The sequence below is a fragment of the Rhinopithecus roxellana genome, chromosome 8, assembly GCF_007565055.1.
Source record: "Rhinopithecus roxellana isolate Shanxi Qingling chromosome 8, ASM756505v1, whole genome shotgun sequence".
In the NCBI taxonomy this organism is placed as follows: domain Eukaryota; kingdom Metazoa; phylum Chordata; class Mammalia; order Primates; family Cercopithecidae; genus Rhinopithecus; species Rhinopithecus roxellana.
Genome location: NC_044556.1, coordinates 12,672,401 through 12,742,324, shown reverse-complemented (window position 1 = coordinate 12,742,324; position 69,924 = coordinate 12,672,401). Strand labels below are relative to the sequence as shown.

The 69,924-nt window shown below is 56.0% G+C and overlaps 2 protein-coding genes and 1 long non-coding RNA gene across 3 annotated transcripts in view; 1 reads left to right on the top strand and 2 right to left on the bottom strand.

Annotated features, from left to right (window-relative positions):
- The window catches only part of GNA15 (G protein subunit alpha 15), a 29,557-nt gene extending 15,248 nt beyond the window's left edge, over window positions 1-14,309 (bottom strand). Inside the window, exon 1 of the mRNA XM_010367303.2 lies at window positions 13,737-14,309. Within this exon, the coding sequence (XP_010365605.1) occupies window positions 13,737-13,881 (145 nt within the window). The 5' untranslated portion in view covers window positions 13,882-14,309. The remainder of the gene's footprint in view (window positions 1-13,736) is intronic.
- Window positions 13,354-22,385, top strand: LOC115899044. Its single transcript, XR_004058648.1, has 3 exons — window positions 13,354-13,611; window positions 13,724-13,864; window positions 22,304-22,385. It is a non-coding gene; the product is annotated as an uncharacterized LOC115899044 (long non-coding RNA).
- Window positions 22,386-28,000: 5,615 nt separating this feature from the next.
- GNA11 (G protein subunit alpha 11) lies at window positions 28,001-57,493 on the bottom strand. Its single transcript, XM_010367304.2, has 7 exons — window positions 57,068-57,493; window positions 41,323-41,507; window positions 38,464-38,618; window positions 36,865-36,993; window positions 32,576-32,705; window positions 32,270-32,423; window positions 28,001-30,938 (listed from the first exon to the last, which is right to left on the bottom strand). The coding sequence occupies exons 1-7, from the start codon at window positions 57,201-57,203 to the stop codon at window positions 30,748-30,750; spliced, it is 1,080 nt and encodes a 359-aa protein (XP_010365606.1). The 5' UTR covers window positions 57,204-57,493; the 3' UTR covers window positions 28,001-30,747.
- Window positions 57,494-69,924: the final 12,431 nt, after the last annotated feature.

Below are 69,924 nucleotides of genomic sequence, written 5' to 3'. Positions count from 1 at the left end.
TCCCACCCCCGACACCCCAACCCCACTTCAGACACCCCCAACTCCACGCCAGGCCTCCTAGGTTCAAATCCCGGTGCAGCCAGGGCATCACTCGGTGACCCTAGGCTAGCTACTTTGCCGCTCTGTGCCTCAATTTCCCCATCTGTAAAACATGAACTTCAGGCTGGGCACAGTGGCTCACGCCTGTAATCCCAGCATTTGGGAAGCTGAAGCAGGCGGATCACCTGAGGTCAGGAGTTCGAGACCAACCTGGTCAACATGGCGAAACCCCGTCTCTATTAAAAATACAAAATTAACCGGGTGTGGTGGTGCATGTCTGTAATCCCAGCTACTCGGGAGGCTGAGGCAGGAGAGTCGCTTGAACCTGGGAGGCAGAGGTTACAGTGAGCTAAGATCGCACCATTGCACTCCAGCTTGGGTGACAGAGCGAGATTCTGTCTCAAAAAAACAAAACAAGACAAAAAAAAAAAAAACACAAACTAAAAAACATGGACCTCAACAGACCATACCTGCTGCATCAAAATGAGGGCCAAATGAATTGATTATAAAATATTCACAGCAGGCCGGGCGCGGTGGCTCAAGCCTGTAATCCCAGCACTTTGGGAGGCCGAGACGGGCGGATCACGAGGTCAGGAGATCGAGACTGTCCTGGCTAACACGGTGAAACCCCATCTCTACTAAAAATACAAAAACTAGCCGGGCGAGGTGGTGGGCGCCTGTAGTCCCAGCTACTAGGGAGGCTGAGGCAGGAGAATGGCATAAACCCAGGAGGCAGAGCTTGCAGTGAGCTGAGATCCGGCCACTGCACTCCAGTCCGGGGGACAGAGCCAGACTCCACCTCAAAAAAAAAAAAAAAAAAAAAATTCACAGTAAGGGTCACAAACTCCGGTTCCCCCAAGGGCCAGATCCAGCTATTTTTGTGTGGCCAGCAAGTTTTTGTGTTTTTAATACTTTTTATAGTTATGGTTTTTTTTTTTTTTTTAGACGGAGTCTTGCTCTGTCGCCCAGGCTGGAGTGCAGTGGCATGATCTCAGCTCACTGCAAGCTCCGCCTCCCAGGTTCAGGCCATTCTCCTGCCTCAGCCTCCCGAGTAGCTGGGACTACAGGCACCCACCACCTCGCCCAGCTAGTTTTTTTGTATTTTTTAGTAGAGACGGGGTTTCACTGTGTTAGCCAGGATGGTCTCGATCTCCTGACCTCGTGATCCGCCTGTCTCGGCCTCCCAAAGTGCTGGGACTACAGGCTTGAGCCACCGCGCCCGGCCTATAGTTATGGTTCTTATGGGTTTTTTCCTTTTTCTTCTTTTCCTTTCTTTCTTTCTTTCTTTTTTTTTTTAGACAGAGTCTTGCTCTGTTGCCAGGCTGGAGTGCAGTGGTGTGATCTCGGCTCACTGCAACCTCTGCCTCCCAGGTTCAAGCAATTCTCCTGCCTCAGCCTCCCGAGTAGCTGGGACTACAGGCGCGCACCATCATGCCCCGCTAATCTTCGTATTTTTAGTAGAGACGGGGTTTCACCATGTTGACCAGGATAGTCTCAAACTCTTGACCTTGTGATCCGCCTGCCTCAGCCTCCCAAAGTGCAGGGATTACAGGTGTGAGCCACCACGCCCGGCCTATTTTTATTCTTTATCATAGCAATACTAATATGTATTATTATTTGCTACAATAATTTCAGGCAGAGAAACTTTTATGAAAGAAATAACATAGGATAAATAGGGCAAGGAGTAATTAGGTGACCATGATAGCCACGCAGTCAAGGAAGGTCGCTCAGTGGAAGTGACTTGTGAAGGCTGGAAGGTCACTCTCAAAATCTTAGAGGGCACACCAAGCGAAGGGAACAGCTCGTGCAAAGGCCCTGGGGCAGGACCAAACCTGGCATATTGGAGGAACATTGAGGAGGCCCGTGTAGCTGGAGCAGAGTGAGGAGAGGGAGAGAGGGAGGAGGGAAGGGTGGGTTGTGCAAGGCCTTATAGATTGCAGGGGGGTCTTGGGCTTTGACCCCCCGAGGGAAGTGGGAGCCACGGAGGGCTGTGGGCAGAGGAGGGACAGGCCCTGACTCAGGTGCTCACAGGCGCCCTCTAGTGGCTGCTGCAGGGAGGACAGACTGTGGGGGTGGGGGCCGGGACCAGGGCGGAGAGGACTGCGCTGGTTCAGGTGAGCAGCCTGGGGCTGGACCAAGGTGGCTGTCATGGAGCTGGAGACAAGAGGACACATTTGAGAGACACTGAGGAGACAGAATCAACCTGACCTTGCTGACAGATGGTACAAAATCTGGCAGGGTCCTTGCAGGGCCAGCTACAGAATTTCTGGGGTTGGGTGCAAGCTGAAACTTCAGGCTCTTCTGAACCCGGAATCCTCTGTGACAGCCCAGTTGACGTACCTGCCAAGCCGGCCCTGGGTCCGGGATGCTGATGCTGGAATCTTCAAGAGCCTGGGACTAGAGGTTCAAAGACCCCAGCTCAGCTCCCCGCTAAACTCTGACATCCCAAGGCTGCCCTTCCCCCTCTCTGTGTCTTAATTTTCTTATCCGTAAAATGGGTGTGATCCAGCAGGTGGGAGGTGGGGGCTGGAGGCTTGACCAGCATCTCATCTGGCTCCTGGGAGCACCAGCATGGGCCCCTCCCAGCGACGGGAGAGGCGATGGGACTGCTTCTGCCTCCAGGGCAGAGGGCGGGGGTGGGGGTCGGTGCAGGCAGAACTTGATCGAGCAAGCGGCAGCAAAAAGGGAAGGGGTGGCTTGGTTGGGGTCCAGAAAGAGGAAACAGGAGCAGAGAAGAAGGCCAGACAGGGAGAGGGGCGGGGGTGTCACCTCCCATCTCCCCAAAGGGCTGTCTCCAACGTCTCCAACTCTACCCAGCAGATGCCACCTGCACACTGGAGAGCCGTGTGGGCAGGTCGGGGGTAGCCGCCTCGCCTCTCCAGTCCTCAGTTTCTCCAGGGGTCATGTCTATTTGGCTCAAAGTCAAGAAACAGGCTTTTCTTGTCTGGGCACAGTGGCTCATGCCTATAATCTCAGCACTTTGGCAGGCTGAGGTGGGCGGATCACTTGAGGTCAGGAGTTCGAGACCAGCCTGGCCAAAATGGTGAAACCCTGTCTCTACTAAATATACAAAAATTAGCCTGGTGTACTGGTGGGCACCTGTAATCCCAGCTATTTGGGAGGCCGAGGCAGGAGAATTGCTTGAACCCAAGGCAGAGGTTGCAGTGAGCTGAGATCGTGCCACTACGTTCCAGCCTGGGTGACAGAGTGAGGCTCTGTCTCAAAAAAAAAAAAAAAAGGAATAAAGAAAGAAAAAGGCTTTTCTCTTGCTGTAAAGGACATTCACACGGAAATTATATATATTTAGTCAGACGTAGTGGTGCACACCGGTAGTTCCAGCTATTCATGAGGCTGAGGCAGGAGGATCATTTGAGCCCAGGAGGTTGAGGCTGCAGTGAGCTATGATCACTCCATTGCACTCCAGCCTAGGTGACACAGCAAGACCTTGTCTCAAAGGAAAAAAAAATGTTTCCAAGAAAAATTAAAAACTAGGGTGGGGCACAGTGGCTCATGCCTGTAATCCCAGCACTTTGGGAGGCTGAGGCAGGCAGATCATGAAGTCAGGAGTTCGAGACCAGCCTGACCAACATGGTGAAACCCTGTCTCTACTGAAAATACAAAAATTAGCTGAGCATGGTGGCTCACACCACATCCCAGCTACTCAGGAGGCCGAGGCAGGAGAATGGCTTGAACCTGGGAGTCGGAGGCTGCAGTGAGCTGAGATCACACCACTGCACTCCAGCCTGGACGACAGAGCCAGACTCTGTCTCAAAAAATAAAAACTAAAAAATTACTCAAACAACAACGTCCCCCAGGTCCACAATCTGACATTCTCTGATGCAGAGCTGTGAGAGCTCCAGATTCCTGAATGTATTGCATGTTAGGACGGGGACATGTCAACTCATTAATATTCCTGCAGTAGAACATAGGAATGGAGGCAGTGCAATCAGCAAACATCCTCCCGCCCGTTTCTTTGAGTCTCTCACGGACACACTATGGGGACCATCTAGTTTTTGGAACTTTGGCCCTTTGGGGCAGCAGAGGGGATTGTGAGCTTGCAGGGCCTTGACTAGGTGTCCCTGGCGAGCTAAGAGCTGGAGTCCCACCATCTCTCCTGAGCCTCACCACGAGAAGGGGACAACTCTTTTTTTTTTTTTTTTTTTTTTTTTGAGGGGGAGTCTCTCTCTGTCGCCCAGGCTGGAGTGCAGTGGCGCAATCTCGGCTCACTGCAAGCTCCGCCTCCCGGGTTCACGCCATTCTCCTGCCTCAGCCTCCTGAGTAGCTGGGACTACAGGCGCCTGCCACCATGCTGGGCTAAATTTTGTTTTTTTTTTTTTTTTTTTTTTTTTGAGACGGAGTCTTGCTCTGTCGCCCAGGCTGGAGTGCAGTGGCCGGATCTCAGCTCACTGCAACCTCCGCCTCCCGGGTTCACGCCATTCTCCCGCCTCAGCCTCCTGAGTAGCTGGGACCACAGGCGCTCGCCACCTCGCCCAGCTCATTTTTTTTGTATTTTTAGTAGAGACGGGGTTTCACCGTGTTAGCCAGGATGGTCTCGATCTCCTGACCTTGTGATCCACCCGTCTCGGCCTCCCAAAGTGCTGGGATTACAGGCTTGAGCCACCGCGCCCGGCCATGCTGGGCTAAATTTTTTTTGTATTTTTAGTAGAGATGGGGCTTCACCATGTTAGCCAGGTCGGTCTCGATCTCCTGACCTCGTGATCCACCTGCCTCAGCCTCCCAAAGTGCTGGGATTACAGGCGTGAGCCACCGTGCCCGGCCAAGAGGGAGACAACTCTTAGCCCCGTTTTTGTATGGGGAAACTGAGTCTCGGGTCCGTTGAAGGAATTGCTGTGGGTCACGCAATTCCTTCGATGGTGCTGGTGAGTGGCAGAGCTGGGATTCAAACTCAGTTCTGTTTGAGTCCAGAGCCTATGGACTTTTATTTATTATTTATTTATTTATTTATTTATTATTTATTTATTTATTTTGAGACGGAGTCTCTCTCTGTCGCCCAGGCTGGAGTGCAGTGGCGCGATCTCAGCTCACTGCAAGCTCCGCCTCCCGGGTTTACGCCATTCTCCTGCCTCAACCTCCTGAGTAGCTGGGACTACAGGCACCCGCCACCATGCCCGGCTAATTTTTTGTATTTTTAGTAGAGACGGGGTTTCACCGTGTTAACCAGGATGGTCTCGATCTCCTGACCTTGTGATCCGCCCGCCTTGGCCTCCCAAAGTGCTGGGGTTACAGGCGTGAGCCACCGCGCCCGGCCTATTATTATTATTGTTTTTGAGACAGGATCTCAGTCTGTTGCCCAGGCTAGAGTGCAGTGGCTTGATATCGGCTCACTGCAACCTCCGCCTCACGGGTTTCAAGTGATTCTCCTGCCTCAGCCTCCAGAGTAGCTGGCATTACAGGTGTGCACCACCACGTCTGGCTAATTTTTGTATTTTTAGTAGAGACAGGGTTTTGTCGTTTTGGCCAGGCTGGTCTCGAACTCCTGGCCTCAAGGGAGCCACTTGCCTTGGCCTCCCCAAGTGCTGGGATTACAGGCATGAGCCACCTCGAGCCTATGGGCTTCTAAATTATTATACCTGGAGGTTCCTTTACCCTGCCTGAATAGTTATAACAATCATAATAAAAATGACAGTGAGCATGATTTCAATCTTACCGTCTTCCCAACCCTGAGCCCAGAGACTCTATGGATCCCCAGTTAATCCCCATAGAATCTATGATTTTCCCATTTGCAGATGGGACACCGAGGACCAGAGAGGTTTAGTGACTTGCCTTGGGTCACACAGCAAGTGAAACCCCAGGGGAGTAAACTTGGGGTAGTGTAAGTTCTTCACCAACAAAATGGGGCACGGCCAGTTGAGCTGGGGTAGGCGTCATTAACATGTCAGTTAAAGTGATGTTTTTACGGACTCTGGGAAGCTAGACAGCTCCTTGGGGTGCAGCGTTGAGCCCAACTGCTCATGACTGGACTTTTGAGCTCCTGTCCCCCAGTTGCCTTCCAACCCTCAGATCTTCTTCTCCTTCTTCTTCTTCTTCTTTTTTTTTTTTTTTTTTTTTTTTTTTTGATATGGAGTCGCTCTGTCGCCCAGGCTGGAGTGCAGTGGTATGATCTCAGCACACCACAACCTCCACCTCCCGGGTTCAAGCGATTCTCCTGCCTCAGCTTCCCGAGTAGCGGGGATGACAGGCCTGCACCACCACGCCCGGCTAACTTTTGTATTTTTAGTAGAGACGAGGTTTCACCATGTTGGCCAGGCTGGTCTTGAACTCCTGACCTCAGGTGATCCACCCACCTCAGCCTCCCAAAGTGCTGGGATGACAGGCCCGAGCCACCGCGCCCGGCCAGGACTGGACCTTTTGAGCTCCTGTCCCCTAGCTGTCTTCCAACTCTCAGATCTTAGTTCGCCCCAAAAGTGCAGAGAACGAACAGAAGTCTTAGCAAGCAACAGTTGACTTTATTTTGTTGCGATGCACTGGTTTTTTTTTTTTTTTTCCTCTTCTGCTTTGTTATAGGAAATAAATGATAATCCTGTTGCCACCTGCAACACGGCTTTCGTGACTCAGGGACGGGTCATCACCCGAAGCCTGAAGAGTCGCATCAGAATCCTCTCTTTGCAGTCCATCTTTGTCCTGAAGCCGCAAAGGATTCTGGGACCCCTCCAGTGGCCCCCAACCCTCAACGGCCCCCAGCTCCTGGACAGAAATGGGGGGAGTGATCAGTTTTAGGACACCCCCTAAAGTCCATGCGGCCCAGACGGGAAGCTCCTGCTTCCTCCTGGGCAGGGAGGGGGAGAAGAGGAAGTGGAACTGGCAGATGCCAAGAAGGAACTGAGTTAACCGTGCCAAGCCCCGGCCATCACAGGGCAGCTGGAGCCAGCCATGTGCACAGAGTCCAGCACCACGCCCTCACAGGGAACGCAGCTCCTGGGGAAGAGGGGAGCCGGGCCGGGCAGCTGGAGGGGCGGGAGGCTCGGCCTCTCAGTCCTGCTCTGGCTCAGTCTAGCTGCTGACCCCCGATAAATCCTGCTGCCTCCTTGGGCCTCATTTTCCCCATCTGGTACTGGAGTTCTGTGGTGTTTGTCCCCGAAGGCAGGTGAACAGGGCAGTCAGGAGCATGGACTCTGGAACCAGAATTCTAGATGCGAGTCCCAGCTGTGTGACCTTGGGCAAGTCGCTCTGCCTCTCTGAGCCTCAGTTTACCCTTTGGGGGAAACTAGCAGTGTCTGCCTCAAAGTGCTAAGAACAGGCCGGGCACAATGGCTTACATCTGTCATCTCATCACTTTGGGGAGGCCGAGGCAGGTGGATCACCTGAGGTCAGGAGTTCGAGACCAGCCTGGCTAACATGATGAAACCCTGTCTCTACTAAAAATACAAAAATTAGCCAGGTGTGATGGTCCATGCTTGTAGTCCCAGCTACTCAGGAAGCTGAGGCAAGAGATCGCTTGAACCCGGAAGGCAGAGGTTGCAGTGAGCCGAGATCACACCACTGCACTCCAGCCTGGGCAATAGAGTGAGACTCTGTCTCAAAAAAATAAAAATAAAAATACGTTTTTTAAAAGTGCTAAGGACAGAACTGGTCCCTTTCACAGTTTTATTTTCTTCTTGTTGTTCTCTTTCTTTTCTTTTCTTTTGCTTTTGTTTTCAGTGTTTGTTTAGAGACTGGGTCTTGCTATGTTGTCCAGGCTGGTCTTGAACTCCTGGGCTCAGGCGATCCTCCTGCCTTAGCCTCCCGAGTAAATAGGACTACAGGCATGTGCCACCATACCCGGCTCATGACTTCATTCTGACTCTCCCCCTTCCCCAATATGAGGAATGTTTCACGTCAGGGACAGACCCACCCCCACCCTGGTCCTTTTCACCATCTTCCTCAAAAGCGTCAGCCACTTTCAGGTAAAAAAAAAACAGCTTTCGGATTCAATTCCTGTTTCCAAGAAGGGACAGAGGTCTGGAGGTAGCCCGCAGACCTGTCTCCAGGGATGAGGTGGTTTAAATCACAGTCCACAGTGCTACCATCAGGGCCTGGGTACATGGATGACGTCCCCTGCCCTCCGTCAGTAGAAGGGGCTTCCTGCTTTAGGGCTGGCTGAATAGTGCCCAGAGTGGTGTGTGGAAGGGACTTTCCCAGCTCCAGGAAGGAATGATACCGTGTCTGGGGGAAGTTCCCCCGAAAAAGGATTCATTCATTCATTCATTCATTCATTCAGCATTTCTTGAGCATCTACTATAGGGCAGGCTCATTGTACACCTGTGATAGGTGCTGGAGACACAGGGATGAAGAAGACAGATGTGGGCCGGGCACAGTGACGGCTCATGCCTGTAATCCCAGCACTTCGGGAGGTCACAGCGGGCAGATCACAAGGTCAGGAGATCAAGACCATCCTGGCCAACACGGTGAAACCCTGTCTCTACTAAAAAAAAAAAATACAAAAAAATTAGCCAGGCGTGGTGGCGGGCGCCTGTAGTCCCAGCTACTTGGGAGGCTGAGGCAGGAGAATGGCGTGAACCGGGGAGGCGGAGCTTGCAGTGAGCTGAGATCACGCCACTGCACTCCAGCCTGGGCCACAGAGCGAGACTCTATCTCAAAAAGAAAAAAAGAGTAAGAAGATGACAGATGTGGTCGCTACCCTTTTGTTGCTTGTTGTATAGCTGGAGAGATAAACAATAAACAAGTAAACAAATCGTGAGGGCCAGGAAGAAAAACCAAACCGAGGAAGGGAAAGGAAAACATAGGGCTGTCTTTATAGCTAGGGTAGTCAGGGAAGACTTCTCTGAGGAGGCGACACTTGGGTTGAGATCTACGTGGAATGAAAGGGCCAGCCAGACAAAGGTCAGGGATAAAAGACTTTGAGGTTTTCGAGGAAAGAGCACTAAAAGCGATAAACCCCCTGGCTTGATAGATCAAGAAAAAAAATGAGCAAAGGCAGAAATGATCGATAGCAAGAGCAAAAGAGGGGACATCACTGCAGATCCTACAGACAGTAGTAGGAGAACAAGGGAATGTCATAAATGTTACGCCAATAAATCTGATAACACAGCCAAAAGGGACAAATTCTTTGAAAGACAGAAATGATCAAAACTCACACAAGAAGTAGATAGCCTAAGTAGTCCTATTTCTTTAAAATAATAAGACATATCAATATGATATAATATGACATAATATGACACATTAATATGTCAAAGAAAGAAAGAAAGATAGATAGATAGATAGATAGATAGATAGATAGATAGATAGATAGATAGAGTTTTAATTTTTTTTGAGACAGATTCTAACTCTGTTGCCCAGGCTAGGGTGCAGTGACTGGATCTCGGCTCACTGCAAGCTCCGCCTCCCGGGTTCACGCCATTCTCCTGCCTCAGCCTCCCAAGTAGCTGGGACTACAGGCGCCCGCCACCATGCCTGGCTAGTTTTTTGTGTTTTTAGCAGAGACGGGGTTTCACCGTGTTAGCCAGGGTGGTTTCGATCTCCTGACCTCGTGATCCGCCCGCCTCAGCCTCCCAAAGTGCTGGGATTACAGGCGTGAGCCACCACGTCCGCCTGATTTTTTTTTTTTTTTTTGAGATGGAGTTTCGCTCTTATTGCCTAGGCTGAAGTGCAATGGCACGATCTTGACTCACTGCAACCTCTGCCTCTGAGTTCAAGCAATTCTCCTGCCTCAGCCTCCCACGTAGCTGGGACTACAGACGCCTGCCACCATGCCCGGCTAATTTTTGTATTTTTAGTAGAAACGGGGTTTCACCATGTTGGTCAGGCTGGCCTCGAACTCCTGACCTCAAATGATCAACCCGCCTCGGCCTCCCAAAGTGCTGGGATTACAGGCTTGAGCCACTGCGCCAGGCCACTACCAATTATTTAAGGGAAAAAAAGAGATAGTCAATGAAGACCAAAGAAGCTGAGTGTCCAGAGCCAAAGGATTGATTATGAGCAAAAGCAGCAGAGGCTGCTTTCAAGAGGACCAGTGTTTGGATTTGATGCCATAGCAAATTTTGCTGGAGAAATAAGTGGGTGAAAAAAAAATTTTGTTTTGAGACAGAGTCAGCTTTGCTCTGTTGCCCAGGTTAGAGTGCAGTGACATGATCATAGCTCACTACAGCCTCGATCCTCCTAGGCTCAGGTGATCCTCTCACCTCAGCCTCCCAAGTAGCTGGGACTACAGGGACACACCACCATGCCTGGCTAATTATTTTATTTTTTATTTTTTGGGTTTTTTTTTTTTTTTTTGAGACGGAGTCTCGCTCTGTTGCCTGAGCTGGAGTGCAGTGGTGCGATCTCGGCTCACTGCAAGCTCCGCCTCCCGGGTTCACACCATTCTCCTGCCTCAGCCTCCCGAGTAGCTGGGACTACAGGCACCCTATTTTATTTTTTTGTAGAGACAGGATCTGGCTATGTTTCCCAGGCTGGTCTCAAACTCCTAAGACCAAGCGATCCTCCCACCTAGGCCTCCCAAACTGTTAAGATTATAGGAATGAGTCACTATGCCCAGCTGAAATATTCTTTTCTCTGGTTCAGCAAGAGGGATCAAGGCTAGAGTTGAAAGGGCCCTTGACTGGGTGCAGTGGCTCACACCTGTGAGTCTCGCACTTTGGCTCACACTTTGGGAGGCCGAGGTGGGAGGATCACCTGAGGCCAGGAGTTCAAGACCAGCCTGGCCAACATGGTGAAACCCTGTCTCTACTCAAAATACAAAAATTAGCCAGGCGTGGTGGCAGGCGCCTGTAACCCCAGCTACTCGGGATGCTGAGGCCAAAGAATCGCTTGAACCCAGGAGACGGAGATTGCAGTGAGCCAAGATCGTACCACTGCACTCCAACCTGGGTGACAAAGTGAAACTCTGTCTCAAAAAAAATAAAAATAAAAATAAGGTTGGGCACAGTGGTTCATGCCTGTAATCCCAGCACTTTGGGAGGCCGAGGCGGGCAGATCACGAGGTCAAGACTTCGAGACCAGCCTGGCCAACATAGTGAAACTCCATCTTTACTAAAAATATAAAAATTAGCTGGGTGTGGTGGTGCGCACCAGTAGTCCCAGGCACTCTGGAGGCTGAGGCAGGAGAATCACTTGAACCCAGGAGGCAGAGGTTCCAGTGAGCTGAGAACTCACCACTGCACTCCAACCTGGGGGAGGCAAGACTCCATCTAAAAAAAAAAAAAATAAGGCCGGGTACAGTGGCTCACGCCTGTAATCCCAACACTTTGGGAGGCCAAGGTGGGCGGGGGGGCGGGGCATGGCTGATCACCAGGTCGGGAGTTCAAGACCAGCCTGGCCAACATGGTGAAACCCCATCTCTACTAAAAATACAAAAAAATTGGCCAGGCACGGTGGCTCAAGCCTGTAATCCCAGCACTTTGGGAGGCCGAGGTGGATGGATTATGAGGTCAGGAGATCAAGACCATCCTGGCTAACACGGTGAAACCCCGTCTCCACTAAAAATACAAAAAACTAGCCGGGCGAGGTGGCGGGCGCCTGTAGTCCCAGCTACTCGAGGCTGAGGCGGGAGAATGGCGTGAACCCGGGAGGCGGAGCTTGCAGTGAGCTGAGATCGCACTATTGCACTCCAGCCTGGGCGACAGAGCGAGACTCTGTCTCAAAAAAAAAAAAAAAAAAAAAAAGAAGAAAGAAAAGAAAAAAGAAAGGGTCCCCAGTAAAGGTGCGGTTCCTGAGGGTCCCCTCCTTCCCACTATTGAGTGGGATGCCTCTTCCCACCGAACGAGAAAAGGATGATGGCGACCATCACAGGATGACCAAGCTCATTGCCTAGGGCAGACACACGTGAGTGCAGAAGACTCGAGGCCTTCTCCAGCCCCCAGCCCAGAGCTTGGGGATCCCAGAAGACCCTCCCAGACTAGCATCCCCGGCTTAGGCCAACGGGGCCATAATCAGGGAAAGGTAGTTGGGGAAACAAGATATGGGAATGAGAAGAGCCTGAGGTTTCCGAGAGCAGAATTTTTTTTTTTTTTTTTTTTTTGAGACGGAGTTTTGTTCTGGTTGCCCAGGCTGGGGTGCGATGGTGCAATCCTGACTCACTGCAGCCTCCACCTCCCAGTTTCAAGCGATTCTCCTGCCTCAGCCTCCCCAGTAGCTGGGATTACAGGCACAGGCCACCACACCGGGCTAATTTTTTTGTATTTTGAGTACAGATGGGGTTTCACCATGTTGGCCAAGCTGATCTCGAACTCCTGGCCTCAGGCAATCTGCCCACCTCGGCCTCCCCAAGTGCTGGGATTACAGGCGTGATTTATTTGTTTATGTATTTTTATTTTATTTTATTTTATTTATTTATTTTTTGACACTGGAGTCTTGCTCTGTCGTCCAGGCTGGAGTGCAGTGGCGCGATCTCAGCTCACTGCAATCTCTGCCTTCCGGGTTCAAGCGATTCTCCTGCCTCAGCCTCCCAAGTAGCTGGGATTATAGGTGTGTGCCACCACGCCCAGCTAATTCTTGTTTTTTATTTGTTTGTTTGAGATGGCATCTCACTCTGCCACCCAGGCTGGAGTGCAGTGGTGCGATCTTGGCTCATTGCAAGTTCCACCTCCTGGGTTCAAGCGATTCCCCTGCCTCAGCCTCCCGAGTAGCAGGGACTACAGGCGCCTGCCACCACATCCGGCTAATTTTTGGTATTTTAGTAGAGACGGGGTTTCACCATGTTGGCCAGGATGGTCTCTATCTCCTGACCTCGTGATCCACCCACCTCGGCCTCCCAAAGTGCTGGCATTACAGGCGTGAGCCACCACGCCTGGCTAATTTTTGATATTTTAGTAGAGACAGGGCTTCACCATGTCGGCCTGGCTGTGTCTTGAACTCCTGATCCCAAGTGATCCTGCCCTCCTGGGCCTCCCAAAGTGCTGTAATCATAGGCTTGAGCCACCTCGCCCGGCCAGAGTTCAGAATCTTGAACTGTAACTGATGTCGACTCCCCCATCTGAAACCTCTGCATGGAAGCCATCACCCTGTTTTGTATTCTCCTAGAAAATTCTTGTTGCCAGAATTATTTTATCTGCTTATGAGTTTACAGACTCAATGTCTTGGCTCCTTCACAGGAAATGAGATCCAGGAAGACAGAAATATCTTCCTCTGTTTGGCAGCTGTGTCCCTGGGAGCTACTCAAGAAATCTTGAATGAATGAATAATGAATGAATGAACCAATGAACCAATCAATCTATCCTTTCTAGCCCCAAAACGAGCCCTAGACAAGCCCTCTCCAGCCATGGCAGGGACGTAAAGGCGAGAGGGAGTATCCTGAGCCTTCTGGAGAGGAAGGAGAGGCTGGAGCCGGCCCCTCCCTTGCGGATGGGCTGGCCAGAACGGGTTGCACACCTGAGCTCATCATTCCCTCGCCATGACACAGACAGGTAGGGCGTGCTGAGCCTGCCTGGCAGCGGCCCGGCCGAGCCCTGTCTGCTGTTGTGTATGCCCCGCGCAGTGGACAGGCCTGGGCACCCAGCCGCTGGTCGCACGTTGAACAAGGAACTTGGCTTCTCTGAACCTCAGTCTTTCTCATCTGGAAAATGGATTCCAGGCTCCCCATTCCCTGGGAGGACGCGAAGGCTCCACAATGCCAAGGTCCGACCTAGCTTGATCCGCCTCCTTGCCCTGACACCCCTGCCAGCTGCCCACCGCTCACTGCCCACCACCCACTGCCCACCGCTCACTGCCCACCACCCACTGCCCACAGACCCTGGACTCACCCAAAAGCAGCAGCTTCAGCTCTGCGCGGTCCTGCTTCTTCTGCTCCAAGAGGATCCTGTTGATCTCCTGGTCCACCCGGGCGGCGGCCTTCTCATCCTCCGTCAGGCACCAGGGGCAGCAGCGCCAGGTCAGTGAGCGGGCCATGGTGCGGTGGCCTCAGTCGGCACCGGGTGGCATCGCCCCCGGGCCCCGCTGGCCAGGGCAACCCCCAACCCAGCCGGCCCTGGAGAGGGCTCTGGGCAGCCGGGTGCACAGGGGGGCTGCCTTTTTCTTGGGGGTCACCCTCCAGGGACCCAGACTTCCTTGCCTGGAACACTCAGGAAGCCCGGCTCGACGGTGGCAAGGCTTGAGTGCTGGGAACAGGGTGGGGACGGGAGGAGGTGGGGAGGCCAGGGCTCCCCGCCCACCTCCAGACCTGCTCAGACAGGGCCTGACAGGTTGATGGTGAAGGGTGCTGGGAGAGGGTGAGGTGGGGGCCCCGGAGAGGGCGGGGCGGTGGCGGGAAAACCCCCACCGCAGACTGGGTCCTGTGTGACCAGCGGGGCCCTTCTTCCTCCTTCTGGAGAAGGGGCGGACGCTCCTTGTCAGGCTACACCCGGAGCTGTCCCCCTCCTCTGAGCCAATCAGGAACCGTCACACCCATGCTACTGCTGACATATATATACACACACACATATATACACACATACATATATATACACACATATATATGTATTTATTTATTTTATTTTATTTTTTTGAGACGGAGTTTCACTCTTATTGCCCAGGCTGGGAGTGCAGTGGCACCATCTCGACTCTGCAACCTCCACCTCCCGGGTTCAAGTGATTCTCCTGCCTCAGCCTCCCAAGTAGCTGGGATTACAGGCATCCACCACTACGCTGGGCTAACTTTGTATATTTTAGTAGAGATAGGGTTTCACCATGTTGGCCACGCTGGTCTCAAACTCCTGACCTCAGGTGATCCACTCACCTGGGCCTCCCAAAAGTGTGGGATTACAGGCATGAGCCACCACACTCAGCCCTACTGATATATTTTTAAGAAACAGCTCAGGCCAGGCATCACGGACTGTTTCCAGTGACTCTGCCCTGACCTCAGCTGATCCGCCCTGCAGAGGTGGGTGGCTCACCTGAGGTCAGGAGTTCAAAACCAGCCTGGCCAACATGGTGAAACCCTATCTCTACTAAAAATACAAAAAATTAGCTGGGTTTTAGCTCACATTAGCTGGTTTTATACTCACATCACCCTGTAGTTACTGTTATCGTCCCTGTTTGACAGATGAGGAGGTTGAGGCACAGAGCAGGGGAGTGACTGGCGGAGCTGGGACAAGACAGAGCCAGGAGCCCATCCGTCACCTGCGGGGCCCCGGAGTCTAGACGCCTACCAGGCAAATTCCAGGCAGGGCCGTCCCTTCATTGTGCAAGCATTCACGGAGTGCCAACTGTGTGCCAGGCACAGCAGCCAAGAGACACAGATTCCAGACCTCCTTAGCTAAGGTTCTAGTTAAAGAACAGATAATAAATTTTAGGCCGGGCCCTGTGGCTCACGCCTGTAATCCCTACGCTTTGGGAGGCCCAGGTGGGTGGATCACGAAGTCATGAAATCAAGACCATCCTGGCCAACATGGTGAAACTCCATCTCTACTAAAAACACAAAAATTAGCTGGGCATGGTGGCGCACGCCTGTAGTCCCATCTACTCGGGAGGCTGAGGCAGGAGAATCACTTGAACCCGGGAGGCAGAGGTTGCAGTGAGCCGAGATCATGTCACTGCACTCCAGCCTGGTGACAGAGTGAGACTCCGTCTCAAAAAAACAAAAAAAAAGAATAAAAAATATGGCCAAGTGAGTACGGGAGCTCACGTCTGTAATCAAAGTAATCAAAGTAGTTTGGGAGGCCAAGGCAGGAGGATCACTTGAGGTCAGGAGTTCGAGACCAGCCTGGCCAACATGGCAAAACCCTGTCTCTACTAAAAACACAAAAATTAGTTGGGCATGGATGGCACTCTCCTGTAGTCCCAGCTACTTGGGAGGCTGAGGCAAGAGAATCACTTGAACCCAGAAGGTGGAGGCTGCAGTGAGCTGAGATCATAACACAGCACTCCAGCCTCGGCAATAGAATGAAACCCTGTCTCCAAAACAAAACAAAACTCTCTCTATATATACACACACACACACACATATATGCACACATATACATATATGTATATATGTATACACATATACACATACATATATACACACGTATGTATATACACGTACATATATACACACATAAAATATATATTAATATACATATATACATATATGTATATTTTATGTATAATATATTATATAATTTATATATTATTATTTATATAATAGAATTTATTTAAAATTATAATATATAAATAATATAATATATTATACATAAAATATACATATATGTATATATACACATAAATATAATATATATATATATATTTTATACACCTGAGCCTGTTGGATGGCGAAAAATTCTGCAAGAAAAATTAAGCAGGGATGTTATTGGGGGAGGTTCAAGGTTGTTGCTCTAAATGGATCAACAAAGGTCGCACAGACAAGTGATATTCGGGATCAGAAGAAGTCAGGCAAATTGGGTGTAAAAGGGACTTTGGGAGTGGACCTCACTGGTCAAGGAGACCTTCCTAAGGAGGGCCGTGAGGCCACCCTGTCCTGATCCCTCTGGGACTTCAGGGCCCTAGGGGTGGGCTGGCGGCTGGCCGCTTGGTAAAAATGTTGCTGCTTCCTAGATACTCAGAGCCAGAGCGTTTGGGTGAAGATTCCCCACCCCCATTGAGAGTCTGTAGAAAATTCTAGAAAGTTCTGGATCAAAACTCTCCTCCCCAAGAGATACATGTAATTCGGGGGCCTCTGGTCCCTTTACAGATAGGGCAAGGCTCGGAGAGGGCAAGTGATGTGCCCAGGGTCACACAGCCATTGGCAGCCACTGTCCCCACCTCCTCCCCGACACCTGGGCTCGGTGACAGCCGTTGACGCAGCTTCACCCGCCCAGCACGAACGTGCGGTTTTCTCCACGGTTGATTCATAACGAATGACAGATGGGAAGGACGATAGGGGCCCCCGTCTGGTCACTGAGGCTGGCAGGTGCCGTCTACCCATGCAGTCACCCACCTTCCCGCCCCCAACCGGATGGCGGCAACAAGGGGCACTCCCACCCGGGTCAGGGGAAGAAATGCAGAAATAGGTTGTGGCCGTGCAGACCTTCCAGGGCGGCTGAAACAGAAATGACCGGCAAAACTGGGAGACAAGGCTGAGCCACAGGCACCACAGGGCGAGCCCAGGGCGCCACTCTCCTAGCATCTCCCTGCTGGCATTTTTGGACAGGACGCCAGCACCCGCCATCTTCACAGCCTGGACCAGGGTGGCAGACCCTCTGTGACTCCCACTGGCTTCAGAATAAATGAGCCAGCTGCCTGGATTCAGGGCCCAGGCTCTGCCTACTTCTCCGGCTTCTGAACAAAGCTCCCTCGCAGTTCCCTAAACGGGCAGAGCTACTTGCTCGCCACATGCTGGCCGCTGTACTGAGCATTTGTTGTGTATTATTAGTTCAGCTGGGAACACCAGGGTGAGCTTGTGTGTGTAGAAAATATTTCTTTCAGAAAACGCATAACACCTGAATGTATCACCTAATAAATTGTTGTGAAGCCAGTATCCACAGGATCCACTGAGGCCAAGACTAAGGACATTATCAGGCCAGGCGCAGTAGCTCACGTCTGCCATCCCAGCACTTTGGGGGGCCGAGGCAGGCAGATCACCTGAGGTCAGGAGTTCAAGACCAGCCTGGACCATATGGTGAAACCCCGTCACTACTAAAAATACAAAAGTTAGCCAGGTGTGGTGGTGAGAACCCATAATCCCAGCTACTCGGAAGGCTGGGGCAGGAGAATCGCTTGAGCCTGGGAGGTGGAGGTTGCAGTGAGCCAAGATGGCACCGCTGCACTCCAGCCTGGGCGACAGAGCGAGACTCCATCTCAAAATAAAGAAAGAAATAAATAAATAAAGAAATAAAGACTTCGCCGCGGGTGGCTCAACATCCACATTGGAGGCCCAGACGGGCGGATCACAGTCAGGATTCTATCCGCTAACATGTGAAACCCCGTCTCTACTAAAAACAAAAACTAGCCGGCGAGTGGCGGGCCCTTAGTCCACTAACTGGGGCGAGGCGGATATTGGCTACGCGAGCTGCGTGATTAGATCGCCATGCATAGCCCGGGCGACAGAGCGGGTCTCAAAAAAAAAAAAAAAAAAAAAAAAAAAAAAAAAAAAAAGAATAAGACTTAGCCGACAAGACCCTAGTGTTTTGCTAGGACTACCTCCAGCAATAACTTCAGTCTATGGTATAATATTTAGTTTGGGGGGATAGATTTATTTCAGCTGGGCATGTTGGCTCACGCCTATGAGCCCAGCACTTTTCGAGGCTGAAGTGGGAGGACTGCTTGAACCCAGGAGTTCAAGACCAGCCTGGGCAACATAGTGAGACCGTATTTCTCTTTCTTCTATTTTCTTTCTTTCTTTCCTTCCTTCCTTCCTTCCTTCCTTCCTTCCTTCCTTCCTTCCTTCCTTCCTCCTTCCTTCCTTCCTTCCTTCCTCCCTTCCTTCCTTCCTTCCTTCCTCCCTTCCTCCTTCCTTCCTTCCTCCCTTCCTCCTTCCTTCCTTCCTTCCTTCCTCCCTTCCTCCTTCCTTCCTTCCTCCCTTCCTCCTTCCTTCCTTCCTTCCTTCCTCCTCCCTCCTTCCTCCTTCCTTCCTTCCTTCCTTCCTTCCTTCCTTCCTCCTTCCTTCCTTCTTCCTTCCTTCCTTTCTTCCTTCCTCCTTCCTTCCTTCCTTCCTTCCTTCCTTCCTTCCTTCCTTCCTTCCTTCCTTCCTCCCTCCCTCCCTCCCTCCCTCTCTCTCTCTCTCTTTCTTTTTTTTTTGAAACAGAGTTTCGTTCTTGTTGCCCTGGCTGGAGTGCAATGGCACGGTCTCAGCTCACTGCAAACTCCACCTCCCAGTGAGACCCCACTTCTAAAAAAAATAAATAAATTAGCCGGGGTTTGTGGCTCCTGCCTGTGGTCCCAGGTACTCCAGAGGCTAAGGTGGGAGGATTGCTTGGGCCATGGAGGTTGAGGCTACAGTGAGCTATGATCCAACCACTGCACTCCAGCCTGAGTGACAGAGCCAGGCTCTGTCTCAAAAAAATATTTATTTTGTTTTTAATTGTTTAAATTTATGTAGCATTATATTTACCTTCTTTGGTGTATGGTTCTATGAGTTTTTGTTTGTTTGTTTGTTTTTTGTTTTTTTTGAGACAGAGTCTCGCTCTGTCGCCCAGGCTGGAGTGCAGTGGCACCATCTCAGCTCACTGCAAGCTCCGCCTCCTGGGTTCATGCCATTCTCCTGCCTCAGCCTCCCGAGTAGCTGGGACTGCAGGCACCCGACACCAAGCCCGGATAATTTTTTGTATTTTTAGTAGAGACGGGGTTTCACAGTTTTAGCCAGGATGGTCTTGATCTCCTGACCACCTCGGCCTCCCAAAGTGCTGGGATTCCAGGCGTGAGCCACCGCGCCCAGACTTTTAGTTTTGTAGAGATGGGTTTCTCTGTGTTGTCTAGGCTGGTCAGGAGCTCCTAGCCTCAAGCAATCCTCCCACCTCCTCCTCCCAGGTTCAAGTGATTCCCCTGCCTCAGCCTCCCGAGTAGCTGGGATTACAGGCATGCACCACCACACCCAGCTAATTTTTGTATTTTTAGTAGAGACGGGGGTTTCGCCATGTTGGCCAGGCTGGTCTTGAACTCCTGACTTCAGGTGATCCACCCACCTTGGCCTCCCAAAGTGCTGAGATTACAGGCGTGAGCCACTGCACCCGACCAATAGTATTTTTGCTGTTGTTTAGCTGTGATTTGTTACAGATGCCCTGTATCAGGTTGAGGAAGTTCCTTTCTACTCCTAGTTTGCTTAGAATTTTTATCATGAATGAATGTTGAATTGTATCCAACTCATATTCTTTATTGATACGATCATGTGGTTTTTCTTTAGTCTGTTAATATGGCAAGTTATATTGACTGATTTTCCAATGTTAAGCTTGTCTTGTATTCCTGGGATAAATGCCACCTGGTAGTGAGGTAGTTTTCTTTTTATATATCACTGGATTTCATTATTTCATTTGCTAATACTGTGTTAAGGATTTTGGTGTCTATGTTTTGAGTATACTGATCTGTAATTTCCTGGTACTGTCTTTAATTTTGGTATCAGGATAATACTGGCCTCATAAAATGAGTTGGGAAGTATTCCATCCTCTTCTATTTTCTGAAACAGATTGTGAAGATTTTGATGTTATTTTTTCTTTAAATGTTTGGTAGGATTCACCACTAAAACCATTCAGGTCTAAAGTTTTATTCTTTTTGGGTGGGGGGGGACAGAATCTTGCTCTGTCGCCCAGGCTGGAGTGCAGTGGCACAATCTCAGCTCACTGCAAGCTCCACCTTCCGGGTTCACGCCATTCTCCTGTCTCAGCCTCCCGAGTAGCGTAGCGGGGACTACAGGCACCCACCACCATGCCCAACTAATTTTTTTTGTATTTTTAGTAGGAGACAGGGTTTCACTATGTTAGCCAGGATGGTCTCAATCTCCTGACCTCGTGATCCACCCGCCTCAGCCTCCCAACGTGCTGGGATTACAGGCGTGAGCCACCATGCCTGGCCTAAAGACTTTTCAAATACCAATCATTCTGTTATGGATTTCTAGTTTGATTCTCTTGGTTATGGATTTCTAGTTTGATTCTCTTATGGTCAAAGAACATGCTTTGAATGATTTCAATTTTATTTATTTATTTGAGATGGAGTCTTGCTCTGTTGCCAGGCTGGAGTGCAGTGGTGCAATCTCAGCTCACTACAACCTTTGCCTCCTGGGTTCAGGCTATTCTCCTGCCTCAGCCTCCCGAGTAGGTGGGATTACAGGTGTGAGCCACCGTGCCCGGCCTGACTTCAGTTATTTAAAATTTGATAAGATTTGCTTTGTGACCCAGAATATGGCCTATCTTGGGGAATATCCCATGTGCTCTTGGAAAGAACATACAGGCCAGGCACTGTGGCTCACGGCTGTAATCCCAGCACTTTGGGAGGCTGAGGCAGCAGGACTGCTTGAGCCTAAGAGATTGAAACCAGCCCAGGGAACTTGGTAAGACCCCATCTCCTCAAAAAATGGAAAAATTAGCCAGGTGTGGTGGCACACACCTATAGCTCCCAGCGACTCGGGAGGTGGGGCAGAAGGATCGCCTGAGCTCAGGAATTAGAAGAGGCAGTGAGCCACTGCACACTCCAACCTGTGAGACAAAACAAGACCCTTCTTTTTAGAGAAAAAGACAAGAAAAGAAAGTATATTCTGCTGTTAGTCAGCGGTGTGTTCTATATAAGCGTCAGGTCAGTGTGGCTGACGGTGGCATTCAGATCTCCTGTATTCTTGCTGATTTTCAGTCTGCTTCTCCTATTGGTTACTGAGAGAGAAATGTTGAAGTCTGGAAGCATAATTGTAGATTTGTCTATTTCTCCTTTTTTTTCTTTTTTGAGAGGGAACCTCGCTCTGTCACCCAGGCTAGAGTGCAGCGGCGCGATCTTGGCTCACTGCAACCTCCGCCTCTTGGGTTCAAGTGATTCTCCTGCCTCAGCCTCCTGAGTAGCTGGGATTACAGTCACCCGCCATTATATCCAGCTAATTTTTTGTATTGTTAGTAAAGACGAGGTTTCACCATGTGGGCCAGGCTAGTCTTGAACTCCTGACCTCATGATTCGCCCACCTTGGCCTCTCAATATTTATTCCTTTAATTCCATCCATTCTTGCTTCATATAGTTTATAAATACACATTTAGGATTAATATGTCCTGCCGGGCACAGTAGCACAAGCCTGTAATCTCAGCACTTTGGGAGACCGAGGTGGGCGGATCACTCAAGCTCAGGAGTTTGAGACCAGCCTGGGCAACATGGTAAGGCCCCGTCTCTACCAAAAACACAAAAAATTAGCCAGCCATGGTGGCATGCGCTTCTGGTCCCAGCTACTCGGGAGGCTGAGGTGGGAGGATCACTTGAGCCCGAGAGGTGGAGGTTGCAGTAAGGCAAGATCATACCACTGCACACCAGCTGGGGTGACAAAGCAAGACTCAAAAAAAAAAAAAAAAAAAAAACGGTGGCTCAAGCCTGTAATCCCAGCACTTTGGGAGGCCGAGACGGGCGGATCACGAGGTCAGGAGATCGAGACCATCCTGGCTAACACGGTGAAACCCCGTCTCTACTAAAAATACAAACCTAGCCGGGCGAGGTGGCGGGCGCCTGTAGTCCCAGCTACTCCGGAGGCTGAGGCAGGAGAATGGTGTAAACCTGGGAGGCGGAGCTTGCAGTGAGCTGAGATCTGGCCACTGCACTCCAGTCCGGGCGACAGAGCAAGACTCCACCTCAAAAAAAAAAAAAAAAAAAAAAAAAAAAAAGATTAATATGTCCTTTTGTGAATTCATCCTCTTACTGTTTATTATGTAATGTCCCTCTTTCTTGCTTTTCTTTATAGATTTACAATCGACTTTTTAAATCCTAAAAATCGGCCAGGAGTGGTGGCTCACGCCTGTAATCCCAGCTTTGGGGGGGCTGAGGTAGGCAGATCATGAGGTCAGCAGTTTGAGACCAGCCTGGCCAACATGGTGAAACCCTATCTCTACTAAAAATACAAAAAATTAGCTGGGCGTGGTGGTGGGCACCTGTAATCCCAGCTACTCGGGCGGCTAAGGCAGGAGAATCACTTGAACCCAGAAGGCAGAGGTTGAAGTGAGCAAAGATCGCACCATTGTACCCCAGCCTGGGCAACAGAGCAAGACACCATCTCAAAAAAAAAAAAAATCCTCAAAATATAGTGAATTTTTGCCAGTTTTGAACGTTATGCACACAGAATTACATAAAATGAGTTTGGCGGGGTGCGGTAGCTCACGCCTGTAATCCCAGCACTTTGGGAGGCCGACGCAGGTGGATCACGAGGTCGGGAAATCAAGACCATCTTGGCTAACATGGTGAGACCCTGTCTTTACTAAAAATACAAAAAATTGGCCGGGCACGGTGGCTCAAGACTGTAATCTCAGCACTTTGGGAGGCCGAGACAGGCGGATCACGAGGTCAGGAGATCGAGACCATCCTGGCTAACACGGTGAAACTCCATCTCTACTAAAAAACACAAAAAACTAGCCGGGCGAGGTGGCGGGCGCCTGTAGTCCCAGCTACTCGGGAGGCTGAGGTAGGAGAATGGCATAAACACGGGAGGCGGAGCTTGCAGTGAGCTGAGATGGCGCCACTGCACTCCAGCCTGGGCGACAGAGCGAGACTCCGTCTCAGTAAATAAATAAATAAATAAATAGAGTTCAGGTGCGTCTGGCTTCTATCATTCCACGTGACGTTTGTGTGATGAACTCATATTTTGCACATGATTGTGGTTCATTAATCCTGATTGTCATAGACTATTCCTCTGGATAAATAAACAACAATCTATTCATCCATTCTACTGTTGATGGACATTTGGTTAAATTTCAGTTTGGGACTATCATGAATAGGGCAGCTATGGACATTTGGTACATGTCTGTCTTTTGTGATTACATGTGTGGCTTTCTTTTTTTTTTTTTTTTTTTTTTTTTTTTGAGACGGAGTCTCGCTCTGTCACCCAGGCTGGAGTGCAGTGGCCGGATCTCAGCTCACTGCAAGCTCTGCCTCCCGGGTTCACGCCATTCTCCTGCCTCAGCCTCCCGAGTAGCTGGGACTACAGGCGGCCCGCCACCTCGCCTGGCTAGTTTTTTGTATTTTTTAGTAGAGACGAGGTTTCACCATGTTAGCCAGGATGATCTCGATCTCCTGACCTCGTGATCCCCCGCCTCGGCCTCCCAAAGTGCTGGGATTACAGGCTTGAGCCACCGTGCCTGGCCACATGTGTGGCTTTCTATAGGTAAATACCCAATGGTCGAATTGCTGGATTATAAAGTATTTCCTAGATATTAACTATCTTTTGCCAAAGTGCATGCACCAATTTACACTTCCAATAATTCCAAGATTTTTCCTTTTTTTTGAGACGGAGTCTCGCTGTGTCGCCCAGGCTGGAGTGCAGTGGCATGATCTCGGCTCACTGCAACCTCCACTTCCTGGGTTCACGCCATTCTCCTGCCTCAGCCTCCTGAGTAGCTGGGACTACAGACGCCCGCCACCACACCTGGCTAATTTTTTGTATTTTTAATATAGACCAGGTTTCACTGTGTTAGCCAGGATGGTCTCCATCTCCTGACCTCGTGATCCGCCCACCTCGGCCTCCCAAAGTGCTGGGATTACAGGCGTGAGCCACCGCGCCCGGCCGCCTATTTGTTTTTTAAGTCTCACTCTGTCACGCAGGCTGGAGTGCAATGGCACGATCTTGGCTCACTGAAACCTCTGCCTCCCGGGTTCAAGCGATTCTCCTGCCTCAGCCTCCCGAGTAGCTGGGACTACAGGCTCCTGCCACCACACCGGCTAATTTTTGTATTTTTGGTAGAGACGGAGTTTCACCTTGTTGACCAGGCTGGTCTCAAACTCCTGACCTCAAGTGATCTGCCCACGTCGGCCTCCCACAGTGCTGGGATGAGCCACTGCACCCGTCCTCCTCAGAATTTTTAAACAGGGGTCCTCTGTTTTCATTTTGCTCCAGGCCCTGTGGATTCTGCATGGGGTGCCGGAGCTGCCTGCCGGCCAAACAGGCTGGGGCTGTTGGCAAGTCGTAGGAAGGGCCGGCCAGCCATCAGGGCAAGCTGCCTCAGGCAAGATGCTCACCCTCTGTGCCTCAGTTTTCCTTTTAGGATGGGTAGGGGGCTAGGGGCAGGCAAGGAGCTGTCTGGGGCGACTCCTACTGGCCACTGGGGGCACAACACGCACCTGCAATATTCATGGCTGGCCCAGCTCCCCCCAGCACTCAACGCCCCTTAGCTGACTCCCCCACCTCTGCTTCTGCTACCTGGTCCACCCCTATCATCGCCACCTGCACCAGCCTAGTCCCCTGGCTTCCGTCCTCGCCCGTCTGTCCTCCCAGCAGCAGCCACCAGAGGCCACCTGTGAGCATCTGTCAGGTCCTGTCCCTGCTCTGCCCGAACCCCTCCATGGCTCCCACCTCCCTCGGAGGGTAAAAGCCCAACCCCCTGCCCTGCCCGCTCCCTCTCTCCCCGTCCCTCCACTGCAACAACATGGGCCTCCTCGCTGCTCCTCCAACACACCAGGCGTGGTCCTGCCCCAGGGTCTTTGCACAAGCTGTGGCTCTGCCTGGCTCACCCTCAGGCTGCAGCGTGGCTCCTTCTCTTCCTGTCTCCCAGGATACTACTCATGCACCACTTTCTCAGGCTTTTCCCGTACAGCCCACGAGGAACAGCCCACCAGAAGCAGCCACCATTGGCTGGGGGCTGTGGCTTATGCCTGTAATTCCACACTTTGGGAAGCCAAGGCGGGTGGATCACCAGAGGTCAGGAATTCGAGACCAGCCTGGCCAACATGGTGAAACCCCATCTCTACTCTAAAAATACGAAAATTAGCCAGGCATGGTGGCAGGCGCCTATAGTCCCAGCTACTCGAGAGGCTGAGGCAGGAGAATCGCTTGAGCCCAGGAGGCAGAGGTTGAGGTGAGCTGAGATCTCACCACTGCACTCCAGCCTGGGTGACAGAGCTAGACTCCGTCTCCAAAAAAAAAAAAGAAAAGAAACAGCCACCATCTCCCCGTCCTGTCCCACTTCTCTGCTTCATTTCTCTTCCTAGATGAAGTCGTGCTGGTAAGTGCCACTTTCTCTGCTGTACTGTAGTGTCTAGGGCAGTGTCAGGCACAGCAAGCGTCCTCAAGACCTGACGGACAGGCCTATCGGACTCAATGAAACTGAAAGAGGATGTGGGAAAATCGCACCCTTGTGCACAGCTGGCAGGATGTGACATGGCACAGCTGCTGTGGGGAACAGTCGGGCGGCTCCCCAAAAAATTAAAATACAGGTCGGACCCGGTGGCCCATGCCTGTAATCCCAGCACTTTGAGAGGCTGAGGCGAGAGGATCACGAAATCAAGATAGAGACCATCCTGGCCAACATGGTGAGACCCTATCTCTACTAAAAATACAAAAATTAGCGGTCATGGTGGCAGGCGCCTGTAGTCCAGCTAGTCGGGAGGCTGAGGCAGGAGAATTGCTTAAACCTGGGAGGTGGAGGCTGCAGTGAGTCGAGATCGCACCACTACATTCCAGCCTGGCGACAGAACGAGACTCCTCAAGGTGCATCCAAAAGAAAAAAAGGACCAGAGGACCCAGCAATGCTACCTCTGGATGCACACCTACAAGGACTGAGAGGAGGGACTCAAACAGAAGCTTGCACACGCAGGTGCACAGCGGCACAACTGCCAACAGCCACAAGGTGGAAGCGCCCCAGGCGTCCATCAACGACAGACAGATCAACACAGCGTGGCCCATGCACACAGTAGAATACTACTGAGTCATGAAAAGGAAGGGAATCCGGGCCGGGCGTGGTGGCTCAAGCCTGTAATCCCAGCAGGGAGGCACCCCATGCAGAATCCACAGGGCCTGGAGCAAAATGAAAACAGAGGACCCCTGTTTAAAAATTCTGAGGAGGACGGGTGCAGTGGCTCATCCCAGCACTGTGGGAGGCCGACGTGGGCAGATCACTTGAGGTCAGGAGTTTGAGACCAGCCTGGTCAACAAGGTGAAACTCCGTCTCTACCAAAAATACAAAAATTAGCCGGCGTGGTGGCAGGAGCCTGTAGTCCCAGCTACTCGGGAGGCTGAGGCAGGAGAATCGCTTGAACCTGGGAGGCAGAGGTTTCAGTGAGCCAAGATCGTGCCATTGCACTCCAGCCTGCGTGACAGAGTGAGACTTAAAAAACAAAAAGGCGGATCCCAGCACTTTGGGAGGCCGAGACGGGCAGATCATAAGGTCAGGAGATCAAGACCATCCTGGCTAACACGGTGAAACCCCGTCTCTACTAAAAAAATACAAAAAAAATTAGCCAGGCGAGGTGGCGGGCGCCTGCAGTCCCAGCTACTCAAGAGGCTGAGGCAGGAGAATGGCGTGAACCCGGGAAGTGGAGCTTGCAGTGAGCCGAGGTGGCGCCACTGCATTCCAGCCTGGGGGATTGAGTGAGACTCCGTCTCAAAAAAAAGAAAAAAAAGAAAAGAAAAGCAAGGGAGTCCGGACCCAGGCTTCAGTGTGGATGCACCTTGAGGACATCACGCTCAGTGAGAGACGCCAGAGACACAGGACGCTCCTAGGAGGTCCATAAAGCCGTCAGATTCACAGAGATGAAAAGAGGATGGGGGCGCCAGGGCTGGGGAGGAGGACGAGGAGTGAGTCTTTTGTGGGGACAGAGTTTCAATTTGGGAAGATCAAGTTCTGGAGAGGATGGTGGTGATGGCTGCACGACCGTGTGCATACACTTAATGCCACTGAGCTGTGCACTCAGAAATTTGTTATCTGCGGCCGGGCGCAGTGGCTCATGTCTGTGATCCCAGCACTTTGGGAGGCCGAGGCAGGCGGATCACAAGGTCAGGAGCTCGAGACCAGCCTGACCAATATGGTGAAACCCAGTCTCTACTAAAAAACACACAAAAAAATTAGCCGGGCGTGGTGGCACACACCTGTAAACCCAGCTACTCAGGAGGCCGAGGCAGGAGAATTGCTCGAACTGAGGAGGCAGAGGTTGCGGTGAGCCAAGATCGTGTCCCTGCACTCCAGCCTGGGCGGCAGAGGGAGACTCCACCTCAAAAAAAAAAAAAAAAAAGAAAAATTTGTTATCTGTATTTTAGAATTAATTTTTTCAAAAGGAAAAAAATAACTGAAGGAAGGCTGCAGAAGTACCACATTCGCAGCTTAAAGAAATGGAGGCCCAGAGGGCATGACTTCCCCCACAGGCGCCCTGGACGTTGAGGGGCAGGCCGGCCTAGGACCTGGGATCCTCCCCGTCTCACTTCCTTGTCCCCAGCCCCCAAACAAGGCGGCGGTTCCCAAGTGGGTTGCTGTGGCCTGGTGCTAGTGAAATGAACTTGAAGCCAAGGGTCAAACACAATGACGGGGAGGGGCCCCAGGACACCGTGCGGGGGCGGTGTCCCCCACTCAGGGCAGGCAATGGCCTCGGCAACTCCAGGGCTCCTGGGGGCCAGGCCTCTGCTCACTTCCCCCCAGCCCCCTTCAAAGGGCAACAGGAAATAAACCAGAAGGGGCCACCAGCATTTAGGAACAAAATTTATTCCAATTTAAAACAGAGTTCATTTCAGGAGAAAGATATGAAAAGTCGACTTCCATCGGTGTCTGGATTAAGGGTCAGGGCTGGTGGCTGTGAGAGGTGACACTGAGCCGCTCCTCAGCCCCTCCTCCCATCCCTCAACGCACACAACACATGCATTTCAAATGGTAAAAGGCTTAAAAACAGCTTGTATAGAATATTTTTTTAAATAGATTAAGGTTGAAATTGTCTGAAATCAGGACTGTGTAATATACAAGTATCACCGGGTCCCGTCCACCAGGCCAGCCGCAGGATCCGCTGCCACCACTGGGGACATTGGCACGGGGATGCCCCTCCGTGGGAGCCGGGAGACCCAGGGTGTGGGTCTTGCGGTGGCTGGGGGCTGCTGCCGCCTGGGCGTGACATGATCGGAGAAGGTGGTCGGCATTCACGAGAAAGCGTTGGCAGGTGAGATTCACCAAGGTAAAAACACACACCCTACACGTGGCAAGGGTGGGGGTCGGCTGTCCCTGCCCCTGGGCGCCATTGGCACGACAACCACCACCTGGGACTCTCCTGGAGCAGGCACCGTGCCCCGGGCCTGCGACACCCACCTCCATTTTTGGGGTGCCAGGGGATCAGGCACTCAGACCCAGAGGACCCAGGCTGAGACGTTTTGGCGGCCCCAGCCCGGCTCTGGGATGCTTGGCACGGCCCCCTCCCTGGGAAGGGCTGATACTTAGCCTGGCAGCGATCTGGCCCGCGTGCTGGACGACTCCACCCTCAGGCCACGACCGGGTCACCTTATGCGATTTGGGCCCTCAGAGGTGCCACAAGCACAGGCCCCCCAGAGGGCTCTGCTGCTGGAAAAGGTTGCAGCGGCCCTGCCAGGGGTGGCCCCATCTGCTCCCCCAAGGCATCGCGGGGCCCCAGCACTCACCACGGGGGGCTTCTGGAGCCAACCCTTAGGCAGACACCTGGCACAAAAAAAGGACGCTTCTGGGTGAGGCGGAAGAAAAGTGGCGTGGGGAAGCCGGGGGGGTCCCGCCGGCCCCGTCTCCCCGTGGGGCTGATCAGAAATGTAGCTGCCCTGACATGCACACGTCTCCCCTGCCCCCTCCACGGGGCTCCCCCTTTTCTCCCCCGGAAGCCAGCAGACAGCCCCGCGGACAAGGAGGCCAAGGCAGGCCTGACAGCGGCGGGCGGGCGGGCAGGAACTGCTGGTCGGGATGGTCGTCTTTGGGGCTGTGTCTTGTCGTCTGTCGAAGCGGCCGTGCAGGGTCCCGGAGTGGCGGCGGGCGAAGGCAGCACGGCCGATCCATTCCTGGGACAGCTGTGCAAAGCCCGGGCCCACAGGGCACCGCGGTGTTCAGTCAACAGCCGACGAACAAGCCACCTCCCCAAACACAGGCCCCTCGTCCCCACCTTCCGAGTCTCGGGGAGAGCCAGTCTCGGTGCCTCAGTGCCTAAGGGGGCCCGGGAGCGGCCCCCGGGGCCGTGGCTCAGTGCGGCGTGGCCTGGCGGGCTCCCGCTCGGGATGTGGCCGTGGCCAGCCAGGCCTGGAAGCCGCCCAGGCCGGTGCCTGTCGCCACCTTCCACGCGCCCCTGGCCAAAGTGCGAGTGCTGGCTTCCGCTCCCCCAGGGGGGGGCTCGGGGGCGGGCACAAGTGCTTGGGACAAGGCCACGCACAGAGCTGCCGGCCACGTCCCTCTCTCTGCCTCTCGGGTACACACCTGAGAATATTCTGTAAAAAGTCCTCACCCCACCCTCACTGTTTCCAAATTGGTGACAACACAAAGCAGAACAAAATGAAAAGAAATGCCCCCATCCAAGTGGCCTTTCTCCCAGTGTCACCGGGGAACCATCCCTCCAGCTGCCAAGCCCATGTGGGCTCCGGTGGGGTGCGCTCCAGCCAGGGCAGGGTCCCCGGGCAACCCCAAGAGGCCAGTGTTGGCCCTGGAGGCACAGCCCAGAGGAGCCCCCATGGCTCCAGCTCGGGGACCCTTCCCAGCCTCTGCAGAGGGACGGGGGACCCTGCCATGAGAGAGGGCCCAGGGCGTTTCTTCAACCTGTGAGTCAGGCATTCTTTTTCCTCAAAAAAAAAAAAAAAAAAAGGTTAGGCACTTCCCAGGGTGGGCGACTGAGGGAGCCCCCCACCCCCTCTTCAGGAGTCCAGTGAGCAAAGCACAGCATTGATTCGTGAAGAGGCGAGGCGCACGGGGCGTCAATAACTTAAAAAAGGGGGAAAATGTCAGTCTCCGAGTCTCCATGCCTTTCGTGATGAAGAACAGAAGCGGGAAGGAGAAAGCAGCAGCACGTGGGGTTGGAAGGACAGCCGTGGGGGGCTGCGAGGCGGGGCCCCCATGCTGGCTGGCAGGGGCTCTGTGAGGCCCGGAGTCACTGGGGGCGTGGGGCGTGTGTGTGTTTTATGTTTCGTTGCTTTTTTTTCTTTTTTCTTTTTTTTAGAAAAAAGCGAGCCATAAGTCAAGGCCAGAAAAAGGCTGCCTTTGCCGTTGACAAAAGGTGAGAAGGTGCGCGAAGTGTACGGAGGGAGAGATGTACATCCCCTGATAACTGTGAAATAAAAACCATTTGTTAAAAATATGAAAAAAAAAAAAAAAAAAAAGAAACTCCTCCCGCGGACAGAGGCCCCGGCCCAGGCTCGGCAGCGCCACCCGCCCGGCAGCCGCAGGCTCCGTGGAAGGAAGGTCCTGCCGCGTGTCTCCGTCCCGTCTCCCTGGGCCTGGGCACTCAGACCAGGTTGTATTCCTTGAGGTTGAGCTGCAGGATGGTGTCCTTCACGGCCGCGAACACGAAGCGGATGTTCTCTGTGTCGGTGGCACACGTGAAGTGTGAGTAGATGATCTTGTCGCTGTCGGGGTTCAGGTCCACGAACATCTTCAGGATGAACTCCCGCGCCGCCTGGGCGTCCCGCTGGGGCCCTGGGGGAGGGCGGAGGGTGAGGCTGTGCCCGGCCCAGCCCAGGGCAAGGGACGCGTGGGCCCCTTTGTCACTCCCAGGGAATGAGTGAGCAAGGCCCACAGCCCACCCAGCTCGACCCCCCGCCCAGAGCCCACTGCATGCCTGACGGGCTGCTGCTCCCATCCCTCCCTGGGTGAGCTGCGGTGCCCATCCCACTGCAGCCCCAGGGCACTGCTGTCAGGGCCCAGGCCTCCAACCTGGGGCTCCGCACCCCCACTGCTCCTCTGCTCAGCCTCTACCCACTCAGTTCCACAGCCACAGCCTTCTAGGGCAGGGAAGGCCTCTGGCATGGAACAGCGGCCCCCATCCCCCCCAACAGTGCCGCTGCTGCAGGCGGGGCCTCAGAGACGTCCCAGGGGCTCCAGCAGGGGCGCTGTTTCCCACCCGCTACCCCTGCCCCTCCGCCACCCTGGACAACTCGGCACCCCGCCCAGTAACTCCTGACCGCCCCGATGGAAAGGCCCCTAGGGGTGTTCAGGGGACTGCTCTGGGGACTGGTGGGACAGGGTTCCATGCCCAGTCCCTTGGCCTCCCCCAACCAGGGTTCCCTGAGCCCACAGGACAGGCTGCCAGGCAGGGGCCACGTGTGGCTGGAGCAGGAGCAGCACCCCCCGTCACTCCCCTGCCCAGGAACAGCAGGGCCCTGCACCTGCAGCCAGCGACCGAGGTCACACCGTGCGCCAGACCCCTCCCTCCCACTGCCCTTCCAGAGGCAGGGCACCCCTAGGGGCCCTCCTGAAGATGACACCCGAGACTCGCGGGAGGAGCACAGATCCCAGGTGGAAGCGAGGGCACCAGAACTGTCCGGGGCCTCACCGTGCCTGGTGGGGACAGCTCTGAGTGGTGACAGCGCTAACGGCAGCCACTGACCACACAGACAAGGGCACACGACACCCTCCCCTGGCCGTCATCCCCAGGCCCAGAGAGGGCGGAGCATGTGAAGACCCTCAGTGCTCATCTGCTCTGACCGCCCCACGGGGCGGGGGCCACACAGTGAGGGAGGGGTCCAAGCGTGCGGGCACTTAGGCACAGAGGAGGACGCAGGGGCTCCCACCAAGGTCCCCACGGGGCTGCGCTGACAGTGTGCATGAACCCTTCCTGTGAGACCCTCCCATATGGGATCACCTATACAGGACACCCCCATACAACAACTCCCTCCCTTATGACAGCCACCGACACAAGACTCCCCCTCCCCATGGTGCCCTCCTGGTACGAGACCCCTCCCACCCGAGATCCCCCGCCCCAGGAGACCCCTCCCACCCGATATTCCCTGTGCCGCAGCCCAGCGCACCGTCGAACTCGGGGAAGTAGTCCACCAGGTGTGAGTACAGGATCTTGTCCTCCAGCAGGTCCTTCTTGTTGAGGAACAGGATGACGGAGGAGTTCTGGAACCAGGGGTAGGTGATGATGGTCCGGAACAGGGCTTTGCTCTCCTCCATCCGGTTCTGGCGGGAGCGAAGGCAGCGGGGATCAGAGGGGCCCTCCCCCCTGCACACAGCCCGAGGGGCAGCTGAGGGGACCCAAGTGAGGGGACCCAGGCTCGGTAGGTGGAGAAGGCCCGGTCCCCCATGCTGCCCCTGCTCAGGGCAGGGCCCACCTCATTGTCCGACTCCACCAGGACTTGGTCGTACTCGCTGAGGGCGACGAGAAACATGATGGATGTCACGTTCTCAAAGCAGTGGATCCACTTCCTCCGCTCCGACCGCTGGCCGCCCACATCCACCATCCTGAAAGGACAGCGCCAGGACTCAGCCACCTGGGGCCCCAAGGCCCAGTCTGCAATCCCGGGACGGCCACCACACAGGACCCTCCTGCCACACCAGACTGACAGCGGCTGGAGCAGGAAGAGCCCCCACTGTTAGAACCCGCAAGGACGCTCTCAGAGAGCGGTCCCCCGCCTCCAGAAGTCACCACCGCAGACCCTTCCCTCACTGGCAAAGGGGCCCGAGACCACTGGGCCCAGGGAAGGCCGCTCAGGCCCCAGGCCCCAGGGAAGGCCGCTCAGGCCCCAGGCCCCAGGGAAGGCCGCTCAGGCCCCAGGCCCCAGGGAAGGCCGCTCAGGCCCCAGGCCCCAGGGAAGGCCGCTCAGACCCCAGGCCCCAGGGAAGGCCGCTCAGGTCCCAGACCCCAGGGAAGGCCGCTCAGACCCCAGACCCCAGGGAAGGCCGCCCAGGCCCCAGACCCCAGGGAAGGCCGCTCAGGCCCCAGGGAAGGCCGCTCAGGCCCCAGACCCCAGGGAAGGCCGCCCAGGTCCCAGACCCAGACCCAGACCCCAGACCCCAGGGAAGGCCGCTCAGGCTCCGGCCCCAGACCCCAGACCCCAGACCCCAGGGAAGGCCGCCCAGACCCCAGACCCCAGACCCCAGACCCCAGGGAAGGCCGCTCAGGCTCCAGACCCCAGGGAAGGCCGCCCGGACCCCAGACCCCAGACCGCAGGGAAGGCCGCTCGGGCCCCAGACCCCAGGGAAGGCCCCAGGGAAGGCCGCTCAGGCCCCAGGCCCCAGGGAAGGCCGCTCAGGCCCCAGGCCCCAGGCCCCAGGGAAGGCCGCCCGGGCCCCAGGCCCCAGGCCCCAGGGAAGGCCGCTCGGGTCCCAGGCCCCAGGCCCCAGGGAAGGCCGCCCGGGCCCCAGACCCCGGGAAGGCCCCAGGGAAGGCCGCTCAGGCCCCAGACCCCAGGGAAGGCCGCCCAGGCCCCAGACCCCAGGGAAGGCCGCCCAGACCCCAGGGAAGGCCGCCCAGGCCCCAGACCCCAGGGAAGGCCGCCCAGGCCCCAGACCCCAGGGAAGGCCGCCCAGGCCCCAGACCCCAGGGAAGGCCGCCCAGGCCCCAGACCCCAGGGAAGGCCGCCCAGGCCCCAGACCCCAGGGAAGGCCGCCCAGGCCCCAGACCCCAGGGAAGGCCGCCCAGGCCCCAGACCCCAGGGAAGGCCGCTCAGGCCTCAGACCCCAGGGAAGGTCGCTCAGACCCCAGACCCCAGGGAAGGTCGCTCAGGCCCCAGACCCCAGGGAAGGCCGCTCAGGCCTCAGACCCCAGACCCCAGGGAAGGTCGCTCAGACCCCAGACCCCAGGGAAGGTCGCTCAGGCCTCAGACCCCAGGGAAGGTCGCTCAGGCCCCAGACCCCAGGGAAGGTCGCTCAGACCCCAGACCCCAGGGAAGGCCGCTCAGGCCCCGGCCCCAGACCCCAGGGAAGGCCGGGCTCCCTGCAGCTCTGCCGAGGACAGCCGGGCTGCCTTGGGCATGTGAGCCGTGAAATCCACCTGGTCTGGTCTGCAGAGGAGTCCAACAGGCACAGGTGGATGACAGATGTGCCAGGTGACTCTAAGGGACAAGAAGGCCCACACCAGCAGCTGCGGTCAGGCGGGAGGGCAATGGGTGTGCCGACACCAGGCCACAGCCCATCTGGAGTGCAAGGCCTCTCTTACATGCCTGTGGCAGCCGGCAGGGCTGGGATCCGGGTCCCCTTGTGTCTTATACCCACCTGAGAGGGCAGGAGACCCTCCTCATGCACTGGGGCGATCCCACTAGCCTTCAAGGCCTCCAGACAGGGATCTGGCCTCCAGCTACATCCCAGAGCACCTGGCCGGCCCTCTGCTGGCTCATGGCAGACAGAGGCAGCTGGCAGAGAAACGACGGCGGCAGAGGACTGGGCTCAGGATGGGGCTCTTCTCTGCAGCCATCACAGAGGGCACAGCCGGAGCTGGGAAGGGCCCGGAGGATGGTGGGGAGGAGGTGACACACCCGGCCTGAGCTCAGGGAGGGGACAGGACATTTCTGACAGAGGACATAGAGGCCTGCGCTGTGAAGAGGCCAGCGTGGGGCTGCGAGGGGACCCTGAGACATGAGGTGGGGAGGGGATGGTCATGTCACACCCTGGCCTGTGCCCAGCTAGCCTCAGCTTTATCCTGGGATCATGGGCCTGGTGTGAATAAAAAACAAGAAAAACTCGAATTCCTGAAACAACATAGATCATCGCCCATGTCCAGAGAGGACGCCACAGCTTCTGAGGCCCGGCGCCTGCTCGGGTCCCCGGGAGCCACCCCAGAGCTTGGCGTTCCTTGGCTTGTGGCCACGTTGCTCCATCCCTGCCTCCATCCTCACGCCGCACCCTCCCTGCCTGCGCTGGGAGGCCGAGCTGGGAGGACAGGTGAGGAGAACAGACGGACAGCAGGGGGTGGCACCCCCAGCCCTGGGGTGGGTCTCAGGGCAGGGCCCTCAAGGAAAACCCCCCAGACTTCCTGGAACCCTCACAATGGCCTCGGCAGTGCACCAGCTGGGTGGGGACACCCTGGCAGGGAGGCATCATTCCCTCATGAGGGCCAGTGCCAGGGCGAGCTTGCGCTGCAGAACCGTCCCCTGCAGAACCCGGGGACGGTTCTGATCTGGAAACGGGGTCTGTGCAGATGTCACCAGTTAAGACGACGTCACACAGATGTAGGGTGGCCCTGGCCAAGGACAGGTTATAAGAGAACAGAGGCAAAGGCGCAGGCAGGGAGGACGCCGCATGAAGAGGGGGCAAGGAGGGGGGCAACGTGGCCACAAGTCAAGGATGCAGCCACCACTAGGAGCCAGGCGAGGCCTGGGCAGATCCCTCCGCCTCAGAAGGACCCGGCCCCACCCACACCTGCATCTCAGCCTTCTGGCCTCAAGCACCGGGCGGGAATAAGGCCTGTGGAGGGAGCCTCACACCTGGCCTCAGCAGCCCCGGACAGGCACGCACAGCCCTGCCCCTCAGCGGCTCGACAGCGGCCGGGGCCTTAGCCCTGGAGATGTTGTTGTACGGGGCCAGGAGCCAGGCAGGCAGGGTCCACACTCCCAGGGACAGCAGAGTCCAGCCAGCTGCGCAGCCTACCCGGCATATGACCCACGGAGGGTCCCCAGGGAGAACTCTGCTCTGCTGGCCGGCCCCCAGCCACAGTGGACCTGGAGCCCCGGAGACCCGACGGGATCCACAGGGGCAGCCCGTGAAGAACAGAATCCACCCCACACCACCCAGCACCTCCATCCACCCCACACCACCCAGCGCCTCCACCCCAGCCTGGAGCCCTCCTCCCTCCTCAGTCCCTATGAACCCCTCCCCTGGCAGCCTCGGTCCCTATGACCCCTCCTCCTCTCCCTCCTCAGTCCCTATGAACCCCCTCACCTCGCAGCCTCGGTCCCTATGACCCCCCCTCCCCTCACACCCTTGGTCCCTACGACCCCTCCTCCCCAGCAGCCTCAATTCCCATGACCCCTCCTCCCCAGCAGCCTCAGTCCCTATGACCCCTCCCGCACCCTGTGGCACCCCCTCCTCCAGCCAACACTCCAGACCCCAGCCCCATGGTTGCTCCATCCAGGCCCCTGGCCCGTTGTGGAGACCCCGTCCAATGTCCTCCCCGCCAGGTCTCTTCGGCTGCCAGTCTGGATGGATGTGACCACAACCCCCACAACCCCACAGCTCCTTCCCTGTGTGGCCCTGGCTCACACATACTTAGAGATAAATCTTATCTCCTGGCCTGGTCAAACACACCCTGAGCATGAAGACCAACGGGCTTTTTTTTCTTTAATAAGACAAGACAGGGTCTCCCTCTGTCGCCCAGGCTGGAGTCCAGTGGCGACGCCATCATGGCTCACTTCAGCCTTGACCTCCTGGGCTTGAGCGATTCTCCTGCCTCAGCCTCCTGAGTAGCTGGGACCACAGGTGCACACCACCACACCCGGCTAACTTTGTAAATTTTTTCAGAGACGAGGTCTTGCTATGTTGCCCAGGGTGGTCCCCAACTCCGGGACTCAGGTGATCCTCCTGCCTTGGCCTCCCAAAGCGCTGGGTGTGCAGGCGTGAGCGGACACAGCAGGCAAATGAGCCTCTCAGTGCCCCCCCACCCTGCCCACTGCGGCCCCGGCGGTACCTGAAGATGATGTTCTCCAGGTCGAAAGGGTACTCGATGATGCCGGTGGTGGGCACGCGGACCCGCAGCACGTCCTGCTGCGTGGGCAGGTAGCCCGAGGTTGCGATGCGGTCAACATCGGTCAGGTAGCTGCAACACAGCGGGGGTTGCTCAGGCCAGCTGCCAGGGGGCAGGACAGGGACAGGGCACCCAAACCAGCCGGAGGACGGACGGGAAGCCACAGGGAGGGGTGGACCGCGCACTGCACCACCCACAGTGGAGTCTGAAGAGCCCGGGGGGCTTGGGCCAAGGGAGACCCTGGGGTCGGGATGCGAACCTCCCAGCCTCTGTCCTCTCTGGGGTCTCAGGGGACAGAAAGGACCCAGCACAAGAGAAAGCTCCAGGAGGAGGACTCCAGCTGGTTTGGGGGGTTTGTAGTAGAGCTGCTCAGAGATGGCCACCAAGGAGGGAGACAGGGACCCAGGGCAGGGGGCTTCCCAAGCGAGGCCTGGCTGGCCCCGGGGAGGAGGCTTCACAAATAAGCACCTCATGAGGAGAGTCGCAGCTGCAGAGGAGGCTGCAGAGGTCCCAGCAGACCCCGCGCCCATCTCCCCGCTGCTCCCCGTCCACAGGAGCGGCACCCACCCGGAGCAACGAGCCAGAGTCTACACAGCGCAGCTAGCTACTGTCCACGCCTGATTCCGGCTTCCTCGGTTCCCCTCATGCCTTTTCCTGCCCAGCCCGCGACCCCTTTCTGGGACCCCATCTGGCATCAGAGGGTCTCCTGAGGCCCTCTGGGCTGTGACAATTTCCCATTTCTGACGCTCTGGGCAGTCCTGAGTGGGGCGACTCTCGAGTGGTCTGCCTGGGGAGGCCGGGTGCCTGCGCAGACCTTTCCGGCACCACCCGCAGGCCCTGGCACTTGGCTGCAAGTGCTTGGTTATCTGGGCCCTCCCACAGCCTCCCAGAGGCAGGGAACAGACGGAAGACGAGCAGGAGGGGTGGGGGACGGGCCTGTCCTTGTCCCCTTAGGGTCTCTGCCTGCTGAGCATGGAGGGCAGCAGTGCACAGCCTGCCGCGCGGGGGCCTCCATCTGCAGCCATGGCCCGGCCACCTGTCAGCACACAAGTCACCCCCTATCCCAGGCCCAGAGACGGGGATAACCCCGCAGCAGTCAAGGTCGCAGCCAGTCACTAGTGGGAGACGTGGCTCTGGGGGTGATGCCACAGGCAGGAGTGCGACAGCCCAGGGTGTATCCACCTCCCATCCCACGGCCCTTCTAGGAGACTGTGGGTTTGCCCCCACAGGCCACAGGCCAGGCTCCAGCACCGAGGGTGGCCAGGAGCTCAGTCCTGACCCAGGGAAGGCAGTGGCAGGGCCAGGCATACAAGGAGGCCAGTGTCATACCAGAGTCCATGGGCTCCTGCCAAAGCATGGCCAGTCCAGGGTCATGTCCTGCTCTGGTCCCTCAGTCTGGCCAGGTAGCCGGGGCCCACCATGTCCCTGCCCCAGGCGAGCGGGCAGGGGGCACCACAGGCGCTGCGGAGGGCTTCCCGAAGGGTCCCGGGCGCCGGCCCGCAGCCACCGTTCGCATGCCGCCTGCGGTGCGGCCGCACTTACTACTTGGCAGAGTCGGAGAGCTGGTACTCGCGCCTGCGGTCGTAGCACTCCTGGATGCCAGGGTCGTCCCACAGGGTCTTGATGGCGCTTACGTACTGATGCTCGAAGGTGGTCACCTTCTCCACGTCCACCTCCCGGATCAGGAGCGCATTGGCCTGCGAGGGTGGGCAGGGGAGAGGCCGAGAGCTCGCCAAGGTCCACGGAGCCAGCAGAAAGCTCGAGACGGCCCCTCTTCCAAGCCTCGGCTGGCCTGGGCAGCATTCTGCAGGCTGCGCAGTCAGGACCACTGACAGTTTCGTGTAAGCATGTGTCAGAAAAACACGAGGCTGCCTTGCAGTGCGGTTCCTCCAACAAGGCCCCAAAACCAAAGTCTCCCAGTGGCGCTGTCTGCAGGGTGCCGGGGAGGCCGGGCTTCGATTCCCTTCTCAGAGGTGGGGAGGGGATGGCGTGGGGAACAAGCATGCGCGGGACACACACGCTTCAAACCCAGGGCCCGCAGGAGGGCAGTGCAGCACCCAGCACGATGGAGCAGGACAACAGAACAGACGGCAGCGGCGCCCGGAGCGGGCGAACAGCCCCAGCACTCACTGCCTCCAGAGACACCGGGAGGCAGGAAGCCCCGTCACAGGGCGTTGCAGCCAGCGGCACCGCCCGCAGTGTGCAGCTCCAGACTCAGTTTCTGCCCTGCCTGGCTTCTCTCTTTCATCCAAAAAATGCTTATCAAACACCATCTAGGGCAGGCCCCACACCCGGTGCTAACGACGGCATGCGGCCCCGAGCCGCCACACTCAACAGTTTACCAACAGTTCACCCGGTGCCCCAACACGAGCCGCCTCCCCTCATGCAACCCTGGGCAGTGGGCGGCGTCAGGCCCCAGCTTGCTGCCCTGTCACAAGGGAAGGCCGACCACACAGACACGTGCTTGCACACACACACGCACACCCTTCAGGGGCAGACACTGTGGGGGACCGTCCATTCCCCTCCTGATGCTCCGTATCCCCGTCCCCTGGGGGCACAAGCCGACATGACCAGCCACAGTTTGGCTGAGGGACTGGGGAGGGGACATACTGGGTGGGACCCAGATGGGAAAGAGGGGAGTCTTGCCCTGGGCTCTGGGAGCCAGGGGCCCCTCCCAGGCCCCCCAGAGTGGAGACTCAGCCCTTGCTTGTCCCCCCTGAGCAACACTCCCCGGCCCCGACTCCAACTTCAGCCCTCCCCTTGCCCTGCCCCCAGCCTCTCAATCTGGGCTGGGATAAGCACACCTAGGGGGACTTGGAAAAAGAGGCACAAACCCCCAAAATCCCACTCCCTGGAAACTTCCAGATTAGGGATCAGCAACCTGCTTCTGCAGAGAGCCAGAGAGCACACCCAGCTTTCCCGACCACACGGACTGTCTCCAGCACTCAGCTCTGCTGCTGCTGCTGCTGCTGCTGAAGCACCATGGGCAACATGGCAGAAATGGGTAAGTACCAATAAAACTTTATCGACAAAATCAGTCTGTAGTTTGCAGACACCTGTTTCAGATGTTGATGGAGATCTAAGCCCAAATATGAATGTGGACTCTCAGGGGGGCCACAGCTGGAAGAGACAGGGCAAGTGGCAAACCAAGATCTAAACACAAGAGCCCCAGCCCTGAAAACAGGGCTACAAAAGCAGGATCAACGGCCCCTGGGCTGGAAGGCCCCAGGGAGGCCACTGGCAGGAGCCACGGCTGCACGACTGCTGGGCCTGCCCCACAGGGCGGCCACTGGGGGAAATTGTCTGGAGGCTTCTCAGAGGACAAATTCAGGGTAACCCTGGGACCCAGCGATCCCGCTCCCGGGTGTGGCATGCAACTGAGGGAAGGGAACACGTGGTCCACATAAACACATGTCCACAGACGGTCACAGCAGCTCCACTCCCAACAGCACACACATGAAGGCGCTCAAACATCCGCCAGGGGATAAACGGGCACACACACGGTCCCTCCATGCACTGAAACATGACTCAGCCATGAACAGGGACAAGGCTCTGACACACGCCACAGTGTGGATGCACCTTGAGGACGTCACGCTCAGTGACAGATGCTGGACACAAAACGCCACACAGTGTGCAATCCTATTTCTATGAAACGTTCAGGACAGGACAATCCACAGAGGCAGGAAGGGGATGTGTGGGTAACCGGAGCTGCAGGAGGGGGTGGAAGTGATGGCCAATGGGGAAGGGGCTTCCTTTGGGAAGATGAAATGTTCCGGAATCCGACAGCGGTGATGGCTGCACGACTATGCAAACATATTGAAAACCACCAGATTATACCCTTTAAGCAAGTGAAGTGCATAGAATATGAATTGTAACTCAATAAAGCTGTGATTTAAAAACAGGGTATCAAACAACCTCTACTTGATTAAAAAAAAGAACAAAAAAACCAGGGCGGAGGCCAGGCATGGTGGCTCATACCGTAATCCCAGCACTGTGGGAGGCCAAAGCGGGAGGACTGCTTGAGCCCAGGAGTTCAAGACCAGCCTGGGCAACATGGTGAAATTCCATCTCTACAAAAATTACAAAAATTAGCTAGGCGTGGTGATGCACCTGTAGTCCCAGCTACCCGGGAGGCTGAGGTGGGATCACCTGAGCCCACAGCTACTTGGGAGGGAGGCTGTGGGGCTTGGCCACGCAATGCCCATCACAACTCTCCAGCTGGCCCCCAGGAAGGCAGTGGCTGCTGTTTCCACGTCCATGACAGGAACGGATGGATGACCAGGGGTAGCCTGGGCCGGCCGGGACCCCCGGCACGGCCCCACCCTGGCAATGCGGCCACCGTGCTCACCGCCAAGCCCACAGCTGCCCAGGCGCTCCCCTCCCCAGGCGCCCGCGGCTCACCTTGTTCTGCTCGTACTTGTAGAGGATCTTGAGCGTCTCCATGGCCCGGATCATGGCCTGCATGGCGGTGAAGATGTTCTGGTAGACGAGCTTGGTGAAGCTGCGCTTGTCCTCCTCTGAGTAGCCAGCGCCGTGGATGATGCGCATCTGCTTGATGAAGGTGCTCTTCCCGCTCTCGCCCGTGCCTGCGGACGGGGCACGTGAGGGCGGGTGGCAGCCAGGGCCCGACTCTCGTGCCGCTGCCCCCTCTCACCCAGACCCCGCCACGCTGCAGCGCCCAGCATAGGAAACCAAAGCGCGTGAGGCTGACCGTCTCTCCAGCAGACGCCGCAGCCTCCTGACTCCTCAGAAAGAGTTTACAAAGCGCCCTTCCCATTCTCCTCCAAGCCAGGGTCTTATTGGAACCACCCCTTTTCCAGAAGTTCTGCGAGGACACACTTTCCTGGGGGCCAACTTGGTATTTACGTCAAAAACACACGGTCTCAGGCCAAATCAAGTCGCACGGCACCGGCACCGGCCCCGGCTGGGACTGCACAGCTCCCCGATGGCCACACCAGTTCATGATCAGTGTCCGCCAGAGGGACAGCGCACAGATGCAGCGGCGGTGCCCCGACAGATGGGCTCACCCCAAGGGCTTCTCTGCACAGACCACCCCAAGGGCTGAGCGCCCCCTTCCTCAGAGCTTTGCTCAGTGGCCACGGCCACCCTGCCCCCGTGCGCCGAGCACCCCCGAGGCTCTCCCTTCTCCCTCTTGGTGCTGCGGCGGGGGTCAGCCAAGACAGTCGTGCCTGCCGCACGTGGCCCTGAGCACGTGCCTGAACCCCTTTATGTCTCCATGTCTGCCATGATCTTGCTAATACCCACGATGCTTCCAGAGAGGAGGACGCTACCACCCCATCTCTGCGATGGGCACAATGAGGGTCCCAGGGCCCAGAGAATCAAAAGGACCAGCAAGTCAGCCTGGAAAAACGATCGGGAAAGGGGCCCACGTGGCCAGCTGTCTCTCCACCCCAGCCTCCAGACGAGCCCCCCACGCATTCTGGGTGACAGGGGGGTCCTTACTCCAGCCCATCTCCTGCCTCCACCTCTCACTACCTGGTCACTGCCTGGGCAGAGACTCTGTCTCCCCGCTTTTCTTCACCCTCACGTGCTGGGATGCCAATGCTGGGTTTTCCAATGTGTCCACAAATCTCTGATGCTCATCCCTTCCAATACTGGAGGCTAATTCCCCTCCCCTTGAGGATGGGCTGGACTTAGTGACCTGCTTCTAGCAAACCGAATGGAAGTGACAGCATGCCATCTCCAAGGCTAGTTCACGAAAGGCACAGGGCTGCTCCTTGCTCTCACTCTCGGGTCACGGGCTCTGGGCAAGGCAGCCGCCCTGCTGTGAGAACCCTCCAGCAGCTCCACGGAACTGAGGCCTCCCACCAACAGCCACTAGAGGGAGCCAGCCTGTGAGAGGCTCCTCCAGCCCCAGTCCAGCCTTCGAATGATGTGGCCCTGCTTGGCTGGTATCCCCAACCCTCAGAAACTATCTGAAGTAAGTTTTCTTAATTTAAGTTACAAAGTTTTGTTAATTTAAGTTGCAAACTATTACACACAATAGCTAACTTCTAATTTCTAAAAAGAAACTGCCTCAACTCCCTACTCAAGTAATAACCCTGCTGAGGCCCCCACTGGCCTAGAGACTCAAGCATCACCGCCCCTCCCTGCATGCCCCCAGCCCACCTCTCCAGGCTCGCCTTCACCACCCTGTGTCTCTGAATCTTCCGGCACCTCCCCACTTCCACACATGTCATACACTGTGCCCTCTGCCCACAGTGCTGTCCCAATCACGGCTGCCTGAAGGCTGCCTGGTGCTGGGATCCAGCTCATTTCCTCTCACAGCCTCTGCTCCACAAAGCCCCCGAGCCCCAACACAAGTCTCCCTCCTGTGCTTTCTGGAACCTTCCTTGCTGCCCACAGTGGACATCGCTGCACAGGTGCCTGTCGCAGGCCCCCTCGCCTGGCAGCTCCTGGAGGCGAGACAGGCTGCGTGGGTCCCACAGTGGCCACAGTGCTGCTTTCGGGAGGCCCTCGACAAAGCCCAGGAACTGCCCACAGAACCTGTGCTCCCTGGGGGGGGTCTCACAAAACACCTGACACATCCCGAGTGGGGAGCCCCAGCGGCAGCTGCCTCCTCCCAGTACTTTTCTCAACCACACCGCGTCCTTTTCAGAAGAAAGAAAATGGACTTTGATTCTGTCTCAGGTAGTGATCCGCCTCCCAGCCCTCACCTCATCCACAAAAGGTCAAACCCACCCAAGTTCCGGGACACGAGGGGTGAGAGTGTGCAGGTGAGACCACCTTCTCCCCAGAGGGACCCCCACACGCCCTTCCCTCACCGCGCCCTGAAGAGAAGGGTGGTGGCAGGGAGGGGATGTGATCTGAGCAGCCTCAGCTCTACAGACGGGTGTGAACCCTGGGCCCCGAGGGGTGCTCAGCAGCATCCCCGGCCCCCGCCCACTTCATCTCAGGAGCACCCTGCGAACTGTGACAACCACAGATGTCCCCAGACACAGTCAGTGTCCCATAGGTCAAGACTGCCCCCAGATGAGACTCTGTTTAACAAAACTCTATTACAAAACATGGCTGTTCCGTGGGTCTGTTTGGAAGGATGCTGCACCTGGAAACAGCCAACACTCACACACACTGAAGGCCACACCGACGCGACACCAGCACACCCTTCAAGCCTGCACCCCGGCACAGGCCCCACGTAGCACGGGAGGCGAGGAGGGCCCTGCACTCCTGGCAGAAGGCGCCACCCCTTGGTAACTTTGCACCCAAGACACAAGGTCCCTCAGGCCATAAACACCTCAACCACGAAACAGAAAAGCAAGCGCCAGCTCTCAGTGAGAATGCCGGGAAGACCGAGACGGCCGAGAAGGAGCCTGAAATGCCAGAGGTCGCTGCCCAGATGAGAACTGGCTCGGTACTACTGTTCGGGGTTTTCTTTTGTTTTTTTCAGATGGAGTTTCACTCTTGTTGCCCAGGCTGGAGTGCAGTGGCATAATCTCGGCTCACCACAACCTCCGCCTCCTAGGTTCAAGCGATTCTCCTGCCTCAGCCTCCTGAGTAGCTGGGATTACAGCATGTGCCACCAGACCCGGCTAATTTTGTATTTTTAGTAGAGGTGATGTTTCTCCATGTTGGTCAGGCTGGTCTCAAATTCGTGATCTCAGGTGATCCGCCCACCTCGGCCTCCCACAGTGCTGGGATTACAGGCATGAGCCACCGCGCCCGGCCTGTTTTGGGTTTCATAAGGAAGGCAAAAATGACAACCACAGCCCTGGCTGGCCAAGGACCCCCATGGAGCTCTGCAGAGGCAATATGGGTACACTGATGGGGTGGGAGGCGGTTCACACCCATGCACCCCTGCATGCACACATATATATGCATGAACGTGCATACATGCACACAATGCACACATGTGCACACCCACACACGTGTGTATGCGTGTACCTCAGCACACACGTGCACACTGCATGCACGCATGCATGTATGCACACACATATGTACATGTACACACACATGCAGCCCATACACAGCTAGGCAGCTGCATGTGAAGCCATGTGCGCCACTCCCAATGGGTGGAAGCCACCCGCGTCTCCCACGTAACCCACTAAAGCCAGGAGAGGCCACAGAGGGGGCAGGAGCCCAGCAGGAGCTCTGGGCCACCAGAAGCCAAGCCAGGCCAGGTGGCCCCGGGCCTCTGGTGGCCCTGAGGTGCTGGCCACTGTTAAGCCTGGCAGTGCAGGGGCCAAGGGCAAGGCTCTGGACAGCACTCAAGCCAGGCCACGCCACTAGGTTTGGGTTTTCAAGATGCTTTGGCCCCAGCCTGCTTTTCAAGTCGCCCTGTCTTCCCACGCCAACTCAGCTGCTGCCGCCTCCCATCACACAGCACCTTGCAGCTGGGATGCGGGGGTCCCCACACAGCAGACTCCATGTCTGGATGCCTGACTCCTGCCTGAGCCCTCACACCCCGCGGCTGGGGCTCCACATTAAGGATCCTGCTCAGCAGAGGCTGGCTCCCACCTGACCGGCCGCCATGTGGCCCCAAAGCAGCAGCCCCAACTCAGGCCTCAGCCCACATGGCTCCACCCTGAGCCAGCCTGCCCCGCCGACAGCCACACTCCTCCTGAAAGACGTCTGAGCTGGAAGGCTCTTTTGGCTCCAAAATCTTCAACAGCTGCCCACTGGAAAGAAACGCCAGCCCGCTCCTCCCGAGACCATGTGTGAGCCCCTCCGAGATTCCGCCTCACTCTGGACTCCTCTGGACGCGTCCACAGCCCCTGCTGGCCCTCATCTCCCCGTCTCAGGCCACCCGCCAGGGCACAGCCTTCAGTCCACTCCTCACCGCACACCAAGCACCACAGCAGCTTTTCTCCTAAAAGCCAAAAAGCCAAAGCTCCACAGGCCCTTCAGCAGGTGCACGGGCGCAAGGACCCCACGCACAGACCACCGCTCAGCATGGGGAAGGAACGGACCACGGACCACACCACCACCCCAGGACAACACACCAATGGTCCCACCCACAGCACTGAATGTCTGTGATCCTCCCAGATTCCTATGTTAAAATCCTCACCCCTTAGACAGTGGTGTTGGGAGGCGGATCAGCTCCTTCCGCGGCGGAGCTCTGGGGGCTCTTTCGTAAGTGCACTGACGATTCCAGGAGGGATCACGTCCGCGTGAGGACACAGCAAGAAGGTACCGCCGTCTACGAACCGCGAAACACAACCACCCCCTACACCGAATCCACAGCGTCGCCATCTGTGTACCAGGAAGTGCAACCCCCGCTCCCTGTCACCCGCCCCCCGAATCCACAGAGCCTTGATCTTGGACGTCCAACCTCCAGAACCATGGGAGACAAACTCGGGTAGTTCACAAGCCACTGTGCCTGCAGTATTGTCACAGCAGCCCGAGCTGACTGAGACAGTGACAAAATGCTAGGAAAAGAGGACACTGGGGGAAGCCAGGGGTCCAGCCAGGGCCAGCATGAAAGGGCAGCTGGGAGGGTCCTGCAGGGCAGATGCTGCCTAGCCCCTGCCTGTGGCGGGGGAGCATGCACTCCACAGGTGACGAGTCAAACCCAGCTTCACATGCACTCCTCCCACCCTCCCTCCCCGCCACGAGGCCGCACCCACCACCGGGTCCTGCTGTGAGACCCCCAGGTTCCTGCCTCACGCTGGGTCTGGAGCTGGTGAGCTCAGCCTACCAGGAGGCCGCTGCGGGCACTGGCAGCTGTGTGCGATGCCTGCTTCAGCACCAGGGTTAAATATCAACTACCCCTTCAATCAAGCCCTTCCCCTCCCCAAATGCCCGGGGAGCTCCCATTGCAGAAATTCAAAAGCCCGGTGTTCAGGAAGCACCCAGCACCCCCACAGCACGGGACCTTCGAGGGTGGCTCTGCCATTCCCTCCTCAGGGAGGTGTGCCAGTCCCCGTCTGCAGCCTGCCGCGCCAGCTTCCCAAGCGCAGGGGCTGTGGCTGCCCTGCCCACCTGCATCCCTAGCCCCTATGCAGAAGGCGCTGTGTACATGTTTCCTGAGCGAACTGAATGAACCTGGCCCTGGTCCACGGTGCTGGATCCCTCATGTCCCCATCGGGTCCCCTGCACTCCAGTGCCCGTCAGGATGGACCTGACTGCGTGTCACCAGCCACGCCTCCTGGGAGAATGGAGCCCACATCTCCCACACCTGAGGGAGCCTAGGTCTCCAGGAGGGCCCCACGCGACCACAAGCAAGGTGCTTTGCCTCTGCAAGCATGGTTCCTGGTGGGCCTGCCACAGGCCGCCCCACAGCGGACCCCAGATGCTAGGGAGCCTTCAGGAGGCAACGCTCAGGTGCACTCAGCACGTCACCACTAGGAGGGGCCAGAGTCCGCCCACTGCTCCCACTGAGCCAGCTTCCACAGGAGAAAACCACCCTCCGGACTGGACCCGCTGGCCAAGATCTGGAGAGGCCAACCAGGAGGAACCTGGTTCTCCTGTGCCCTGGCTCCCGGCTCCCGGCAAACATCCCCAAACCGCAGTAAAGGAAAACGGAAGAAAAGGAGGCTCCACGCCCCGCAAGAGGGTGCAGCTTGGAGAGCAGGCGCTGGGGGCTCATCTCACGCTCCAGATTCAAAGCCGGGCACGGAGGCTCACGCCTGTAATCCCAGCACTTTGGGAGGCCGAAGCAGGTGGATCATTTGAGATCAGGAGTTCGAGACCAGCCTTGCCAACATGGTGAAACCCCATCCCTACCAAAAAATTTACAAAAATGGCCAGATGCAGTGGCTCACGCCTGTAATCCCAGCACTTTGGGAGGCCGAGGCAGGTGGATCATGAGGTCAGGAGATCGAGACCATCCTGGCCAACATGGTGAAACCCCATCTCTACTAAAAATACAAAAAATTAGCCGGGCATGGTGGTGGGCACCTGTAGTCTCAGCTACTGGGGAGGCTGAGGCAAGAGAATGGCGTGAACCCGGAAGGCGGAGCTTGCAGTGAGCCAAGATCACGCCACTGCACTCTAGTCTGGGTGACAGAGAGAGACTCTGTCTCAAAAAAAAAAATTTACAAAAAACAATTAGCTGGGTGTGGCAGCGGGCGCCTGTAATCCCAGCTACTCAGGAGGCTGAGGCACGAGAATCAACTGAACCCAAGAGATAGAGGTTGCAGTGAGCTGAGATTGTACCACTGCACTCCAGTCTGGATGACAAGTAAGACCTTGTCTCGAAAAAAAAAAAAAGATTCAAGGCCGGGTACAGTGGCTCACACCTGTCATCCCAGCACTGTGAAAGGCCGAGGCAGGCGAATCACTGAGGTCAGGAGTTTGAGACCAGCCTGACCAACATGGAGAAACCACATCTCTACTAAAAATACAAAAATTAGCCGGGCATGGTGGCAGGTGCCTGTAATCCCAGCTACTCGGGAGGCTGAGGCAGGAGAATCACTTGAACCCGGGAAGCAGAGGTTGCAGTGAGCCGAGACTGCACCACTGCACTCCAGCCTAAGCGACAAAGTAAGACTCCGTCTCAAAAATAAATAAATAAATAAATAAATAAACAACAAATAAAAATAAAAATTACATGAAGATTCAAGTAAGTGGCCGGCGCGGTGGCTCAAGCCTGTAATCCCAGCACTTTGGGAGGCCGAGACGGGTGGATCACGAGGTCAGGAGATCGAGACCATCCTGGCTAACACGGTGAAACCCCGTCTCTACTAAAAAATACAAAAAACTAGCCAGGCGACGTGGCGGGCGCCTGTGGCCCCAGCTACTCGGGAGGCTGAGGCAGGAGAATGGCATAAACCCAGGAGGCGGAGCTTGCAGTGAGCTGAGATCTGGCCACTGCATTCCAGCCTGGGGGACAGAGCGAGACTCCGTCTCAAAAAAAAAAAGATTCAAGTAAGTAACCCATGATCGTAGTGGCAGGGCTGAGACCTGGGAGCCAACACCTGGGAGCCAGACTTCCAGGGTTCCAGGCTGCTTCCTGCCTACGACGCCTGAGCTGAGCCCCGCAGTGCCCAAGACAGTGTGATGTGGGTCGAGAAGCCAGGCAGGGCTGCAGGGAGGCCCAGGCCAGTGCACACACCGGGAGCAAGGCCACAGCCGCAGGGCCCCACCCGGGGAATTCACAGGACCGTGCATCAGCTCCCATGAGAAGGCAGGGCCGGTGGCAGCCCACGCATGTGCATGTGTGTGCCTGTGATCTTGGCTCCTGGAAACAGCCTGGAAATCTAACCCCCTGACCACGAGCTGTGCCAGCGGGTGTGGGATCAGAGCCAGGCACCAACCTGACACAGGGGCTCGAGGAGGGGCAGCCCTCCTGCAGCGGAGGACAGACGCCCCTCATCCAGCTTCACAAGGGGCCTCATGCCTGCCCCGCTTCCGTCTCAGAACCCCAGGAGGTAGACAGCACCTCAGCGCCGGATTGACTGGAGGGGAAACTGAGGCATGGAGCAGTCAAGCTGCCTCCCTGAAGTCCCACAACCCCTCACTGCAGGGCCTGAACAGACTTGGTTCTCCTGGTTCCACAGCTCATTGCTGGCAGCCCAGGGCCTGCTCTCTGTTCCAGCACGCACCCTCAGGCAGGGAGGTGAGAAGAGAAGGGGGCGCCCTGAGAGAGGAAGGGCACCCGGCTGGCCCCACTGCTGAGGCTCAAGAAAGAGCCACCACGAAACTCACTACCCCAGGTGGGGCGTGACAGCCAGGGGCAGCGATGGCAGGACAGCCTCTGGACTGGAACCCAGTCCCATCTCCACAGCAGCAGAGTCCCCAGGTGCCTCAGAGGTGCAGACACCAACTGCCCCTCGATGGCCAGGGGCCATGCCAACTTGTTCTATTCCAGCGGAGGCTTCCATGTAGACTGGCTCCCAAGTGGGAGTGACCCTCCCCACTGGAAGTGGTTTGCTACTAACCCACGTTTGCTATTCTTTTTTTTTTTTTTTTTTTTTTTGAGACAGTCTCTCCCTCGGTCGCCCAGGCTGGAGGGCAGTGGTGCAATCTTGACTCACTGCAACCTCTGCCTCGTGGACTCAAGTGACCCTTCCACCTTAGCCACCCAGGCAGCTGGGACTACAGGTGCACACCACCAAGTCTGGCTAATTTTTTGCATTTTTAGTAGAGACGGGGGTTTCACCATGTTGCCCAGGCTGGTCTCGAACTTCTGGACTCGAGTGATCTGCCTGACTCGGCCTCTCAAAGTGCTTGGATTACAGGCATGAGCCATTGCACCTGGCCACACAAAATTCCTGAGCTCCCCTCTCCTCACACGCTGGGTCTTACCACAGCCCTTACTGAAGCCCCCTGAGAGCCTGGGAGACTGGGTCCCCAGCCTTGACCAGCCCATCTAATCCAGTTGTGGGCACTGGTCTGAACATCTCCACCCGGGGACAGGGACAGACCCCTGCCCCTGCCCAACTCAATGACCGTCGCCAAGGAGTCTGGGATGAGATCGCTGATGGGGGAAGGGTGGGAGTCCAGAGGCCCAGGGCCCCTCTCCAGACACCTGCCCAGGCCACCAGCAAGTCCCTGACTGGTCAACCCTTGCCCCATCCAGTAGGACTGAGGCTGAGCAAACCGGCGCCAGTGCCACTGGCTGAAGGGCTGCTTCATTCATCCCACAGCCTGGGTGGGCCCGGCCCCACCACAGCCCTGGCGGCTTCATTCATCCCACAGCTCAGACCCGGCCCCACAGCCCCTGGGGATTAGGACAGGACAACAGAACAGCCACATCTCTGTAGGCCGCTCGGTGGCAGGGCCCAGCACCCATCAGTGTGGACACGGTTAACAATGGCAACAGACACAGCGCCCTCCAGTTTGACCATACCCCTCAGCCCCCCACCCCACTCCATCCCTGGAGGTACCCTGAAACATCAAACCTGTGACCCCACAGGTTTGACAGGCGAGAAAACAGAGCCTGGACCGCCAGACACTGCGGTACCCAGAGCACCAACTCTGCAGTCAGACAGGGACAGAAACTCGGCCAGCACCGTCCCTCTTGGAGCCTCCCAGGCCTTGGGGTCCCCGTGTGGACGCCATCCAGGGAGCACCACCGCCCAGGGTTACTCGCAGCTTTTCGGTGCAAAGAAGCCAGCAGGAAGGGCGGCCACAGGGGACAAGAGGACTCCCTCCCTGCTGTCTGCGGCACTGGCCTCATCTCATTTAATCCTTCAACAATCCTACGGGGGAAGAACATTTTTCCCAAGTGACCGATGGGGAAACTGAGGCCGGGGAGAGGGAAATGACTCGCCCCTGGCTCCCTCCAGAGTGTGACCCCACTGCCCCGTGCTGGTCGGCCCAGGGCAGCCCATGCCACAGGCGGGACTCAGGGAGGAGCTTCTGAGCCAGCTGCGCACTGTCCTCAGGGACCCCTTCTGCCCGGTGCACAGGCCCACCGGCAGGTGGCAAGCGAGCCTGCCCCGGCAGAGATCTCTGGCGTGCACCAGGCCAGCCTGCAGGGCGTTGAGCAGTACTGGGCCACTCCTCTCCACTTCCCTGCGTGATCTGCCTTCAGTCAGCCAATGACGGTCACTCGCCAAGCATCTCTGAGGCCTGCACAGCTCAGTGACATAGGCAGGGAAGCAGGGAACCAAGGACACGTAGCTGACAATGGCCACGAGAAGGGACGGGGGCTGCTAAGACACACACGTCAGGGGTCCTGCTCCCAGGGACACTGGGCAATGTCTGGGGACATCTGTGGTTGTCACAACGGGGGGTGCTCCTGGCCTGGAGTGGGAGGCGGCCAGGGACGCTGCTCAGTATCATGCAGTGCCCCAGACAGCCCCACCCCAGAGAGTGATCCAGTGCCAAACATCCACGGAGCTGAAGCTGGGGAATCCTCACCAAGGTGTCTGCAGGCAGATCCCAGATCCCAGATCCCAGGGCGGGATCCCCAACGGAGCAGTTTCTCACGGGACATCCAATATGTGCCACACACGCCAGGTGCTGTGGGCGCGACAAGATATCACCACGCCGGCAGCGGGCGCAGCAGCCAGCATTCAGGAGGTGCCCACCTGCAGTGGGATGGGGATCACCACTGAGTCCTCACCCCACCGCCCCCTCAGGAAACTGAGGCACAGACCTGAAGTCCCACAGTTGCAAGTAGCAGGGGTGGGCTCTGAACCTGAGTCTCCCCAGGCCACGTACCTGACCCAGACACCACACTGCTCCCAGGCCCTGCGGATGGCCCGAGGTGCCACCCACCCGTGCTCTCCTGAGAGCGCCTGTCAGCCGCAGGAGGCCAGGCTGGACCAGGAACCCCCACAGCAGAGACCATCGGAGGCTTCTGACCCAGAGGCAGGGAGTGCGGATGGAGGGTGGAAGACTGGACCACAGACATCCTGACGGGGGAGGAATGTGCCCAGGCCCTGATGACAGCAAGAGTCTGGATCCAGGACAGCCAATTCCAGACAGTCCTGAAGACCTGCCAGGTGCCCTACAGAGGACAGACACACTGGGAGGCTCCCTGGGAGGGGGGGAATGCTCCACGCAGGGCCTGGTGGCAGGAGCTACATGCACCTGCAACCACCCACACACGAGCAACCCGGCACTTAGGATCCCGGTTCTGCAAAAGGACTTAATTTCTGCCAAATAATGACCCTGCACATGAGCCTTCCCAGAGCCCCTGGCCGCCCGTAATCGCATCCACCGCTCTCAGTCACCTAGGTGGGCAAGCCACACAAGGCTTCCCATCCTCTACTCACAAGCTGGGGTGCCCAGCGGGGAGAACAGAGCCCTGCTGGGGACCCAGAAGGGGCGCCAGGTACCAGCTCTGTCTACAGGGTAGGGCCAAGCGGGCTCCGCAAGCACCCCTCTTAAGATCAGTCAGACTCCACCACACACCTCTCCAACCTCCTGATGCCAGGGCATCCTCCCCGTGCTGCCCAGGGTCCCGGTCCCAGACCGAGACAGGCTCCACCACAAGACTCAGAAAGTGAAACCTCTCGTGGTTAAATCTCGGAGGGAGGCACTTCCTCCACTCTCACCGCGGCACCGGCAGAGCCCGGCAAGAGGCTCGGGCGGAAGCTCCACAGAGCTTCCCGGACCATGCCTGGGAAAAGCAGACCCTTCCAGCCACCATCATCATAACTGACTACATACAAATGCAGAGGACGTGAGAGCAGGCCCGGACCGAGTCCCCATGTCTCCCCAGCCTGGGCTCGGGCTTGGGAAGTCAAGGTTGGACGAGGCCATCCAAGGGCGCTTCCTGCTCCCAGAGTCTTCTGGGACACGGCACAGCCACCCTGCCAGGCGCCAGAGGCCACGCTCCACGCCTCCCAACACTGGGCCAACAGAGGCCCGGCCCTTCCCGTGGGGCCACCGCACCCCATGCTGGATCCCGGGCCTTGTCACTGCCCCGTGGGGGCCGGCGCAGGCCGGACAGGAAGCCTCCGGAACTAACCATCCTGCTTTATTTAGAAAGCCTGGAGCCACTCCGGCTCAGCCTTGCTAGCAGCCTCTGGCCCCGGGAACAGGCATTCCCATGGAAGTCCCCACGTTTCCCACCACAAACCTGCTACAAGGAACTCTACAGGGCCCTCCACAGTGTACCAGTGAGACGGAAACCTAGCAGCCAAGGGCTGCCCGTGAGAGGCAAAGGGCCAACGGGCCTGGGGAATGCGAACCCAGATCCAAGAGCTCCTGGCGGGGCCTGCAAGAGTTCTCCAGGCTACAGGGCGGACGCCGGGATGGCGGCCGCGCGGCACGGAGGCTGGAGCAGCGTGTGCGCTAAGCGCACAGTACACTCTCGCCACTCCTGTTCCCATCCACAGCTGTCACCACCATGGACAGACGGTTCATAACGACAAACCCGGAACACCCCGGGTATAAAACAATATATGCATACACACCCTTGCATACACTGAGTAGCGAACTCACACACGCACGGCTTTGATTGTGCATAGAAAAAGACTCTATAAGCACTCATGAAAACCGTGAAAATAATTTGCACTGATTATCCCTCAGCTTTGCCACGAGCATTTTACACCGTATGCTACCACACAGTAAATGGTCTCAAATGGGGGCAACGTGTCCCCCAAGGCACAATGAGCACTGTCTGGAGACATCTGTGGTTGTCACGACTTGGGGGAGCTCCTGGCATGGAGTGGGTGGAGGTCTCGGACGCCGCTCAGCACCCTGCAGTGCCCAGGGCGGCCCCACCCCGGAGACCGATCCGGCCCAATGTGCACAGGGCCCTGGGGAGACCTGTGTGTGTAATGGAGAGGCCCATTTGGGGCGTGAACAGTACATTTTAGCCACCACGAGAGAGGCGGCACAGCAGCGAGCCCCGTCCAGCTCTAGGGACCTCCATGAGGTCCCTCCCCACCCCGAAAACAGGGCATGGAACGTCCTCACCAGGCTGACCGACCTCACAGGCCGTGTGCAGCCCCAGGGAGGCAGTGGATGAGAGCAAGCAGACACGGCGTTCTTCCAGAACATGCTCTACCTGGTTGCAAACCCAGAAGTCAGGGCAGAGTCCTGGAGCCCTGCTGCCCCCGAGCCTGGAAGGAACCAGCACCACCCACATAAACGAGACCCTCCTGGGCCGCAGATGCCACAGGGGTGCAGTGGCAGGCCCCTGCCTCCCTCCCCGACATCCACTCCACAACGCTGCATGGGAGCCATAGGGGAGATAGAGGGATGGAGCCCCCACTGCTAAGGGGCAGGGGAGGAAAGAATTCTAGGGAGAGGCAGACCCGGCTTGGCTGGGCCTCCTGCGGAGCGCTAGGACCTCCGCCCAGAGGTCTCTGAACATTCCGTGGGCTGCAGGCACCATAGCCACCTGCTGCAGCGCAACAGCCCCCTCCTCCTGGGGAGCCTCGGCCCCACCCTCTAGCCGCTCCCTGAAAAACGGGGGCAATCGCAAGTTCGGGGCTGGCCTACTGGGAGAGTGGAATGACTTCCCACAAGCAGGCAGGGAGCCTAACAGAGGTCCCCCCTCCTGTACCCTGGAGCCCCAGCCCCTGGACCTCAGGTGGTCAAAGTCCTCCCAGCAAGGGGCCCTCCAGCTGGGATACAAGGTTGCTTGGAGGGGAAGTTTTCTGAGGGTCTGTCGCATCAGATTCCCAAAGGGGTCCCTGGCCCCAACACCTAGAGTGTGCAGCCCTCCCAATCCCCTGGCAGCCCGGGCCCTCTACGTGGCACTGACACCAGTCCTCCTTGGGTCGTACATAAGCTCACGTCTTCGTCACTGTCTTATCTGCTCCGCCTGGCCCTGAGCCTGACAGAAGCCTCCCATCTTACCAGCTGATAGGGGTCAACTTCCAGGCTCACAGAGTGGGAGGGGTGGGGCTGCAGACACAGGTGCTCCGGCAGCAGACACCCCAGGCCACAGTTGGGCACTGGACAGAGGATGCAGGAAGGGCCGAATCACTTCGACTTGCTCCAAGCAGCCAAGGCTGTAGACACGGGAGCCCCTGACCTTCGTCCTTGAACCCTGTGTCAATCTCAAGTCCAAAGTGCAGGCACAGAAGCCTGGGTGCACGCAGAAAAGGTGGCGGGGATCCTGGAGGTCACAGGGCCACAGGGCAAGGCCATCTGGTAAGATCTTTATGACACCAGTAATTCCTAACTCCCCTCCATCCAAACAAAGTCCATGACCCACCACAAAAGCCAGCCAGTGCCACTCTGTGCAAAGGCCACCACACGGGCCCCACTGCACATTTCCTCCAAATGTGAGGGACACGGCTTTGCCTACCCGCGTCCCCTGGAAAGATGGCCCACTTTAGAACCCTTAGGTAAATTAAAACACAAGTTTGGGGAAAAAAATCAAGAAGGCATCTCATCCAAGGCACCTCTCTAACCAGGGACATGGAGGGCCAGCAAGAAGGTCACAGCAGGAGAGAGGCAACGTGTTCCCCACACAACACGCACCCTGCCTCCTCCCCAGGAGCTACCACCACCAGCACACCCCCTCCTCCGTCACTGCTGCCTCTGCACCCATTTCTGACCTTCCCCACCGCCCCTGCCCCCCGCCCCCAGGCCAGGAGCTAACCTAGGAGCTCGGGAGGGCAGGGGTGGGGCAGGGCAAGAGCTTTCTGTTTTGTAAACGACTGCAGGGACCCTTATTTGGGGTGACAACACTTTACAGCTGGCCGACTGGCTCCCTGCAGCAGGTGTGCCTTGGGGAGAAGGTTCACTGGCAAACCTTCTCCAGGACGGTGGGGAGGAGCCGGGAGGTGGGGGCCTGCTCCCAACGGGGACTCAGTGTGGCTCCCACCAAGACTCTAAGGAAGGGGGCGGGGGAGGCTCCCGAGACAGCTGCTTCGGACGACAGGCGAAGGCTCCCTCAGGTGTCAATCGCCCCACCCTCCGCTGAGCAGAACCCTGAGGAGAGGAAAGACTGTCTTTTTCCCACAGGACGCATTCCAGCCAAGAGGAGTGTGGGGTTTCCCGGAACGGGAAGGCAGAAGGATGGCCCTGAAGGGAATGGGGGGATAGGGGCACGGAGGAGTCTTGGGGGGGTGTGTGGGGCCTGCATGGAGGGTACAGGGCTCCACCTGGAGGGTAGGGTCAACGCGGGGCCCTGAGAAGTGAGAGGTGAGTATGCCCTGTGGGTTACAGCCCAAAGGTCTGGCCCTGAAGAGGTAGCGAGGGGTGGGTACTCGGGTGGGGTAAGGTCAGAGGGTCCCTGAGCAGGGAGGGACTGGTCCCTTGAGAAGTGACAGAAGGCAAATCTTGGAGTCCTGGAGGCCCAATGTGGACAGCAGAAACTGGGAGCTGACCTAGGCGCGATTCCGGGCCTGATCCAGACAGGATAGACAAGGGCTGACGCCGGAGGGTCCCTGGTGCCAACATGAATAGCACAGGCAGAGGCTGACCCAGGGGTCCCAGGTGCCAATATGAACAGTTAAGGCAGGGGCTGAACCCAAAGGAATCTGGGGCCCGGAGCTGACCTCGGAGGATCCCAGGTGCCGACCTAGACAGCAAAGGCAGGGCTGATCCGGGAGGGTCCCGGGCCGACCTGGACGACACAGGCAGGACTGACCCCGGAGGGCCCCGCCCCGATCCGGACAGGCAGGGCAGGCACAGGCAGGGTTGACTCTCGAGGGTCCCGGGACCCGGACAGGCAGGGAAGGCACAGGCAAGGCTGACCCCGGAGGGTCCCGCAACCCGGACGGGAAAGGCAGGGCTGACCCCAGAGGGTCCCAGCCAGACCCGGACACGCAGGGCAGGCACAGGCAGGGCAGGGCCCGCAGCCGGCAGGCCCGGGGGCCGCACTCACCGAGCAGCAGCAGCTTGAGCTCGCGCCGGGCGTCGCGCTTGTCCCGCCGCAGCTGCTTCTCGATCTCGGCGTTGATCCGCTTGGACTCCTTCACCTCATCGCTGAGGCAACACGCCATCATGGACTCCAGAGTCATCGTCCCGGCCCCGGCCGCCGCGGCCGCCTGCCCGCCGCCGCCCCCCGGCCCCCGGCCCGGCCCTGGACGGAGCCGCTTCGGCCGCCGCCCGCCGCGGCCCTCCGGCCTCGGACCCCGGCCCTCGGCCCCGGGCCGGCCCGCCCCGCCTCGGCCGCCGCCTGGCGAGCCGCCGGGTCCCCGCTCGGGCCGCGCCAGCCGCGGACTCCCGCGCGGCCGCACTTAGCCCGCGCCGCCGCCGCAGCCACCGCCAACCGCAGCCGCCGCAACCGAGCGACAGCGCCGGACAACCTAGCAGACTGGGAGCGCAGCCCGCGACGGGCAGACGGTGTGGCCAATGGGAGGGGCCGGCGGCCACGCGCGCCCACCGTGGGGGCGGGACTAGCGGCCAGGGCGGGGCGTCGGCGGGCGCGAAAGGGGCGGGGCGGGGCGAGGGCGGGGGGCCCGCGGGTTTGGTTGCGCCGACGTGGGAAGGGGGACGCGCAGCCGGGAGCCGGGGCGGGGCCGCCCGGGATTGTGGGAATGTGGCGGACTCGGCCGGCCAGGCTCGGCTCCGCTCGGCTCCGTTCGGCCCCGCTCGGCCCCGCTCGGCTCGGCCCGATCGGCCCAGGCCGGGTCCGGGAGGTACGCACGCGGCCGCTGCGCTCTCTGGGTCTCCAGACGCCCGGGAAGGGCCCTGACATCGCTTGACAGGAACCTTCACTCATCCATTAAAAAGCGTTAATGGAGGCCGGTCGTGGTGGCTCACGCCTGTAATCCCAGCACTTTCGGAGGCCGAGGCGGGCGGATCACCTGAGGTCGCGAGTTCGAGACCAGCCTGACCAACATGGAGAAACCCTGTCTCTACTAAAAATACAAAATTAGCCGGGTGTGGTGGTGCATACCCGTAATCCCAGCTACTCGGGAGGCTGAGGCAGGAGAATCACTTGAACCCGGGAGGCAGAGGTTGCGGTGAGCCGAGAATACGCCACTGCGCTCCAACCTGGGCAACAAGAATGAAACTACGTCTCCAAAAAAAAAAAGGCCGGGCGCGGTGGCTCATGCCTGTACTCCCAACACTTTGGGAGGCTGAGGCGGGTGGATCATGAGGTAAGGAGATCGAGACCGTCCTGGCTAACATGGTGAAACCCCATCTCTACTAGAAATATAAAAAATTAGCGAGCGCCTTTAGTCCCAGCAGCTAGGGAGGCAGGAGAATGGCATGAACCTGGGAGGCAGAGCTTGCAGTGAGCCAATATCACACCACTGTACTCCAGCCTGGGCGACAGAGCTAGACTCTGTCTAAAAAGAAAAAAAGGCCAGGCGTGGTGGCTCAAGCCTGTAATCCCAGCACTTTGGGAGGCCGAGACGGGCGGATCACGAGGTCAGGAGATCGAGACCATCCTGGCTAACACGGTGAAACCCCGTCTCTACTAAAAAAATACAAAAAATTAGCCGGCGAGATGGCGGGCGCCTGTAGTCCCAGCTACTCGGGAGGCTGAGGCGAGAGAATGGCGTAAACCCAGGAGGCGGAGCTTGCAGTGAGCTGAGATCCGGCCACTGCACTCCAGCCTGGGTGACAGAGCGAGACTCCGTCTCAAAAAAAAAAAAGAAAAAAGAAAAAAAGCCTTTATAGGACACATACTGTGTATCAGGCATTAATGAGATACATTCTATATACCAGGCAGGGACCAGAGATTAATGGAGTGCCTACTGTACATACATCAGGTGTAAATCAGGCCTTACTGCAGTGCCTGTGCTATTCCACGCCAGGCATACGCATTAATGAAATGCCTACTGGATACCAGGCACTGTTGTAAACCCGTTAAGCTAAGCCTACCCAGGTGATATCTTTTTTTTTGTTTTTTTTCTATTTTTGACAGAGTCTTGCTCTGTCACCCAGGCTGGAGTGCAGGGGCGTGATTCATTGCACCCTCTGCCTCCCAGGCGCTAGTGATTCTCCTGCCTCAGCCTCCGGAGTAGCCAGGATTACAGGCACCTGCCACCGTGCCCGGCTAATGTTGTATTTTTACTAGAGACCGGATTTCGCCATGTTGGCCAGGCTGGTCTCAAACTCCTGGCCTCGAGTGATCTGCCCTCCCAAAACGTCGGGATTATAGACGTGGGCCGCCTTGCCCAGCCATATCTTTATCCTTACTTTGCAGGTGAAATGGAAGGGGCCACCAGAATTTGTAAAAACATGTGCGTTCCCACCACCTTGCAGACTACTGAAAACCCTTTTCCCTCTCTGGCCTCCTTGGCCAACCCCTGCAAATCCTCTCCGTTTCAGTTCAAACGTCAGCTCCTCAGGGAGGCTTCTGACTCCTCAGACCAAGCCAGGTACCTTTTCTTGAGCCACAACTTGAAATTGTGTATTCTGGCTGGGCGCGGTGGCTCATGCCTGTAATCCCAGTACTGTGGGAGGCCAAGGCAGGTGGATTGCTTGAGCTTAGGAGTTCGAGACCAGCCTGGATAACATGGCGAAACCCCATCTCTACTAAAAATACAAAAAATTAGCTGGGCGTGGTGGCACATGCCTGTAATCCCAGCTACTCGGGAGGCTGAGATGAGAGGATCACTTGAGCCCAGGAAGCAGATGTTGCAGTGAGCAGAGATGGAGCTACTGCACTCCAGCCTGGGAAACAAGAGTAAGACCCTGTATAAAAATAAAACAGGCCGGGCGCGCTGGCTCAAGCCTGTAATCCCAGCACTTTGAGAGGCCGAGACGGGCGGATCACGACGTCAGGAGATCGAGACCATCCTGGCTAACCCGGTGAAACCCCGTCTCTACTAAAAAATACAAAAAAAATTAGCCGGGCAAGGTGGCGGGCGCCTGTAGTCCCAGCTACTGGGGAGGCTGAGGCAGGAGAATGGCGTAAACCCGGGAGGCGGATCTTGCAGTGAGCTGAGATCCGGCCACTGCACTCCAGCCTGGGCGACAGAGCGAGACTCCGTCTCAAAAAAATAATAATAATAAAATAAAATAAAATAAAACAAAATAAAACAAAAAACCAGCGTGACCAATATGGTGAAACCCTGTCTCTACTAAAAATACAAAAATGACCCGGGCGTGGTGGTGGGCACCTGTAGTCCCAGCTACTTTTGCTGAGGCAGGAGAATCGCTTGAACCTGGGAGGCAGAGGTTGCAGTGAGCTGGGATCACACCACTGCATTCCAGCCTGGGCAACAAGAGTGAAATTCCGTCTAAAAAAAAAAAAAAATGCAGGGTGTGGTGGCTCATGTCTGTAATCCCAGCAGTTTGGAAGGCCAAGGCAGGCAGATCACTTGAGGTCAGCAGTTTGAGACCAGCCTGGCTAACATGGCAAAACCCCATCTCTATTAAAAATACACAAAAATTAGTGGCGTGAACCCGGGAGGCGGAGGTAGGAGAATCTCTTGAACCAAGGAGGTGGATGTTGCAGGGAGCAGAGATCGCGCCACTGCACTCCAGCCTGGGTGACAAGGGTGAAACTCCATCTCCGAAAAAAAAAAAGAAAGAAAGAAATTATATACTCTTCTGAGCGTCTCTCTGTAGACTCAGTTTCCCAAATTGGCCATCAGCTCCATGAGGTCAGAGCCTGTCTGGGTCACCTAGAACAAAGACTGGCAAACCACAAACCTCCGTCAGCTCTAGCTGACCACTAGGTTTTTCTGTGGTCCATAAGCTCAGAATGGCTTTTACATTTTTAAACAGTTTTTAAAAATCAAAAGAAAGTAAACTTTCGGTACACGTAAAAATTATATGGAACTCGGCCGGGCGCGGTGGCTCAAGCCTGTAATCCCAGCACTTTGGGAGGCCGAGGAGGGCAGATCACGAGGTCAGGAGATCGAGACCATCCTGGCTAACACGGTGAAACCCCGTCTCTACTAAAAATACAAAAAATGTGCCCGGCGTGGTGGCGGGCGCCTGTAGTCCCAGCTGCTCAGGAGGCTGAGGCAGGAGACTGGCGTGAACCCGGGAGGCGGAGCTTGCAGTGAGCCGAGATCACACCACCGCACTCCAGCCTGGGTGACAGAGGGAGACTCTTGTCTCAAAAAAAAAAAAAAAGAAAAAATTATATGGAACTCAAATTTCAGTGTCCATTTATAGGGTTTTGTTGGAAGCCAGTCACATCCATTGATTTCCACACTGAGTTTGGCTACTGTTACTCCACAGGGCAGCATTACAAGAAATCTTAAAAATTTCCTACGTGGTCCCTTACAGAAAGAGACCTAGAATGAGGCCCTAACACACACTAGGTGCTCAATCGATGTGTTTGGAATGATGGGAAAGGAATAAAAGAGCCTGGTCTGGGAAGAGTGGCTCATGCCTGTAACCCCAATACTTTGGGAGGCCGAGGCAGGAGGATTGCTTGAGGCCAGGAGTTTGAGACCAGCCTGGGCAGCATAGCAAGACCCCCCCACACACACACACTCTATGCAAGTAAAATTAAAATTGGCTGGGCGCGGTGGCTCATGCCTGTCATCCCAGCACTCTGAGAGGCCGAGGCAGACAGATCATCTGAGGTCAGGAGTTCGAGACCAGCCTGGCCAACATGGTGAAATCCCGTCTCTACTAAAAGTACAAAAATGACCCAGGCATGGTGGCAGGCACCTGTAATCCCAACTACTCAGGAGGCTGAGGCAGAAGAATCGCTTGAACCCGGGAGGTGGAGGTTGCAGTGAGCTGAGATCGCACCACTGCACTCCAGCCTGGCCGACAGAGTGAGACTCCATCTCAAAAAAAAAATAAAAATAAAAAAATAAAAAAATAAAATAAAATAAAATAAAATAAAATAATAAAATAAAATAAAATAAAATAGGCCGGGCGCGGTGGCTCAAGCCTGTAATCCCAGCACTTTGGGAGGCCAAGACGGGCGGATCACGAGGTCAGGAGATGGAGACCATCCTGGCTAACACAGTGAAACCCCGTCTCTACTAAAAAATACAAAAAACTAGCCGGGCGAGGTGGCGGGCATCTGTAATCCCAGCTACTCGGGAGGCTGAGGCAGGAGAATGGCGTAAACCCGGGAGGCGGAACTTGCAGTGAGCTGAGATCCGGCCACTGCACTCCAGCCTGGGCCACAGAGCGAGACTCCGTCTCAAAAATTAAAATAAAATAAAATAAAATAAAATAAAATAAAATAAAATAACAAAATAAAATTAGCTGGGCATGGTAGCATGTGCCTGTAGTCCCAGCTATTCAGAAGGCCAAGGCGGGAGGATCACTTGAGCCCAAGAGGTCAAGGTTGCAGTGAGCCATGATTGCACCACTGCACTCCAGCCTGGGTGACAGAATAAGACCCTGTCTCAAAAATTGAAATTAAGGCAGGTGCAGTGGCTCACGCCTGTAATCCCAGAACTTTGGGAGGCCAAGACAGGAGGATCACTTGAGCCCAAGGAGTTCAAGACCAGCCTGGGCAACATAGTGAAACCCTGTCTCTACACACACACACATAAAAAAGACAAAAAGGAAGATATTAAAAATGAATACTAGAGCCTGGATTGTTCTTGGAGCTGGAAATTCATTTTAAAGAGAAGGAATTGAGGCCGGGCGTGGTGGCTCAAGCCTGTAATCCCAGCACTTTGGGAGGGCGAAACAGGCAGATCACGAGGTCAGGAGATCGAGACCATCCTGGCTAACATGGGGAAACCCCGTCTCTACTAAAAAATACAAAAAACTAGCCGGGCGAGGTGGCGGGCGCCTGTAGTCCCAGCTACTCGGGAGGCTGAGGCAGGAGAATGGCATAAACGTGGGAGGCAGAGCTTGCAGTGAGCCGAGATCTGGCCACTGCACTCCAGCCTGGGCGACAGAGCCAGACTCCGTCTCAAAAAAAAACAAAAACAAAAAAAAGGAAGGAACTGAGGCACCATTGCACACAACTTCCCTGACTGCGGCACCTCTCCCAGCCCCTGATGCTACCTGACCTCCTCACCACCTCCTCCCTCTACCTGGCCCTTCCCAGGTTCCAAATACCAGGAGCCCATCCCTCATCTTCCGAGGTATACCTTGATATACCCTTCTCCCCTGTCTTGAGATAAGAGGGTGAAGGGAGGGTCAAAGTCTCCGTTTATCGGTTCCTTGGGTGTGTGGGAAGATTAGCTCACTTTTTTTTTTTTTTTTTTTTGAGACAGAGTCTTGCTCTGTGGCCCAGGCTGGAGTTCAATCCATGGCGTGATCTCGGTTCACTGCAACCTCCACCTCCCAAGCTCAAGCGATTCTCCCGCCTCAGCCTCCCCCAGTAACTGGGACTACAGGCACCCCCACATCATGCCCGGAAAATTTTTGTATTTTTGTGGAGACAGGGTTTCACCACGTTGGCCAGGCTGGTCTTGAACTCCTGACCTCAGGTGATCCACCCGCCTCGGCCCCCCAAAGTGCTAGAATTACAGGTATGAGCCACCGTGCCTGGCTGAAAGATTAGCTCCTTGAAAAGCTCATCTTCTGGGCTTCCAACCCCACCTCAGCTGCATGTGGCCAGGGGGCTCCTGGAGTTCCCACCTCAATAGATAAAAGCTCTAATTGCATGTGAAACCTACAAGCAGAGGGCAAATTGTGGTCAAAACAGTGTCACTCACTTGGCCAGGCACAGTGGCTCATGCTTGTAATACCAACAATTTGGGAGGCCAAGGCGGGAGGACGGCTTGACCCCAGGAGTTAGAGACCAGCCTGGACAATATAGTGAGATCCTGTCTCTGTTAAAAACAACACCAATATTGTCACTCAGGCCTCGGCTAAAAATACCCTCTCCTCCAATGGGTCCTACCTGAATACCTCTAACTAATGCCACATCCCTCCTGTCACATCCTGTTGATTTGTCTTCATAGGTCTTTTCACAGCTTGAAAGCATCTTATTTATCTCTTTATTCATTGATTACCTCTCCCGCCATGATATAGGGTGTCTTTTTCTTGCTTTCTCTTTCTTTCTTTCTTTTTTTCTTTCTTTCTTTCCTTCTTTCTTTCTTTTTCTTTTCTTTTCTTTTTTTTTTTTTGAGACAGAGTTTCACTCTTGTTGTCCAGGCTGGAGTACAATGGCACAATCTCACCTCACCACAACCTCCGCCTCCCGCATTCAAGCGATTCTCCTGCCTCAGCCTCCCCAGTAGCTGGAATTACAGGCATGCACCACCACCCTGGCTAATTTTGTATTTTTAGTAGAGACGGGGTTTCTCCATGTTGGTCAGGCTGGTCTTGAATTCCCTACCGCAGGTGATCCACCCGCCTCAGCCTCCCAAAGTGCTGGGAATGCGGACTTGAGTCACTATGCCCAGTTTTTATTTTATTTTATTTTATTTTATTTTATTTTATTTTATTTTTATTTTTATTTTTTTTGAGACAGAGTCTCGCTCTGTCGCCCAGGCTGGAGTGCAGTGGCCGGATCTCAGCTCACTGCAAGCTCCGTCTCCCAGGTTTACGCCATTCTCCCGCCTCAGCCTCCCGAGTAGCTGGGACTACAGGCGCCCGCCACCTCGCCCGGCTAGTTTTTTGTATTTTTTTAGTAGAGACGGGGTTTCACCGTGTTAGCCAGGATGGTCTCGATCTCCTGACTTCGTGATCCGCCCGTCTTGGCCTCCCAAAGTGCTGGGATTACAGGCTTGAGCCACCGCGCCCGGCTATTTTATTTTTTTTTTGAGACAGGATCCTGATCTGTCGCCCAGGCTACAGTGCAGTGGCACAATCTCAGCACACCGCGGCCTCGACTTCCTGGGCTTAAATGATCCTCCCGCCTTAGCCTCCCGAGTAGCTGGGACTACAGGTGCCCACCAATACACTCAGCTAAATTTGTTTAATTTTTTGTAGAGATGGGATCTCACTAGCTTGCCCAGGCTGATCTCAAATTCCTGGGCTCAAACAATCCTCCCCCCTCAACCAGTCTCTGCCATAATACCATGCTTTTGTTTCAGAGACTTTGTCACAATTTGAAATGGATCTATTTATTGACGATTATTGATTGGGCATCTGCTATGGGCCAGGTACTAGACTGGATATTTACTTATTTACTTACTTTTTGATTTTTGTGTGTGTTTTGAAATGGAGTCTCACTCTGTTGCCTGTTGCCCAGGCTGGAGTGCAGTGGTGTGATCTCAGCTCACTGCAACCTCTGCTTCCTGGGTTCAAGCGATTCTCATGTCTCAGCGTGCCAGGTAGCTGAGATTACAGGCACCTGCCACCACGCCCTGCTAATTTTATTTTATTTTATTTTATTTTATTTTTATTTTTTTTATTTTTTTTGAGATGGAGTCTCGCTCTGTCGCCCAGGCTGGAGTGCAGTGGCCGGATCTCAGCTCACTGCAAGCTACGCCTCCCGGGTTTACGCCATTCTCCTGCCTCAGCCTCCCGAGTAGCTGGGACTACAGGTGCCCACCACCTCGCCCGGCTAGTTTTTTGTATTTTTTAGTAGAGACGGAGTTTCACCGTGTTAGCCAGGATGGTCTCGATCTCCTGACCTTGTGATCCGCCCGTCTCGGCCTCCCAAAGTGCTGGGATTATAGGCTTGAGCCACCGCGCCCGGCCTAATTTTTGTATTTTTAATAGAGATGGGTTTCACCATGTTGACCAGGCTGGTCTTGAACAGTTGACCTCAAGTGAACTGCCCGCCTCAGCCTCCCAAAGTGCTGGGATTACAGGTGTGAGTCACTGCACCTGGCCTTGAGCAATTTTTTTGTTTGTTTGTTTGAGACGGAGTCTTGCTCTGTCCACCAGGCTGAAGTGCAGTGGGGTAATCTTGGCTCACTGCAACCTCCGCCTCTGGGCTCAAGCGATTCTCCTGCCACAGCCTCCCAAGCAGCTGGGATTACAGGCGTGTGCCACCATACCCAGCTAATTTTTGTGTTTTTAGTAGAGATGGGGTTTCACCATGTTGGCCAGGCTGGTCTCGAACTCCTGACCTTGTGACCTGCCCACCTCAGCCTCCCAATGTGCTGGGACTACAGGCATGAGCCACCACGCCCAGCCTTGAGCATTTATTAAACAAACTCTGTAGAAACCCCCTCTTGGCTGCAGGGCTGCCCTGGGCATTGTTGGGAGGAGATCCAGTGCGGAGCAGGAATAACAGTCTGGGCCAGGCGCAGGGGCTCACGCCTGTAATCCCAGCACCTCAGAAGGCTGAGGTAGGAGGATCGCTAGAGGCCGGGAGTTGGAGACTAGCCTGGCCATCAAAAACAAAACCCATCTCTACAAAAAATTTAAAAAGTAGCTGGGTGTATTGACGCACGCCTATAATCCCTGCATTTTGGGAGGCTGAGGTGGGAGGATTGCGGGGGCCAGGAGTTTGAGGCTGCAGTGAGCTGTGATTGTGCCACTGCACTCCAGCCTGGATGACAGAGTGAGACTCTGGCAGAAAGAAAAATAAAAGGCCAGGCGTGTTGGCTGTCACCTGTCATCCTGGAACTTTAGGAGGCCAAGGCGGGTGGATCACCTGAGGTCAGGAGTTTGAGGCTAGTCTGGCAACATGGTGAAACCCCGTCTCTACCGAAAAATACAAAAATTATCTGGGTGTGGTGGTGGGCATCTGTAATCCCAGCTACTTGGGAGGCTGAGGCAGGAGAATCTCTTGAACCCAGGAGGCAGAGGTTGCTGTGAGCCAAGATCGTACCACTGCACTCCAGCCTCGGCAACAGAGTGAGACTCCTCAAAAAAAGAAAGAAAAGAAGGAGAGGAGAGGGGAGGGGAGGGGAGGGGAGCGGAGGGGAGCAGGGAAAGAAAGAAAGAAAAGAAACAACAGAGCAACATGGAGGTCTTCCATTCTCAGTGCCCACTGTGCGCCAGAACTGGGCCAGGACCCAGAAAGCCTCCGGTGGATAAGATGGGGAAACTGAGGCCCATCAAGAGATGGGAAGTTGACCCTGGGCCCCAACCCGGAGCTGAACATTGACTCCAGCATCCCCACCCAGCGGCCCAGAGTGACAAAGTCCACACTCACAGCAGTGCCTTCATGGCGTTGGAGGCCCCTCCCTCCCTCCTCAGCTCCCCACTGCCTCCTCCCTTCTTTGTGGCCTTGGCCTCCTGGACTTTGAGGAACTGGATTTTATGAGGGCCCGGGGCGAGAACAAGGCCATTTCCTGGCACAGAGCTGCGAGTGAGGACAAAGGTGACAAGGACCCGGACTGAGGACAGGCAGGGTGCAGGGGCACCTGTTGCCAGAACCACAGCTCCGGAGTCAGGGGGCAGCACCCTCCGCACCCAAATAGCAGCCCCCTCCAGGCCTCAGGGTGGAAATGGGCAGTCATTGCCTGGCATAAAGAAAATCGGCCGGGCGGCCCGCCACGGTGGCTCACACCTGTAATCCCAGCACTTTGGGAGGCTGAGACTGGCAGATCACAAGGTCGGGAGATCGAGACCACGGTGAAACCCCGTCTCTACTAAAAATGCAAAAAAATTAGCCGGGCAAGGTGGTGGGCGCCTGTAGTCCCAGCTACTTGTGAAGCTGAGGCAGGAGAATCGCTTGAACGCAGGAGGTGGAGCTTGCAGTGAGCCGAGATTGTGCCACCGCACTCCAGCCTGGGCGACAGAGCCAGGCTCCATCTCAAAAAAAAAAAAAAAAGAAAATCAGCCGGGCCAGGTGGCTCACGCCTGTAATCCCAACACTTTGGGAGGCTGAGACAGGTGGATCACTTGAGGTCAGAAATTGAAGACCAGCCTGGCCAACACAGTGAAACCCCGTCTCTACAAAAATACAAAAATTACCCGGGCATGTTGGCAGGTGCCTGTAATCCCAGCTACTCAGGAGGTTGAGGTGGGAGAATGGCTTGAACCTGGGAGGCGGAGGTTGTAGTGAGCTGAGATCACGCCACTGCACTCCAGCCTGGGCAACAGAGCGAGACTCTGTCTCAAAAATTAAAAAAAAAAAAAAAAAAAAAAAGGTCGGGCACGGTGGCTCACACCTGTAATCCCAGCACTTTCGGAGGCTGAGGCAGGTGGATCACGAGGTCAGGAGACGGAGACAATCCTGGCTAACACAATGAAACCCCATCTCTACTAAAAAAAAAAAATACAAAAAAGTAGCCGGGCGTGGTGGTGAGCGCCTGTAGTCCTAGGTACTTGGGAGGCTGAGGCAGGAGAATGGCGTGAACCCAGGAGGCAGAGGTTGCAGTGAGCCAAGACCATGCCACTGCACTCCAGCCTGGGCAACAGAGAGAGACTCCATCTCAAAAGAAAAAGAAAATCATCAGGCCAAGCACAGTGGCTCACACCTGTAATCCTAGCTCTTTGGGAGGCCGAGGTGGGCGGATCACCTAGTCAGGAGTTCAAGACCAGCCTGGCCAACAAGGTGAAACCCTGTCTCTGCTAAAAATACAAAAATTAGCCGGGCATGGTGGTGGGTGCCTGTAATCCCAGTTACTTGGGAGGCTGAGGCAGGAGAATCGGTTGAACCCGGGAGGCAGAGGTTGCAGTGAGCCAAGATTGTACCATTGCACTCCAGCCTGGGGGGACAGAGCGACTCTGTCTCAAAATTAAAAAATAAAAAAATCATCAAGCTGGGCATGGTGGCACATGCCTCTGGTCCCAGCTACTTGGGAGGCCAAGGCATGAGGATCACCTAAGCTCAGGAGTTCAAGAGTAGCCCAGGCAACACAGCAAGACCCCATCTCTACAAAAAATAATAAATGAGTAAGGTATGGTGGTGCATGCCTGTGGTCTCAGTTTCCTGGGAGGCTGAGGTGGCAGGATCGATTGAGCCCAGGAGTCCGAGGCTGCAGTGAGCTATGATCACGTCACTGTTCTCCAGCCTGGCACACAAAATGAGAACCTCTAATCTGAAAACAAACAAACAAAAAAAGGGAGCAACTGGAATTCTCCTCCGTGACTAGTGGGAATGCGAAATAGTGCAGCTACTTTGGAAAAACGTCCAGCACATTTAAAAAAAATTTTTTTTTTTTTTGAGATGGAATCTCGCTCTGTCGCCCAGGCTGGAGTGCAGTGGTGCAATCTCGGCTCACTGCAAGCCCCACCTCTCGGGTTCATGCCATTCTCCTGCCTCAGCCTCCTGAGTAGGTGGGACTGCAGGCGCCCACCACCACGCCCGGCTAATTTTTTTTGTATTTTTTAGTAGAGACGGGGTTTCACCGTGTTAGCCAGGACGGTCTTGATCTCCTGACCTCGTGATCCACCCGCCTTGGCCTCCCAAAGTGCTGGGATTACAGGCATGAGCCACCGCGCCTGGCCGGATTCTTAAAAATTTAAACAGGATTTAGGGCCAGGCGCTGTGGTTCATACCTGTAAACCCAGAACTTTGGGAGGCCGAGGTGGGTGGATCACTTGAACTCAGGAGTTCGAGACCAGACTGGCCAACATGATAGAACCCCGTCTCTACTAAAAATACAAAAGTGGCCGGGCATAGTGACTCACACCTGTAATCCCAGCACTTTGGGAGGCCGAGGTGGGCAGATCACGAGGTCAAGAGATCGAGACCATCTTGGCCAACATGGTAAAACCCCAACTCTACTAAAAATACAAAAATTAACTGGGTGTGGTGGCACGCATCTGTAGTCCCAGCTACTCGGGAGGCTGAGGCAGGAGAATCGTTTGAACCAGGGAGGCAGAGGTTGCAGTGAGCAGAGATCGCACCACTGCACTCCAGCCTGGTGACAAAGCGAGACACTGTCTCAAAAAAAAAAAAAAATGAAAGGTAGCTGGGCGTGGTGGCAGGCGCCTGTCATCCCAGCTACTCGGGAGGCTGAGGCGGGAGAATTGCTTGAACCCAGGAGGCAGAGGTTGCAGTGAACTTAGATGCCACTGCACTCCAGCCTGGGCAACAGAGTGAGA

Coding starts and splice junctions, on each gene's coding strand:
- GNA11 (XM_010367304.2), bottom strand. CDS start 57,203: ATGACTCTGGAGTCCATGATGGCGTGTTGCCTCAGCGATGAGGTGAAG. Junction 41,508..57,067: donor GCTCAAGCTGCTGCTGCTCG/GTGAGTGCGGCC, acceptor CCCCGTCCGCAG/GCACGGGCGAGAGCGGGAAG. Junction 32,424..32,575: donor TGGTGGAGTCGGACAATGAG/GTGGGCCCTGCC, acceptor CGCTCCCGCCAG/AACCGGATGGAGGAGAGCAA.